Below are 72,089 nucleotides of genomic sequence, written 5' to 3'. Positions count from 1 at the left end.
AAGAGCCAGACACTGAGTTCATATCAAAGACAGTTCCTGTTCCCATTACTAGGAAACTCACTTGGAGACTGAGCTGCCATGGAATATATCTGGGTAGGAGTTGAAGAGGTTCAAGGTTATCTCCATGCATGGTCTTTGGTTGGAGTATCAGTCCCAATGCTCTCCTTGTGGAACTCCTGCCCCCTCAAAAGTCTTCCTTAGTCATCAGGGAAATACAAATCAAAATGAACCCCGGATATCACATTACACCTATCCGAACAGAAAAGATCGAAAACTCAAGTGACAACACATGCTGGAGAGGATGTGTGAAAAGGGGAACACTCCTCCATGTCTGGTCGTGATGTAAACTTGTACAACCACTTTGGAAATCAATGTGGTAATTTCTCAGAAAATTAGGAATAGTGCTACCTCAAGATCCAGCTATACCACTACTAGGCATATATCCAAAATTTGATCAAGTGTACAACAAGGACATTTGCTGGACCATGTTTGTAGCTGCTTTATTTGTAATAGCCAGAAGCTGGAAACAACCTAGGTGCCACTCCATTGAGGAATGGATATAGGAATTGTGGTACTTTTACACATGGGAATACTACTCAGCATTTAAAAATAAGGAAATCATGAAACTGGCAGGCAAATGGTGGGATCTAGAAAAGATCATCCTGAGTGAGGTATCCCAGAAGCAGAAAGACACACAGGGTATATACTCACTCATAAGTGGGTATTAGACATATAATACAGGATAAACATACTAAAATCTGTACTCCCTAAGAATCTACTAAAAAATTTTTTTAATCTGTTTTTCATCATAGCCTTGGAGGAAGTAAATTATTTACCATGTTCACTTATAACGTAATGGAGGAAGTCACCAATTGTGGTTGTGTTCTATATTTTGAAACATTGGAGTAGGTATTGAAGTTTGATGTATGTGTATCAAATCCAATCACAGAAGTTTATTAGGTAAATCTGTTATTCTTTCTGTGGCTGCTGTTGATCTAATGCATTTCCACTTGCTGATAGGTATTTTTCTGCTGAAAAGTAAAGAATGGGATTCCCATCATCTATGTGATCCATTGCTTATTTATACCATGTGGTATGTGATCATGCTTTTCAATGAAGGGCCTCTGAGAAAGCATGGTGCTTTTGTTTTTCATTTTCACAAATTCCTTTAAGATGTTTGTTTTCAAGCCTGATTTGGATGTCAGTAATTAGGCAAAGCTGCATTTGAAGTCTTGATTCTCATGTCAGCTTTCTGAGTACACATCCAAGGGTGGAAGATGTTCCCCCAATGTGTTCTATTTTTACCAACATTAATGTTAAAATGCTTAATAGTGTATATGTATGTATGTATATATGCATAAATATATATGAATATATATATACACACATATATATGTTATTTGAAGTTCCATTCTTCTTATGTTCCCATTAGTTACTACATGACACATAATGTTGAAGTACTGCCTTCTGAGAGAATTATCTAGAGGTGCTGAATAATGTAACAGCAATGATATTTATTTCAAAACAGCATGTTGTGTGTGTATGTGTAATCTGACTATGGGTTCTTAGGCCATGACAAATGTATGAAGACTTGGTGACAGCTTTGTGGGGTTTATTTTAGTCATTGTTATATGTTCAAAGTCATGTTGCCTGTTTTGCTTACCACAGACATTCCCCACTGAGTTCATTGATACTCAAATAAACTTAATTGAAATATTACATCAGTAAAATATTGTCTTCTATCCAGATTATAAACCTATTGTCCTATAAGGATGGAAGAACATGAAATAATAATAATAATAATAATAATAATAATAATAATAATAATAATAATAAATGCTATGTACAAATTAAAATGACATAATGCTGTCATTTTTTTTGGAATGTGTTAGTTCATTCTTAGGAGTAAAGACTTATTCATAAAACTGTCTCAGATCTACAAGTGAATGTCAGAGAGTTGTCTCAGTGGGAATAGTTGGTTGTTTCTAAGCCTGATGATTTGAGCTCAATTTCTGGGTAGCCAATATTACTCCTATAGAATTTTTCTAATATTTCTATACTTGGGCCTTTGTATGTACAAATTCACACACCAGCACATACATAAGTCATTTTTAAACCTAAATAAGGGCCAGTTCTTTCACTGGTCAAAAGACTCTTTGGGTTTCATGTTGAAAACTCATATATGGGATGTAAACAGATAGTAAACAGCAATAAGTTGTCCTCTCATGGCAGATACATACTCAAACATTTTTCAATGGATGAAATTAAAGCAAAGGAGAAAACCCACTTACTGACATCAGAAATGATTTTGCAATTGTAAATAAATGTAGAATTTGAAGACTTATTACTGTTCATTAAAAGAAAAAAAATGTTACCTGTGTACATCTTATTTTATCCATTCATTCCTTGATTCAAGAATAAGTCATTAAAAATATCTTAGCTTTGCTCAGAGAGGCATCCCTGTCATCGTAGACCTGGGAGTCCATGGAAACCTAATCTTTCTGAGATTATGGTCAGCTTGGTCCACACAATTAGCTCTCTTTTGTGTTTGTTCGTTCATTTATTTGTTTGTTTTTTAGACAAAATTTCCTTGTGTAGTCTTGGCTGTCCTAGATCTACTTTGTAGACCTGGCTGGCCTCAAATTCAAGTCTCTTCTTCCCTGAGTGCTGGGATTACAGGTGTGTGCCACCATGCCCAGCTCCAAAACTGAGTTCTAAAACAGGCATGGCTATGTAGAAATATCATGTATTTAAATGATCCCCCAAAATGTACTTTGTATCTCAAATTACAGGTTTTTTTCCCCCTCAGGGATAGTGTCCACATAGCTGCGTCCTGGTACTGTTCCTGGTCCTGGTCCTGGTCCTGGTCCTCAGAGCCTAGCTCTTGGCCCAGCTGTGGCCCCCAAATTCTGCTGTCAAGCACTGGCTCTGCTGGGCTTTTTTTTTCTGGGGCTCAATATATCCCAGTAGACCCCCTGCACACCAACTATACACCTGGCAGCATCTTCTATAAATGGATGCACATGCCCAACTCGCAGAAAACTCTCGACAAAAACAGGCTCCATACCCCTTGGCTAAGCCACCCACTGTGGGCCGATGGGGAGGCCCCATCTCTGAATACATCACTTAAGTTGAGTAAGCAACACCTTTTTAATAATAATAGTATGAAACCAACAATAATAACACAAGAGTGAAAAACAGCAATTTAAAAATATATAAAATTAAGGGAATCTTTTCTCTAAGGGGAGCAGGCGCAGGGTGCAGCTTAGCCGGCAATTGTACCAACTATATGTCTACCTCGGGCAGCGAGGACAGGGGATTGGGTGCCCCCAAGTGCACTACAGTGGAGAAAACAGTAGCTCATCAGCCAAGTGCACAAGGCCCTGTGCATCCTCTGATACTAAAGCCAGAGGTTTCACTGGACCAGCTTCTGGCAAGACTGGGGATCCTGCAGCCATGGGATCCAAGAGCTCAGCATCCTCTTGGGGCTTAGCATCTGCCCCCAAAGCCAGGCTCCGTTTCTCCTGTGCCACCAAGGTGTCTTGCATGGGCAGCTCTGCAGTTGAGGTCCCAAGTAGCCCTGGATCTGAGCAAAAAAAAGGGGTGAGCCATCATCTGGGATAAGGGAGCAGCCTGAAGGCATGCAGAATGGGGTGAGCTAACCCAAGATGGCCTCTCCATGCCAGAGAAGGCACAGTCCCCTCTCCTACCCGCAGGACAGTCGATTTGACAGTCTTCCTCCTCTGCTTCCTTGGCCAGAGCTTCAGGACACTTCCCCTGTGGGACACGGGGTTGGAATCAGCTGCTACCTCACTAGGCGCCTCCCTCGGGTCCTCATCCTCCTCCTAATTCTCCTCCTCCTTCTCAGGCTTCAGCTTATCTAGGGCTTATCCATTACCCGGAGGATCTCCCCAGATTGGCAGTCCAACTCTGCAGTGGGCACATGGATCCTGGCATAGTCCAGCAGCCGTCTCACGATGGCAAGGTCCGGGGGCCCCAGAGAAATCCTGGGAGAATTTCTGCAGCCACTGGGACAAGAACGAGAAGATGGCACTGTGGGTGAGAGCAGGGAAAAGGGACACTGTGTCGGGAGCCTGGCTTCTCTTTGGAACTGCGGGGGGGCATTGGTATCCCCCAGGGCCTTTCCTTTTTTGTCTCTCCCTCTGCTGCTCAAAACCTAGGAGCCCAGTGGGAAACCTCTGTCCTCTACCAGCAGGTTAGGTCGTGAGGACAGTCCCTAGGTAGATAACCCCAAAGGTGAGGCTCCTGGCCAAAATTGGCCCTCCACCCTGGCCTTAAACGCCCCTTCCTGCTCACCTCCCCCTCCACCCCAAGCTTACTCATGTCTTTGTCTGCTTTTCCGCCTGAAGGATCTATACCTGTGACAGTCCACGGGGGTGTTACCCCTACTGCCCCGTGTCCCCAAGCCACCCAGACATCTAGAAGGAACTATTAGAATCTTCCCAGGGATGGGTGTGGGGGTGCTAGGGGCTCCATCCATAACAAACACCGCAAATGGGGTCCAGAATCCTTTACACAAACCGAGAAAGGTCGCTCAGGGCATGAGAAAGGGTGGTGTGTGAGATTCCCTGGGGAAGGTGAATGGTACCTGTTAGAGCCCCACCCTGCCACAATCACCCATGTTTGGCCATGTCACTTTAAGGCGTCTGGCCTGGGACTCAGGCTGCTGGGACTCACACGTCCGGTTCTGTGAGGGCACAGGGCACTGGCCCTGGGAAACAGCAGGAGAAGATCTGAGAGCTGGCTAGATCCCCGGTGGAACCACTCTCCTGCCTTTTCAGCATCAGGTCCAGAACCAACCAGATGGTGGCAATCTTTGGATAAAGGGCCAGAAGGTGGGCAAATAGGGAATCATCTGCTTCACATAGTCCATGCGATCATTGCTGAGCATGAGGATGCCATGCAGTAAGGCTCACTACCTTTCGCTATGAGGAAGGACCAGGGCAGGAGGGATGCTTTAAGTGTGCAAACCCCGAGGGGCACCAATGACCACTTTCCCTACACCTAAGCGGGAAACAGGCATGAAAAGCGTTCCTCAGTGTCCCAACAGGAACACTCTTCCAGGCTGCGATCGCGGTGGATGGGGGGTGGGGTGGACCAGAAAGCTTCCCTGCTGCAGGACAGCCCTGGTTACCTTGGTCTCCCAGTGGGGAACAGGCCAGAAATGTGTCATGGAGCGCACCACATGTCTCCAGCAGCGGCACAGGCGACCACCGCTGTCTTCTCTGAGACCTGAGCCCGTGGAGGTCTGGAAGCAGAACAGACTCATCTCTCCAGCTCCTCTGGACCAGCTGGTCTGTCCAGGCTGCTGTTGCTGCTGCTGGCCTCCCGTTACCTGGCAACCAGGGTTCCAAGTTCCATCCGGAACCGGGCTGAGGAAGCATGGTCAATTCCTGGAGTCACCCTGCCAGAGCCTCCCATTCATGGGTTCTCCCTGGAGGCCATCAGCCCTGCAGGCTCTGCTGATTAAACAAACCATCAACAGTTCCAGAGAGATATGATGGAGAAGTTGCCTCCCGTCACCACTAGAGGGCATAGAGTCACATGAGAGGGTGCAAGGATGAAAAAAACAGCAGCAGCAGAGAGGGATGGCTACCATCCTTCTTTAATCTTTTATTATTATTATTATTATCATCATCATCATCATCATCATCATCATCATCATCATTCCATTCTTCTTCCCTAGTATACTGAAAACAAATTCACCTTCTTTCATTTCACCTACTGAACTAAAATGTTCTCATCTCTCAGCCTTTGAATATGTATATTCTTTATCTTTTCTGGGGTGTTAGGTACCTCTTGCTTTCCTTTAGGTTTCATAGTGGAATTCATAGTGATGTATACATTTCTATGCATGGTCTATGGGTTTGTTTATGGTGGATTACCCCACAAGATTGTAAGCTTATAGAGAAAGTGGTGTTTACATCAATCATTTTTGTGTGTTCAGGACTTAGCAGAATATTGGGTACCTAATTCACAATAACTATCTGTGGAAGGACAAATAACCTTTTAAAAAGTAAATTCCTTTAACAAAGTCTTCATAATCTGATAGTAATACAGAATTCCCACCTAAAGGATGGAAGCATGTAGCAATTTATTTGTTAATGCCAGCCATTGTGCCATCTGTAAAAAACATTTCCTGAAGTCTTTTTATGTTGTTCTGTTACTGCTGTTACTAGGACAGCCTCCTCTATGCCTGTTGCCTTCTCTGTGATCTCTTTAATTTATCCCATAACAAGTTACTTCCTTTAAGCTTTAGTGAGGTTTAGCATCTGGCTTTACTATATCCAAAGACTATTTGTTTCTGCCTGTTTTGTACAGAAGGTAGGAATACAACTCAGAGGTAGAACATTTGCTTAACATATAGGAGGTAAGGAAGGAGGAGGAAGCAGAGGAGAAAAAAAGGAACAGAAGAAGGGAAACATTGCTTTTCTTTATGCAGATACCCTGCCTTAAATACAGGGGTTAACAGTCTTCCTGTCTCTGACTTCCAAACAAGATAGAAATTCCAGATACAGCAACAGTGATACTTATTTGGTGTTAGTTATTTTAACTTTGTCCCTCTCCTGACATTTACTCTGTACCTGTTTTATATGTGGTTGGTTTTATGTACATGTTCATTTTCTGGGAAGAATCTATATTTTCATTAGGTTTTATGAGATGTCATATTCTCAGAAAGTGTCCGGGGCTTTGCATCCTACCATACTTATCCCTAGGAGACCATATCTGCAAAGGTGATTATGTCCTCTCTGTACATCATTTGATGTTATGATTTCATGATGCATCTTGAACCTTGTTTTCAAGAGAATGTTGTAAACAAGGCTTAAGCTTAACAGGCATGTTACGCCTCATGAAAACATTTTCATCATAAAATGTCCTGTCTGAAAAGAGCATCTGAGATCATTGTAAAATGCACTCTGTTACTTTTATTTTAGTCATTAACATTATTAGTACTATTTACTGTATTTACTGTATTTCATTACTTTGTTAGAGACCCAAATATGATGACTGTGGTGTAAGAGACTGTGTACACACAGCAGCCTCATGTCAGGGTGTTGATTTGGGTTTGAGAAAAGACAAGGAAGTTCCAATTTAATAGTTACAGGATTGGGTGACATTCAGCAAGGGTAAGCTTTTTACAAAGTGATTGGCTAGCTAACATAACTAACATAGGGTGAGCTATCTATAGGTCTCAGGAATGTTGGGTAATTTCTGTGCTATGGAATGGTTCTACTACAAGGTTAGTGGGCTGCTCAGAACAAATGCCCCACCCTGAGATAAGATACCTTCCCATTCTTGTGTTCCTTGGGTAGGAAATCTAATGACCTTGTTTCTGGAATTGCTGACCCATGGCCTAGTTCCTGGTGACCTTGGGGTAGAGTCACTAGTCTGGTGACCTTTAGGTGACCTTTTTTAGGCATAGTTCTTGGTGACCTTTGTTGGTGTTCTCTCAATTTTAAATGATCCATTTGGATTTTGTGGGGGTTGTAAATGGTGTGTCCTGTGTCAGAGAGCACTCCAGTATTAAACTGTGATATAGAAGAGTAGAACTGATGATGTAAAGGATTTATCATTGCTGAAAAACTGGTGGCATCAATTAGAATTTAGCTGAGGGAAGACTGCCTTTAAAACAATCCACATATAAGTAATATGCTAACCAGGCCTGTTAGAGATTAGGATCCTGGAACATATATGTTTGCTCACCAGGATTATCTAGAAATGTGGCAGGGTGAGGTTTTTTAATTTGTAACTTCCCAACATGTACTTATTAATTTATGATTGTGAGTGAAAACAGACCAGATTGGTGGGTGTTCAGTTTAGGTCAGGTAACTTGATCCAGTGAATATTGAATTTTGAATTAAGAGACTGTCCTATGCCCATATGTACAATCCTCATTGATACAGTTCTGTCAGTTCAAATTTGAGACACAGGCTATTGGCTAAAGCTGTGCCTGTCAGGTTACAGGTCTCAGCAACTAATATTGTAAACAGGGACAACATTCAACAGTATCTTATTAATGGCTTTGCCTCTACAAGAGAATGGTCTGTGTTTGCAAAGTCAGTATGCCTATATGTTTTATTTTTCAACTCTGAGGTTAAGAGCACTGGATGCTCTTCCAGAGGTCAGGAGTTCAATTCCCACCAACCACATGGTGGCTCACAACATCTATAATGAGATCTGCTGCTCTCTTCTGGTGTGAAAGTGTACATGCATGCAGAACACTGTATACATAATAAATAAATAAGTCAGTTGTTGGTATTATTAAATTTTTTTTGTTGATGCATCACTGCTCTAGTCTCTTGTTAGTTAATATTCTCTGATAATCCCAGTCATTAAGAATTTCATTCCTTTTTCTCTAGTGCTTTGATTTTTGTTTTGTTTAAAGCAATGTCTCCAAAAGATTAGTCTTTCACATGTTATGTAGTTTACACTTTATTTAAACACGGAATGCTACCTCTACTGCTCAGTGCCTAGAACACAATTCTGCAACTCTTTTCAGGTGGGCTCTGACTGGTCAGTGTGAAGTAAAAGAGATCCGTGAATGAGTGTCCACTGACCTCCCTGCGTTCTGTTTGTTTGGAGGTGGGTGATTACAAATAAAGAGGGACCTGTGTAAGAATTGAGATCACTGACCTACTCTGAAGCTGGTGTTGTCACAACACAGAAAGGGAGGGGGAGGAGGGAAGATGGCAATGATTAATAGTAATCAATTTTAGATGGTCACTAAATGTGAAAAGTGTATACTTAGGGCTAGGAGTCAGATACAAAGAGAATCAAGATTATGGATTACTTGATGAACTTGTTTATGGAAAGCAAATTTTTACAGTTACACTAGTTCAAACACACAGAAGATCTGGACAAAGTGGGGTGGTAGTGCCTAACAGGAATGCTTTCCCCTCCCCCCATTTGAAAATGCACAACCTGAGAAAAAAGGTGTGAGTAATACTTTGTGTGCCCTAATATATATTCCCTGAAGAATATTGGATCATAAAGCCATTTTCAACTTTTAAAAATAATTTTTGAGGTTATAATGACATTTTTTAACCTTTTCATTTCTCTCTTATTTCTCAAATGCTGGGATGAATCATTAAGGTGGCTACTTAACAATCAAAGCAGATGTGGCTGTCAGGTTCTCCCAGCATCCCTCAGCCCTTACCTGTTACAAGGTATGGGTGTCAAACACAGTTCTCTAGCCCTGGAGTTGAGCTGACCTTCTCCCAGCTGTCCATCCTTATGTATTCTAACCGTTTTGGTTACCTGGTATTTTTCATTTATCATTTATCCTCCTGGCCCTTTGTTCTGGCTCTACACTTTCCTCTCTCCTCTTGTCTCACATGGCTCAGCGTCATGTCAACTCTAGACTGTCCCAGATTTCGCTGTGTTTGACTGTATTCTCTATTCTATCTATAATAAACTTCTACTCCAACATACCTAGGAACAGCCATATCCTTTTTGTTTTATATCTCATTTTCATTGAGCTCCCATTAACTACTCCTTTCTTTCAAATTCATGGCCATTTGTTTCTTTAATGGTTGTTACTCTTTGGCTTTGACTGAAGCTTCACTAAAGGACTTCCTAACTATGAGGTAGACATTAATTCACTGGACACTGAGTGTATAACATAAATTACCTGTATCTTGGAAAATGAACAGGTGCCCTGGGAGAGTGGAAGATTGAATTTTAAATCATTTCCAAGATGAGGGTGTTGCAGGATATTTGATCCCAGTGTGATCCCTTAGATTGTGGATTGTAAAATCCTGTGCTTTGTTTGGTAGGGTTGAGCCCTAACACAAACCTTAATTCCAAGAATTTTCTGTTTATTCTAAAAAGGTGATTATGGTATGATTCCATCAGCCCTGGAACATACCTTTAATTCAAAAGCTCTCTGTGCACAGAATGAAATAATGTTAACCCTAGGTCAAGAGGCAAAGCAAGAAACCAGCTGACAGGGATTAAAAAGTAATTGGAAGTTTCAGCTGAAATGTAATTAAGACAGAGTGCAACAGTGGAAAGAGTTTTAGATTGGTAGCTTTTGGGCTTTTTGAGCTTTGAGCTAGAAAGCCTTTGGCCTTGGGTTTTTTTGGCCTATCCCCCCTGAGCTGTCATCTGAACTGGTGAGCTTTTGGAGCTTTTCCCTCTTAGATGTGAGGTGAGTAGCAGGGTCAGATGTGTGCTTTATCTGCCTTTCTGAATTAGCAAGTTTTCTCCCCAGTACCTAGCTCCTGGGTCTGTATTGGTAAAATCAAACAATTGGGATTTTCATTCTTTTATAACAACACTAGGGTTCTGTGTGCCCCTAGGGGTTGGGGCAAAGCTAGAATACCTCTGCTATCTGCATCATTTGATCTTTGATCAACTGGTAGAAGAGGTACTACTGTCCTGAGACTCAGCTGTATTGTCCAAGCTAATGAGGGAGTCTGCATGGGAATAGCAGTCAGGAACAACAGTGGGAGGTAACTTATGGGTTTGTTCTTGGATTGTCCTCTGATGTAGCTGTAGGGAACTGTGAATGAGAGCAGAGCCCATGCCATGGTGAGTGTGGGGCCATTGTTCCCAGGCCAGGCAGAGCAGGTCTGCTGAGCTATCACAGCCTGATCTGCTTTGACCGAGATGAGCTGTGGTTCAGACTCTGGTTCTGTTGTTTTCCATGTGGTGACTTCAGCAGAGATCCTTGTCCTCTGACCCTTCTTGAGTGTTGACTATCCAAGGAGGAGGGGACCCTGTGGCTTGGGCAGTAAAAAGTTGTGGTGCTTATAGTATCACTATCTAGTGTTCACACCCAGGCATTGCTTTCGCTGTGCTTTAGATAGATTGGAAAACTGAAGGTCTCATTTTTAGAAATGCTGTGTGTTATAATCCACACATGGTTTTGTGTAACAAATTTTATAAATAGTTTTGAAACTGGTAAAAAAAAAAAAAAGTGGTGATGGTCATCATTAAGCAACACTTGCTTATTTTTTTAAATTTATTTTTCACCTTTCAACTACCACCGGGCACAATGATGTGATTCAGGGAAATTCAATTCTTGGGTTCAAAAGGATTTTCTGAGATGCAAACTTTTGTCAGTGTCAGGTGTGCATGGTTTTAGGTAAGTGAATAGGGCAGATTACACATCTTGTGACATAATCCATGCAGCAAGAAACAGATACTAAATTATTCTCCAACTTTTTTGTGTGTGAGAGTGTTGGCAAGCCTGGGCTCTGCCTGAACTCACAAGCAGACATGAGGGACTGCAAGCCATAGCCCAGGTTTATGATCACCTCCATTTTCCAAGAGACTTCAAGAACAAAAGGACTCTCTGTAAAAGAGGTTAGTAGTAGATAGTAGATAGTAGTAGATAATAGATAGTAGTAGCTGGAGGGTCAGAAATATAACAGTTTAGGTGTCACTTTGTGTTTGTTTTGTAGCAGTTGTGAAATCTGTGTTGATTTAATTTGTATTAATTACAAAATCAAAGGTATCTCTGGTCCAGTGCACATTTTTCATGCTAGAGTTTCCTTAGGTCTTTTCACGTAAACTTGGGTATATTTTAGGCTTCTGTTTTTTGGCTTTTTCTCTCACCCCCTCATTCTTTCACAAACACTGTGCACATTCTTGATTATTGAAGTTTGTGGTAAGTACAGAAGTCACATCACGCCAGAAGATTATGAGATTTGTGACAATAGAATCATCCCTTAATTTTCTGTTTTCCTCTGTTTCTTACCAGATGGCTTTTCTGATATGAGATAGAGATTTTGGATTGTTCTTTAGCAATCACATAAAGACAATTTGCACTCATGTCGGTAGAAGGCAGAAGAGACAACATGAAGGTGATGAAGGTGAGTGATACCAGTTGGCTAGTTTACTCCTTCTCTTTTGACATTTTATTTATTTTTATTTTTTGGTGATCTGTCATTTTCTTCAGCAGTTTCATGTGTCCAGTGGTCTCCATATTCTTTAATTGAAAGATTTTATTCTCCTGAAAGTATTAAATCAAAACCCTGCCCCAACCCTAATTCAGGGGTGAGGTTTGTACCTTTTTAGGCATGTGATATTTTTTATAGGGCAAAATGTTTTTTTGGAAATAGAAAAAGTATAATATCTCAATTAAAGTTAAAAAAATCTGTGAAAGTTTACAAATATACCTTAAAGTGTATTTATTTCTAGGTAATAAAGGGCATTCACTTTCATTTTCAGCCTGTCTTTTACAAGCAGCTTTTAAATAAAATCACTGTAAATCCTATGTGCCTGCCTCTGCCCCCCAGGTAGTATGTAAAAGGCATGTGGCTCCCAAATGCTGGGATTAGGGCTATGAACCACCAACACCCTGTCATTGTAACTCCTGAATTTAGAAAACAACTAATTAATAGAGAACTGCTTGTCTCTGCTGGGATTAAAGGCACTGTCTATCACCACACTGCTCAAATATGTTATATTCACTCCAAATTATTCCAACTCAAACAAGTTTATACCTTTGAATTTACTTAAAACATTTTAAACCTCTTAACTGTTTTTAATATGAAACAACAAAAGTATCTTTTTTTATTTAAGAAGAAAACACTAGTCTTCATTTTTTTTTTTTTTTTTTGGATTCAATGACCAAGCTGTCTGATGAACAGTTACCTCTGCTTATTCGGGAAATCTCTACTATTCAAATCTAATCATTATCAATTTTGATAGGATCCACCATTTTTTTCCTGTGGAAACATTCGGTTTTACCATTGAAGACACAGTTCAGTAGTTTCTCACTGTCTACTCCTTTTAGTTATTTTTACTTCTTTTTGTTCTAGAGTATTTAGGTGTGCTGCTAAGTTGCTACTAAGAGATCTTTCTGACTATTTTTTTCTGAATGTGCTCAGTGGTATGAACTGTCTTCTGATCAACACTTCCATTGTGTATTATGAGTTTTGATATGTTGTGTATTCATTTCATTGACTTCTAGAAAGTCTTTAATTTCTTTCTTTATTTCAGTTTGGATCCATTTTTTTATTCAATGGAGTGTTGTTTAATTTCTATGAGTTTGTAAGCTTTCTATTGTTTTTGTTATTGGTGATGTGCTGCTTTAAACTTTAGTGGTCTGATAGGATGCAGAAGGTCATTGCAAGTTTCTTATATCTTTTGAGACTTCCACTGTTCAAGTATATCATCAATTTTGGAGAATAATATATGAGTTGCTGAGAAGAGGGAACAATCTTTTGTGCTTGGGTGGATGTTCTGTAAACATCTTTTGGGTATATTTAGTTTTTTGATGTTAGTTAGGTGGAACATTTCTCTGTTCCGTATGGTCAGGAGGACCTGTCCATGATATATTGAAGTCTTCTCCTATCAGTTTATAAGGGCCAGGATGTGATGCAAGCTGCAGAAGGGTTTCATTTATAACTTGGGTGCTCTTATGTTTGGGGCATAGATGTTAAGTATTGAAATGTTATACTGCTGGATATTTTTTTCAATATGTTATGTCCTTTGCCATCTTTTGATTAGTTGTTTTTGAAGTCTGTTTTGTTCGATATTAAAATTGCTTTACAAGCTTGATACTCTAATTCATTTATTTGGAATATCTTTTCCAACCCTTTACCCTGAGATAATGTCTATCTTGATGTGAAGCTGTGTTTGATGTATTTAGAAGAAGGGTGGATTTTGTTTTATCATCCATTTTTGTGAGCCTGTGTCTTTTTATTGGTGAATTTAGGTCAATGGTATTAAAAGATATCAACAGTGATTGTAAATCCTGGTGTTTTGGTGGTGGTGGTTTTAGCACCCTGTGTTGGGCTATATTTATAGATACATATTGTTTAAATTTGACCTTATCATGAAATATCTTATTTTCTTCATTTGCTGATTGAAACTTTCTGGGCATGGTTAGTAATTTGTCTTGGCTTCTGTAGTTTTTTTAGAGTCAGAAGCACTCTGTCTAAGCCATTCAACTTCTCGCATTTTTACTGAGAATACAGGATTAATTCCAATAGATCTGCCTTTTTTTTTTTTTTTTTTTTTTTTTTTTTTTTTTTTTTGTTTGTCTGATTAGTTGGTTAGTTTGGTTTGTTTTTGTTGTTGTTGTTTTGTTTTGTTTTCCGTTGCAGCTTTTCATATTCTTGCTTTGTTCTGCATGTTTTGTATTTTAATTATTCTGTGCCAAGAGCACTTTCTTTTCTGGTCCAGTCTCTTTGGTGTTTTGTATGCTTCTTGGTTTCTTGTGCCTCCATAGACATCTTCTTCTTTAGGTTAAGAAATTTTTCTTGTATGATTTTGTTGAAAATATCTTCTGGACCCTTGATCTCATCCTTTTTCTTTTAATCTGATTATCAGCATGTTTTGTGTTGTCATAATGTCCCAGAGTTCCTGGATGTTTCCTGAATGTTTGTATGTAGACTAGGCTGGTTTTGAACTTACACCTCTAACTCCAGTCGAGTGTTGGGCTTAAATCTAGGCCAACATAACTGGCATCAACATCACCATCATTGGCTGCTGAGCATGGAATATAGAGTTTTAGGTATTTATTTTGTTATCTTTTGTATATGTAAGCATAGGTTATTGTGTTGATCTTCATCAACATCTTGCATTTGAAATTTGGCAGGGAGTATATTTAGTTTCTTAGGATGCCATTTATTCATGACACTAACACTATCTGAGCTTTCCAAGTCATTGAATTGTAGGTGTGTGACGCTCTTCTTACCTGTTGTATTTTTTTTTTAATTTTGTTTGTTTTATTCACATTTAATTTATTTTTAATTTAAATTTGTTTTTTTTTAATTTATTCTCTGACATGAACTCGAGTCTTTGATCACCTCCTCCTGGGCGGTGCAGCCTTGCAAGGCCACAGAGGAAGATGATGCAGCTATCCTTGATGAGACCTGATAAGCTAGAAGGGAAGGAGTTCCTCCTCAATTAGGAGACTAGAGAAAGGGCATAGGGGAAGAAGAAGGAGGGTGGGTGGGACTGGGAGGAGATGAGAGAGGGGGCTATGATAAGGATACAAAGTGAACACATTGTAATAAATAAATAAATAAAATTAAAAATAATTTATTCATCTAACATCCCAATTGTAATCCTCTCCCTTGTCTTTTCCTAGTCTCACCCTCCATTCTTCTTTCCCCTTTATCCCATTTCCTATATCTCAGATACAGGGAGCCCTCCTCTCCTACCATCCGAACCCAGCCTATCAAGTCTCACTAGGACTGCCTGCATCCTCTTCCTCTGTGGCATAACAATGCCCCCTCCACCAAGGGGAAGTGATCAAATAGCAGACAACAGAGTCCATGTCAGAGCAGGCACCTTCTCTCTTTACTATGGATCCCACCTGGAGACTGAGGTGCCTATCAGCTACATCTAAGCAGTGGTCTGGGTCCTCCTCATGAATGGTCTTTGGTGGGTGCATCAATCTCTCCAAGTCCCTATGGGCCCAGATTTGTTGTCCTTGTTGGTCTTCTTATGGAGGTCCTGCCAGTTCTGGGTCTTTCTACTTTCTATCCCCCTACTCTTTCCTATGATTCCCTGTGCTCTACCCAAAGTTTAACTGTGAGTCTTAGCATCTGCTTCGAACCCCTGCTGGGTAGAGTCTTTCAGACAATATGTATGTTAGGCTCTCATCATATTCCCTCTCCTCAGTCACTTCTGGTGTTGATTCTATTTGCCCTTTTGAATAAGAATTGACCATCCTCCATAGGGTCCTCCTTTTTATTTAGCTCCTTTAGGTCTGCAGATTGTAGTATGTTTATCCTATATTATGGCCATTATCCACTTACAAATGAGTATATACTGTGCATGTCTTTCTGGTTTTGGAATAACTCACTTAGGATGATCATTTCTAGTTCCATCACTTGCCTGAAAATTTCATGGTTTCCTTTTTTCTTTTGTAAATACCCGAGTAGCATTGCACTGTGTAAATGTACCACAATTTCTGTAAAACAATGGTTTGTTTGAGAGACATGTAGTTTGTTTCCCTATTCTGGCTATTATGAATATAGATGCTATGAACATAGTTGAGCAAATATCTTTGTTGAATGGTAGAGCATCTCTTTGATATATGCCCAGGAATGGTATAGCAGGGTCTTGAAGTAACACTATTTCAAATTGTGTGAGAAAGCATCAGATTGATTTCTAAAGTGGTTGTATAAGTTTTCACACCCACCAGCAATGGAGGAGTGTTCCTCTTTCTCCACATTCTCACTAGCTTGCTATTAAATTCAGGTTTTGACCTTAGCCATGATGGGTTTAAGATGGAATGTCATTTGCATTTCCATGGTGACTACAGATATTGAGCATTTAATGTCCACCATTTGATATTCCTCTGTGGAGAAATCTCTGTATAGTTCTGTACTCCAGTTTTAAATTGGATTATTTGGATTATTGGAGTTTAATTTCTTCAGCACTTTATATATATTGTTTATTAGCTCTTTCAGTTGTATGTGGGGTTGGTGAAGATCTTTTGCCAGGGTGTAGGTGGTCATTTTATTCTATTGACAGAGTTCTTTGCTTCATAGAAGCTTTTTGTTTCATGAGATTCTATTCATTAATTCTTGATCTTAGAGCCAGTGTTCTTGGTGTTCTGTTGAGGAATTTATCATCTATGCCAATGAGATCAAGGCTCTTCCCCACTTTTTCTTCTAACAGAATTAGTGTATCTGGTTTTATGTTGAGGTCTTTGAACAACTTGGACTGCAGTTTAGTGCAGGGTGATAAATATGGATCAATTTTCATTTTTTCCACATGTAAACTTCAGGTTTGACCAGCACTGTTTGTTGAAGATGCTGTCCTTTTTCCATTGCATGGTTTTGGCTTCTTTGTCAAAAATCAAGTGGCCATAGGTATGTGGCTTTATTTATGGGTCTTCACTTCAATTCCATTGATCCAATGATTTTTTTTTATTATAGTACCATGCAGTTTTTATTACTATTGATTTATAATAGAGCTTGAGATGAAGAATGGTGATACCTACTGAAGATCCCCTATTGTACAGGATTGTTTTACCTATTCTGGCCTTTTTATTTTTCCATATGAAGCTGAGAATTGTTCTTTCAAGTTTTTTAATGAATTGTGTTGATATTTTGATGGGAATATCATTGGATCTGTAGATTGTTTTTGTTACGATGGCAATTTTTACTATGTTGATCCTACTGATCCATGAACATGAGAGATATTTCTATCTTCTGGTATCTTTTTCAATTTCTTTCTTCAGAGGCTTGAAGTTTTTTTTTTGTTGTTGTTGTTGTTGTTCATATAGGTTTTTTGCTGGATTGTTGAGGATAACACCAAAATACATTGTTTTTTGTTTTTTGTTTGCTGGCTATTGTGAAGGGTGTTATTTTCCTAATTTTTTTAGTCCATTTGTCTTTTGCATACAGGAGTGTAGGAGTGTATTTTTTTTGAGTTTTTTTTTTTTTTTTTTTTTTTTTTTTTTTTTTTTTTTAGTTAACTTTATATCCAACCACTTTGATAAAGTGTTATTCAATTGTAGGAGTTCCCTACAGTAGAATTTTGGGGGTCATTTTTGTATACTGTCATATCATCTGTGAATAGAGATCCTTTGACTTCTTCCTTATCAATTTGTATCCCCTTAATCTCCTTTAGTTGTCTTATTGCCCTAGATAGGACTTTGAGTACTGTATTGAAGAGATTTGGAGAGAGTGTGTAGCCTTGTCTTGTTCTCAAGTCCAGTGGAATTGTCTTAACATCCTTTTCATTTAGTTTGATGTTAGCTATATACTATTCTGTATATATTCTGTATATTCTGTATATATTCTGTATACTATCTTTACTATTTTTAGATATGTGCCTTTGTCCCTGGTCTCTCCAAGACTTTAAACAAGAATAACTGTTGGATATTGTCAAATGCTTTTTCAGCATCTAAGAAAATGGTCTTTTTTTCAATTTGTTTATACGGTGGATTACATTGATGGATTCCATATACTTAACCACCCTTGCATGCCTGGGATGAAGCCTACTTGGTCATGGTGGATGATATCTTTGATATGTTCTTGGATTTGGTTTGCAAGTATTTTATTGAGTATTTTTACATCATTGTACATAAAATAGATTGGTCTGAAGTTCTCTTTCTTTTGGGGGATCTTTGTGGATTTATCAAGGTGACTGTGGTCTTACAAAAGGAATTTGGTCATGTTGCATCCATTACTATTTTGTGAAAAAATTTGGAGAATATCAGTATTCGCTCTTCTTTGAAGGTCTTGTAGAATTCTGCTCTGAAATCATCTGGCCCTTCGATTTTTTTTTTTTTTTGGTTGGGAGTATTTTGATGGTTGCCTCTATTGCACTATAAGACTATTTAATATCTTTACCTGGTGTTGATTCAACTTTGGGAAGTGGAATTTAAAGAGAATTGTATATTTCATTTAGATTTTCAAATTTGGGGGCATATAGGCTTTTGACATAAGAGTTAATGGTTCTTTGGATTTTCTCAGTGTCTGTTATATCTTTTTTCTTTCAGACTTTGTTGATTTGGATAGTGTCTTTCTACCATTTACTTAGTTTGGCTAAGAATTTGTCTGTGTTTTTTTTTTTAATTTTCTCAAAGAACTAGCTCTTGGTTTCGTTGATTCTTTGAATTATTATCTTTGTTTCTAATTTATTGATATCATCCCTAAGTTTGGTTTTTCCTAGTGGTCTACTCTTGCTGGGTGTGTCTGCTTCTTTTTTCCTAGGGCTTTCAGGTATGCCATTAACTTGATTGTATGGGATGTCTCCAATAGATTATGATGGCCTTTGTAGCTATTCAAACTCCTCTTAGGACTGGTTTCATTGCATCTTATATGAAGTTGAGAACTCTTCTATCAAGGTCTTTAAAGTATTCTGTTGGTATTTTGATGGAAATTGCATTGAATCTGTAGATTGTTTTTGGTAAGATGTCGATTTTTTACTATGTTAACTCTGCCAAGCCATGAGTATCAGAGATAGTTCCATATTCTGATATCTTCTTCTAATTCTTTCTTCAGAGACTTGAAGTGTTTTTTTTCAAGCAAGGCAAAGACTTGCTTGATTATGGTTACACCAAGGTACTTTATGTCCTTTGAGGCTATTGTGAAGGGTGTTGTTTCTCTAATTTATTTCTCAGCCCTTTTATCTTTTGTATACAGGAGGGCTAAATTTTTTTTGAGTTAATTTTGTATCCAGCCACTTTGCTGATGCTGTTTATCATCTGTAGAAAGTTCCCTAGTAGAAGATTTGGAGTTATTCAGGTATACTATCATATCATCTGCAAATAGTGATACTTTGACTTCTCCCTTTCCAATGTGTGTTCTTTTCATCTCCTTTAATTGTCTTATTGCTCTAGCAAGGACTTCAAAAACTTGAAGAGATATGGAGAGAGTGGGCAGCCTTGCCTTGTCCTTAAGTTCAGTGGGATTGCTTTAAGTTTCTCTCCGTTTAGCTTGATGTTGGCTATAGGCTTGCTGTATATTGTGTTTACTATGTTTAGGTATGTGCCCTTAATCCCTGATCTCTCCAATACTTTAAACATGAATGGATGCTGGATTTTTTCAAACGCTTTTTCAGCATCTAAGGAGATTATCATGTGTGTATTTTTCTTTCAATTTGTTAATATGGTGGATCATATCGATGGATTTTTGTATATTCAACCACCCCTGCATACCTGGCCTGAAGCCTACTTGGTTGTAGTGGATAATATCTTTGCTATGTTCTTGTATTGGGTTTGCAAAGTATTTTGTTGAGTATTTTTGCATCGATGTTCATAAGGGAAATTGGCCTGAAATTGTCTTTATGCTGGGGTATCCAGGGCTGCTTGCTCCTGGATAACTGGGTTCTCAAGATGCCATATTGCTCTGTCTTTTGTTGGTTGAGCTTTTATACTGGCCTCTACCCATTTGGTTATCTTAGGTGTTGAGTGTTAGTTTCTGGTGCTTCCTGGAATCCTGTGGTGGGGAGAATCCCCTTGGCAGGAAGATGATTTTTCCCAAAGGAGCTCTCCTTCTTTTTTTTAGGTATGGTCACTGAATGGCAGGTGTTTTTCAGGAATTTCCACAGCTCACCTCAAGTGTACAGACCTGAGTACTAATTGTGGCCTTTGTTAGTAGAGGGGGCTATCCTCTCACCCAGAGAAGTCCTGGAGACAGCTGCCCTGATGCTGTGTTTCTTGCTGTAAATTTAGTGAGCTGCTGCTGTAACCTGGGTGCCCCTGGGTTTGGTCAGTTTAGTTAGGGATAACTGGTTGCCCCTTGGAGCAGTATCTGGGGGGTGATCTCAGGGAATCCAGCCTTCTGTAGGTCTAAGTTTGGAGCTCTCTTCCCCAGTACCCAAGTGGTAATCAGTGGCACATGAGCACTACTCTCATGTGTGCAGCAAGAGGCTAGAATCTGGAGCCTGTGGATAACCAGAAACTTTTCTGGAGCTAGGTGTCCTGAGGTAGGGCCAGATATTTCCCCCAACTTTGGGTTTTCTCCCAACAGGAAGACCCAGTCTGTACTGTTGGGTGTGTGTGTGTAGAGTGTGTAGGCACTTGCTTGGGAGGGGTGGCTCCAAGCTGGTGACTTGACAGGAACCTGAGAACTTTTCCTGAGAATATTCCCTTATGTGGTGGTGGTAGTGGTGGTAGGGTCAGCTGCGTGCTCTAAGCTGGGACCTGCTGTTTCCTTCCCTGTGGGGTTTTCTCCCAAAAGGAAAAAACAGCTTCTAGTGCCCTGGGACACACAGTTCTTTTCTGTGATGGAGAGTTGAGTGCACAGGTCTGGCAGCTGGAGCCCCACTCAGGCCTGGCTGCAGTGTGCGCACAGGTCTGCAGGACCTTTTCCAGGGATAGACTGGGTGACATTCGGTCAGTCCCAGTTGCTTCCTTCCCTGTGTGGTTTTCTTGAGAGTGGAACTCCCAGTCTCTGGTGCCCTGGGGTGCACAGTTCAGCCTGGGAAGGTGATCAGGACATGCTTCTTGGGTCTATTTGCTTGAAAACCTTACTCCTGCCACAACAGCCCAGAAAAATTTCCAGGGATTAGTTGTGTACTCTGAGGTTGAACCCAATTGTTTTTCTCATCATTGGGTTTTTTATCACCTGGTAAACACAGTCAATGGTGTTTGGGGGCAAACAGTTCCAAATATTTGTCACTGTGCAGTCTCTGCTACCCCACTGATCAGTCACAGTATGCAATCAGCCCTGCCATCTAGGATCTTTTTAATTTTTACTGAATATAAGCATTTTGATTCTATGTATGAATATGAACCTCTTGTGTGCCTGATCATAACAGTAGTCCAAAGATGTGTTCAGAACTCATGAACTTATAGCACTTGATAATAGTGGGTCCCACTTAAACACTGACATTTCAGACCAATTATTTGCAAGAGCAGCAAGAGCTCCTCACTGCTGAGCCATCTCTCCTGCCTTATGTTGCTTACTTATGATCATGATTTACATTGCTAATATATTCACCTTTCTATTTTTAGCTGTTTAAACATGCATTCCCTTTTAGTACGATCTTATTAAAATTACAGTTTAAGCTATGGAAGTGCAGAATTCTAGAAAATGAATGCACAACTGGAGTGAATGTATAACTCCTTGTAGAAGCTTCAGTAAAGACCTCTGAGTTCTTTCAATCTTTTGTGTTTGTTTGATTGACTTTTAGGGGAGGCTGTGTCTTACTATATAAGTCTGTCTGTAATAGAACTCTTGGCATAGATCATGCTGGCATCCAATTCAATAAGGTACACCTGCCTCTGCCTCCTGAGTGATAGAATTAAAAGTATAACAGAATACACCCAGCCTGTCCATCATTTTTTGTAGTTAGTAACTGTTCATAAATTTCTCTGATGTGTGCTTAGTACTGTTCATCTGTTAATTTCTCTCTGTGTGTCTCTGTCTCTCTCATTCTGTTTGGCTCTCTTCTCTCTGTTTGTCTTTGTCCACATTAATTGACATGACTATTCCAAAGCTATACCTATTCAAAAAGTTCAGATATGACATGGTCAAACTTCATTATTCAGTTTTCTTCTAAAATGACTTAGTGATAACATTAGCACTTATGTTTTAATAGAAAAGTTTTAATCTTTATTTTTAAAGTATAGACTATACATGATTTAGAAAGGAGAATATAGAAAACAACGATCAAAGAATAATCATGTGTTCTATGCCTTTTCTTTTGTCTGGGAACTCAGAAAAATGATGTTATCAGCTATGAGTATTGTTGCTTGCCACTCACATTATTTTTATCCATCTATTCACTGTAGTACAATTTCCCTTCCACAAATATATGAGCCCCCATTTTCATATACTGGTATGCCACATCTCTGATCCCTGGTCAAAACATGATATCCAGTGCCATGTTGTCTTTTGACTGACAACACCCATCTCTTCACAATCCCCTGATAACCACATCCCATTTGTTGCTAGATAAAATATCATGACTGTGTTTTTTCCTTCCACGTGTCTCATGACAGTGTCCTAACCTACTTACCCAAGTAATTTAAGACAATTCATAGATCACTCAAGAACCCAACTAATGGCTGCTTCACATTCATGTCTTAAAAACTAATACAACACCTTTAACACACGTTTTCAAAGCAAGCCTTTTGTTTCCTTTACAATCTAACCTTTAGGGTTTTTCTTCTCCCATCCTTCACCTGATGCACAGCACCCAACTGTCTAACACTAGCACTTCTGTGTCAGAAAATGAATGGAAGGAGCATTAGAATTATATGATTATATTGTCAATGAAGTATAAATTTATATTGTTGCCAATCTTTCTTTTGTACAAATGTATGGTATATTTTAGAATTCAGTGACCTTCGATGATTTGCATGTGAAATTCAGCCAAGAAGAGTGGGCTTTACTGGAACCTTCCCAGAAGCAACTCTACAAAAATGTGATGCTAGAGACCTGTAGAAACCTCACTGCTATAGGTAAGACTGCAATTTTTCTTTCACTTTTAAAATAAGGAGACAACTCTTTATTATTAATCCTCTTCTATAATTCTAATTGAGAATGAGGTGGAATGAGGTGAATAAATCAGGCATGGCTCTAAAGGTCACAGAAGATAGTGATTTAAGTTTTCCCTTAATAATAATATGATATTTCCAATAATATACATTTTCTGGTACTATATTTTAGGCTACAATTTGGGAGATCATAATATTGAAGAACACTTTCAAAGTCCTATAAGTAATAAAAGGTAACTTTATGTGTACGCTGATACAGATATGAATCTTAAGAAATTTTAATGTGTCCTAGAAGATTGTTTTTTGGTTTGTTGTTTGTTTGTTGGCTGCTTTTTTATTTTCTATTTTTGAAATAGTTTTTTTTTTCTGTGTAGCTGTGGCTTAACTTAGAATTGCTTTTTAGACCAACCTGACCTCAAAATCACACAGATCTGCCTGATTTTGCCTCGACAAGTGCTGTGATTGAAGGCATGTACCAGCACACATGGCTGTGTCCTCGAAGTTTTAAAGAAAAGCAACAGTGTAAAAACAGCACTGCTTTAAGTGTACTGATGATCATTAAAATCTCACAATTCCATGTACTTCAATTTGTGTTTACAAATTTTGATTTGTGTTTACAAATTCTGATTTGTGTTTACAAGGCACTCCCCTAAGATAAAAGAAAATAAAATCATGTTGTAACAGAAAATACCATTTGAATCATATGGACATTACAGCTAATGACTTGAATTGCCAATCTGTTTAGTCTCATTCTATCTACTCAGATATTCTAAGAGGTATACACATTGAATTGGTGATCAGTATGTGTCCAAAACCTTCTAATAAGGAAAAATTTCACAGTACAACCAGTGTTACTCATTTTCATACAGTAACATTGTAAAGTTTAGTGAAAGGAGCAGCTTATGACAGTCAAGATTATTGTTGTGGAGAAACCTTAATCCCTATATGACATGTCTATGATGAACAAAAAACAAACTGTGTTAATTCAATGTGGGAATCTTTTATTATTCCTGTAATTTTAAAAAAAGTATATCATATGTCACAATGTTTCTAAGACACATGAGCATGGGGATATTGAAAGAAGAAGTGTACCTGTTTTTCTCCAAGAACAATTGATTTTTTAGTAGTCCCCACTTTGAGTAGATTTTTCTGAATGTGATAAATGGTTACTATTAATTGATTTTGCAACTTCACTGAGAATCCATCAGCAAACTCATAGTGCTGAAAATAGCTGTGAACACTAGGAATTTGGAACTTCTTCTGCATGTCTTGCTCAGTTTTTAAATGAAGTGTCATTCATACAGTACAAAAATTTGTAAATGGGATTGCTGTGGTAAAGCTCTGAATTCTTACAATACTCTTCATATATAAAAAACAAAAACCTCTTATAGAAAAATGATGGTATAAAAGTGAACCATGTAACAAATGTTTTTATCATCACAGAGATCCTCAAAAATACCCATAATGAAGGAAAAATCCATTAATGTGAATAAAGCGATAAAATTTAAAACTTGATTCTATTTTACCATTAGACCAAATTATGAAATTAATTCATATAGATAAATATCTTTATTAGTGTAATGGAAAGACTGTGGTAAATCTTTCACATGTGCTAATTATCTTTGCAGGCATGAAAGCAGTCATAGTGGAGAGAAACCTTCTAAATGCACTCTATGTGGTAAAGTCTTCCCCTATACCACTGATATCATATGGCATAAAAGAACACACACTGGAGAGAATCCTTACAAATGTAATCAATGCGGTAAACCCTTTGCAGTAAACAGTCATCTCTTAAGCCATAAAAAAAACACACACTGGAGAGAAACCTTATGAATGTAACCAGTGTGGTAAAGCCTTTGCAAAAAACAGTCATCTGGTAAGCCATAAAAGAACACACACTGGAGAGAAACCTTATGAATGTAACCAGTGTGGTAAAGCCTTTGCAAAAAACAGTCATCTGGTAAGCCATAAAAGAACACACACTGGAGAGAAACCTTATGAATGTAACCAGTGTGGTAAAGCCTTTGCAAAAAACAGTCATCTGCTAAGCCATAAAAGAACACACACTGGAGAGAAACCTTATGAATGTAACCAGTGTGGTAAAGCCTTTGCAACAGTCATCTCATAAGCCATAAAAGAACACACACTGGAGAGAAACCTTATGAATGTAATCAGTGTGGTAAAGCCTTTGCAGAAAACAGTACTCTCTCAAGACATAAAAAGAACACACACTGGAGAGAAACCCTATGAATGTAAACAGTGTGGTAAAGCCAATGCACAAAAGAGTCATCTCATAAGACATAAAAGAACACATACTAGAAAGAAACCTTATGAAGATACCCAATGTGGAAAAGCCTTTGCACAGCAGACTAGTCTCCAAAAACATGCAAAAACACACAGCGGAGAGAAGCCTGGTGAGGGTAATTAGTGTGATAAAGCCTTTGCATGTAACAGTCACTTCCTAAGACAACAACACATTCTGGAGGGAACCCATATGAATATAACTATGTGGCAAAGCATTTGCATATAATATCTTTTAATACATAAAAAAAACACATACTGGAAAGAAGCTGTCTGACTGCAATCAATGTGAATAAACTTTTGCACTTCATAATCATCTTCAAACTCATGAAAGAAATCCTAATGGACAAAAAGCCTATGAGTGCTTTTAACATGGTGAAACTATTCCACATTTGTATAATTTTCATCATCATGAAAGGATTCATACTGGAGAGAACTTATGAACGTGTTAAAATGGTGAGGCCTTGCACAAATCTAGAGTCATCATCATCATCAAAATTACCTTACTGGAGAGGAATTCTGTGACTATAAGCAATGTAGAAAGACCTTTGTGTTCTTTGGTCCACTGAGATCCAACAGAACTGAAAAACTAGCTCAATGGAAATGACCTCCCTTTTCTGGAGGGGAAAGGGAATAGGGGCAACAGGAAAGGAGGGTAGTTCTGGGGGAGAGAAGGGAGGGGGACTATGATTGGAATTTAAAGTAAATAAACTTATTTTTAAAAAGAATGCAATGAATGCCGAATATCAATTACATGCAACAGTATTATATAATGTGTTTAGGAAAGACTTATTGATAATCCTGATTCTCAACATTTACTGTTTTCAATTGTCTCACTTTGCACAAGAAACTTTTAGTCCAGTGGATGAATATGTAGGGAATGGTGAACTAACACCAGCCAGTAAGTTCTCTGAGAGTATCACAATAGTGGTAGCCTGTAGAATTTTCTTTGTGTACACATACCTATTGTTCCAGGGGTACAATTGAAAAACATCACAACCCACACTGAATTTTGAGATGTGAGGGAGGAGGCTTTCTTTTCCATGTATGATCCTGCTTCTGGACTAAATGTGTAACCATGTCAAGGGTGAGTTTTCTCTGCCTGACTTCATCTGGATAGTGTCTTTAGACATAGACACCACCAATCAAATTTGATAGATGGCCTTTGACACAGATCCCTGATAATTCTCCCCTCCCTTCAAATATAGGATAATTAGGTTCTGTGTTCTTGTTCATTTGATAAGAATGTGCTGTTCAATGAAAATCAAACATCCTTGAAGTGCCTAGTTTTAAACAATTATTGACATCTATCCTTGGAGCATCCCAGTCACTCCCCAAGGTGTAGATAGCCTCTGTTTTCTGGAATTAAAGTTGAACTTACTTTCTGAGGTGGTTCCCAGTGTGTCTGATCATTGTTATACTTGCAGGATTTCCAAGCTTTATAACTCATCTTCTGCCCCTCATGCATTCCTGGGTTGGTGGGAAACAACCCTCCAGGCAGCAAGAGAATCATGTTCTCTGAAATGCTTGTGATAAAATGTTTCAGACTTCATAGCATTTCAAATTTCACATGTTTCTGAATATGAGATGGTAAATAAAACAGTGTCTTGGGGTGGGACTCTTTAAAATGAGTTATACCCAGTGTTTATTTCACAGTAAGGTTGCAGGCCAGCTTCATGGTATGAAATCTTCTGAGGTGAGTACACGGGCCTATGGAAAAGAAGTAAGTGCAGAAATTTTATTTCCCTAGTTTTAATAGCTGAGAAGTGTTCCAATAAGGTATGGGTGGATTGCAGAGGGCAACTTTTGAATGGACTAGGGATGGGGGTTGGGGAAAAGAAAAACAGAACCTTTGTCTTTGCCACCTTTCTTCCTTGTGGGCTCACTTGATAATCATAACCCAATGGAGACCATGCTGCATTCTGTGAAGTTTATGTTTCCATAGAAAGTAGGATTCAAAACTGGAACTAAAGGCAGAGGTTCCTACTTAACATATCAAATCAAAGCTACCTGCTATTTTCTCCCAGCAATCCTTCTGGTCTTCCATGTTATCTGATTCTCCAGGCTGGTATAACACATGCAATATCCTGAATTGTCCTTCCCAGGGCCTCACCAATATAAAGACACCCATATATAGGCAAACTATTTTGGCTACCTGGTCCTGTCAAGAGTCATGCAGGAGCAAGAGCAAAACAGCAGTAGAACTCATGGAATGTGGTTCCCCTGTTAGCATAGTCACAATGAGTTTCTCTTGAAGAAGAATAATCCCAAGAACTGCTTGTCCTGAGTACTTTGGGCTCTTATGTAGCATAGCTCTGCTTGTTGCCCTTATGAAGTTCATATTCCTCATAACAAGAGCTGTATGAAAACTCTAAGGAGGCTTCTAGCCCACCACTGGGAAATATCACTTGCATTTAAAGTTAACAATGCTTGATCTCTTTTCACATGGTTACTGGAGCATATTAATGAATTAACTACTGCTCTTGAAAGCAGCCATAGATGTAGATTGTTAGCAATGACCATTACACTTAGAAAGAATTTGGAAAAATAGATTGTTTAACAAATTCAGGAAAGATGTTTTTGCTAATGACTCTGATGTAAAAAATCTTAGAGAGCATTTTAAAGCTAAGAAAAGTACAATCTTAATAGAAAAGCCAGGGATGCTTTAAGGTTGATGAGCAGAAACAATAGCTGAAGGCAGCATTGGTGTCTGAGCACCCTCAAGCTGGGTCTGAAACTGAGACAGCAGGTGATTCCCCTCTACTTGTTTTTTCCCATCATCTTATTGATATAATTTAATAAAAATTATTAATGAGTAGATGCATACCCCTTTAAGATTTAAAGTACAGGTGCCAGTACTATGTGAATTTTTTATTACTCTATAGTACTACTTGAGATGTGGGATGAAGATACCTCCAAAAAAATCTTTTATTGTACAGGCATGTTTTTATCAATTCTGCGTTGTTTTTTTTTTGTTTTTGTTTTTCCATATGAAACTGAGAATTGTTCTTTCAAGGTCTGTAAAGAGTTGGGTTGGTATTTTGATTGGAATTGCATTGAGTCTGTAGATTTCTTTTGGTAGAGTGGCCATTTTTACAATGTTAATCTTACCAAGCCTAGAGCATGGGAGATCTTTCCATCTTCTGATATATTCCTTGAATTTTTTTTTCATACAAGTCTTTCATTTGCTTGATTAGAGTCACACCAAGGTACTTTATGTTATTTGTGGCAATTGTGAAGGGGTGTTGTTCCCTAATTTCTTTCTGACCCTGTTTTTCTTTTGTATACAGGAGGGCTTCAGATTTTTTTAAAATTTAATTTTGTATCCAGCCACTTTGCTGAAGGTGTTTATCAGCTGTAGGAGTTTCATGGTTGAATTTTTAGGGTCATTCATGTGTACTCTCACATCATCTGCAACACAAGCTGGACTCGATTTGGAGAAAAGTGAACCCTCCTCCATTGCTGGTGGGAATATACACTTGTACAACCACTTTGGAAATCAATCTGGTGCTTTCTCAGAAAATTATGAATAGTGCTACTAGAATATTCAGTTATACCAACTCTGGGCATATATTAAGAAGATTATCAACCATTCAACAAGGCCATTTGCTCAACTATACCCATAACAGCTTTATTGACAATAGCCAGAATCTGGAAACAACTTAGATGTCCCCAAACCGAGGAATAGACACAGAAATTGTGGCACATTTATACAATGCAGTACTATTCAGCAATTAAAAACAAGGAAATCAGCAGGAAAATGGATGCAACTAGAAAAGACCACTCTCTCTGAGTGAGGTATCCAGAAGCAGAAAGGCACTTATGGTGTATACTCACTTATATGTGCATATGAGTCATATAATATAGGATTAAAATACTAAAATCTATAGTCGTAAAGGATATAAACAACAGGAAGAACCCTAGGGAAGATGCTTAATCCTCATTTAGAAGGGAAAACAGGATAGACATCAGTAATGGGAGGAGACAGGGAACAGGGCAGGAACCTACCACAGAAGGCCTCTGAAAGAATCTACCTAGCAGGGTATTAAAGCAGATGATTAGACTCATGGCTAAACTTTGGGCAGAGAGCATGGACTAATATGGAGGATTCAAGAGATAGAAAGACCTGGATGGGAGAGGTCCTCCACAAGGAGGCTAATTGAGTCAAAAAATATGGGCCCTGGGGGTCCTGTTCCAACCAAGGACCATGCATGAACACCTAGAACCCCTGCTCAGATGTAGCTCATGAGTATCTCAGTTTCCTTGTGAGTTCCCTATTAAGGGTAACAGCATCTGTCTCTGACATGAACTCAGTGGCTGGCTACTTGATCACCTACTTCTGGAAGGTGCAGCCTTGCCAGGCCACAGAGGAAGAATGTTCAGCCATTCCTGGTAAGACTTGATAAGAAAGCAGGGAAGGAGGACTTCCCCTATCTGTGGACTAGGAGACAGGCATAGGGGGTAGAAGAAGGAGGTAGGTTGTAACTGGCAGAAGATGAGGGAGGGGCCTACAGCCAGAATACAAAGTGAATAAACTGTAATAGTCAATAAAAAAGAAAAAAAATAGTTTTTTTTCCTGAGATGGCTGGACTCAGGCAACTGTCTCTTAACAACTAGAACGAATACTATTTCATCTCTATACATTTTCCTTTTTCCTGTAACATTATTTATTAGAAATATCCTTGATAAAATTCAGTGGTTTGTTGTATATTTCTAGTATTATAATATAGAAAAATATTTTACAAATCAAATTTTGACATGTTAAGTGTGTAAAAATAGTTTATGAAAAAGTGGCTTGAATTTTCAAAAGAGCAAAGAATGATTACTCAAAACTCAGGAGAGTGAAAATGGAAGGAAAATTGATGGAAGAATAAATAATATATAAATAAATTAATATCTCTTACACAGTAATTATAACATTTTGGTTATTGAGATTTAAAATATATACACAGAATATTTCTCAAGTAAACAATGTAAGCTATTATTAATAGCTCTTATGCACACACCCCGAAGTATTTTTTTATATTATTCCTCTTGTCACTGAAATGTGTTCTTTGACAAGTCATGCCACTACACCCTGATGTTCAGGCTCTAATACTGACTATTCAATTCTTATTTCAGGGTGTTGACTACTTTTGGCCCAATTAGGACTGATGTCAAACAATGTTTGATTTCTGTGTCTAGCTCAGGTCATAACTTTTGATGATACATTTTGAGTTAATCCACAATTTCAAAGTAAAATGATTGCCTTTCTTGAAATGTTAAATTTTCTCTCTCAATCTTGCATACACACATACAAACACACACACACACATATGCATGATACATGTAATAGCTGTTATTGGCAACCCAAGACTTGAAATTGAAAGAGCCAAAAGAGGGATATATGAGAGATTTTGTAGGGAGGACAGAGAAACGAGAAATAATGTGATTATATTAAAAATCTCAAAAAAACAAAAGTACATGTTTTCCATGAATAAAAAAAATGAATAAAATTATATTTTGCACTCATGTGATTCAGGACAATCAAGTCCATTCTCTCTTAGCACACGGTAAACTTTGCTTTAGTAAACATAAGTGTAGATGTGTGCTGGACCAGCCCAAGTCATCTGTTTCATATGGATAATGGTGGCACTCCTCATTCAGTGTGTACAGTACATACTCTCTTTTAAATTGACTCAAGAATTTTAGGTATATGTTTGAGTGGACTGTATAAAATAAAGTTCGCCTAAACTTCTTTTTTGGTCCACTTTCTTCTACTGTCTCCTTCCATCCTTTTACAGAGTTGCTGTCCAATCTGGATGATAAAGAGTGTTCAGTAGATGCAGCAGAAGAATAGACATTGTTGTCTAGTCCATTCTGTTAGTTCCTGTCTTTCTATTGGAAAATTGAACATCCAAGTTGAGAGATTTCAATGAGCAATTTTTATTATTTCCCTTTATTTTGTAGTTATGGTGTGGGGTTTTTGATTTGATGCTTGGGATTATTCACTCTTTCTCTCTTGAGAGATCAGGAGTTATTATAAAGAGCCTGAATTTATATGCAACTTAGTATCATCAACTTGAAACTTTTAATATCCCTTCTTTGTTTAATATACTTTTCTTTACATTTAATGCTTTGATTTTATGTGCTGAGCACAATTTCTTTTCTGGTATACTTTGATTGTTGTTCTATATACTTTTTGTACTTTTATAGGCTACCCCTTCTTTATTAGGTTAAGGATACATTATTCTATTATTTTGCTGAAAATATTTTCTAGGATTTTGATGTGAGTTTTTTCTTCCTTTTCTACTTTCTATTGTTCATAAATTACTTTTTTTGCACTTTTCAGATTTTCTGGATATTTTGTGCATGGCTATTTAACATTTTTTTGACACAATTGTTGTTGTTCTTTTTCTTCTTCATCATCATCATCATCTTCTCATCCTTTTCTCCTTCTGTTTCTCTTTTCTTTCTCCACCTCCTCCTTCTTTTTTCTTTCTCTTCATCCTCCTCCTTCTCCTTTTTTTTCTTTTAAAAATAGTCACTTTACTTACATATTCATCCAGATTAAAGTTTTCCCTTCCTTTAATCCTGGAAACTCTTTTCTATCTCCCCTTTTATCCTGTCTAAATTCACCCTCATATTAAAAAAGGGAGGGCTATAATGTATAATAAGAAAATAAAATAGCAAAAAGACAAAAGCAAACACATCCGAGTAGGAAAAGAAAAAGAAAAAGAGCCCAAGTTGGGAAATGATGCAGACATGTTCATACATGCAGGAATCTCATAAAATATTAAACTTGAAACAATGGTATACACACAGAGGACATATAGCTTTAAAAATAGAAAAAAAATCTTCAGCAAATTAAAATGAGAACTATGATAAAAATTAAATTAATGTCAGAATTCTAGGACATGAGAATCCAAACTTGCCAGTGAGGGAAATATTTGGCCATCTACCTTTTGGAATGTACTCTTAAAAATATAATTAAGAGTAGTCCCTTGGATAAAATGAGTGTCCCTTGGAGAAAACTACATTTTCATTTGCAAGCACTTATCAATTAGAGATAGGGCTAGGGACAGAACACTAAAGGCCTTGTGCATGCTGCCTCAGTCTCTCACAGTTCATCTATTTTTCAGTCCTCTTAATTTATAGTGCTTTGTTCTGTGATATCCTCTATTCTTTCTGGCTCTTACACTCTTCTGGCTGAATTACTGAAGAGCCTAAAGGGCATATTTTGATGTCTCTCACTGACTGTCTATTTTCTTTATGGGTCTTTGAATTTGTCTCCATCAGATGCAGGATGACACTTTTTTTATGATGGCTGAACAAGATACTGGTCTATGAGTATTGCAGAATGGTGTCAATGGTCATTTTATTACTTTTAGTAGAATGTAGTATTTGTTTTCCCCCAGAACCATGGGCTGTGTAATTTCCTTTTCTTGATCAATAAACCAGTGTTAGGTGTGGATTCCATCATGTGAAGAGGGCCTTAATTCAAACTATAGATTGGTTATTTACTCCTACAACTCTTGCACTAATATATCTTACAGGTAGAGCATTGTTATAGTTCAAAAATTTGGTAGGTGGGTTAGTGTTTATATTTCGTCTCTTGTATTTGCTGAGCAATTCCCATATCAAAGTTGCTAGAATGTAAGTGTGAAGGTTCTATGTAGGCACAAGCTCTATTTATCTATGTTCAATGTAAGTGTAAGTGTTGTCTCCAGCAATACAGCATTGCAGTCAATTTATGGAGAGCAGCCTATAGTCTTGGCAAAAGCCTGTATTGTTTTGGCAATACGATCACACTACTTTGGCCAATACCTCAGTTAAATATAAACCATTACCAGTACTGGATGCTTAATTTAGTGACAAGAGATTTCATGTTGGGACTTTCTTCTTGTGTGGTGATTTCATTTATATTGGCTTCTTATTGTTATGCCAGGTTCACGGGACCCTCAGAGATCACCAGGAGATGACTCGATGCAATTGCAAGAGAGCTTTATTACGAGAGCAATCGAACTTGGGACCCAAGTCTCACTGGCACAGCAGCAGAGGAGTGGGACCTCGAGTTCTGAGTGAACAGAATTTTTAAAGCAAAAGTGTGTGAGCAGGGGGTTTCCATGGCAGCAAGCAGGGGGGGCACAAGCCTTGGCGTTACAGAATTGGGTGAGGTTTAGAAGGGCGGGGTGACCTTTTCTGAGGCACATAATCATAATGGCTAAGGCATATAATCACTATGGCTATTTTTCTAAACCATATCTGAAACATTGGGGAGAATTTTCCCACCCGATTCTCAACCAATTCCCATTGATTATTGCCAGAGAGTTTGACTCTATTTTCTATTAAGCATTTATTCTGTTATATTTCCTGGAGTCTGTTGCTAGGACAGTTAACTTTGTTTTCTGCCAGGTGTACATTCTGTGATATTTCCTGGTGCCTGAATTCAGTTCCTAGTCAAGATCTTTATTTCAAAATGGAGTTATATTCAGGCTATCTTAAGCTCTTCATTTCCCCCTTTCCATGTAACTGAAGAGGCCAATCTTGGGCTCTTACAGTTCAAGGTCTTCAAGGTCATCTCTAAGCTGACTGTATTGGGTTTTTATTGCCATTAGCTGTATAGTTCCTAGTCTTTTCTAATATTCTAACAACTTGTTAAGTAAGCCTGATCCAAAAATGGCCAAAAGCAAAAGATTCTACCCTTGAGCTGCTATAGCTCTGGCTTTGTACATCCAGTGTTGTATTACAATACTAGTTTCTGCTCCAGCTAAGTAATCTCAAGATAATAGCTAATATCAGGGAGCCACCTTTGACTTAGCATTTCAGCCTGTAGGTGGGATTTTGGACCGTGGTCTGGTCTTCTGAAACTACTTCAGTTCTGACAGTAGGACCGTTGACATCAGGGGGTAGGAAGGCTGAAATGCCAGTCAAAGGCTGGGCAATGGGGTAGTCCTCAGAAACGTCTGGTTAGGTGGTCCATCTGAGGAGGCAGTGAGCAATCATGTCAGCTTCCAGGAAGTTCAGATCTCAGCTTGCAGTTTCAACCAGATGAAAATCTCCTGAGACAAGTTTAAACTAGAAACAGAAATTAAATTTGTCTAATAAATGGGAAAAATGAGAAATCCCAATACCAGGGAAAAACTCTTCTGGGGTCTGTTTGAGCAATGTCAAATTCAGGTCTCATGATTTTTGATTTTCTAAAACATTTTGTGAATAACAGGTAAAACTGCATTCAATGGAATGAGCATCGATTTAAATGTATCCATTATCTGAAACTAACATTTTAACTGTGGTTACAGCTGTTGGTAATCAGCCACCAATAGAGCTGGGCCACTTTTTATCAGATCTTCTTAGCATTTATTTTTAGTTCCTATCTCCATGTTACACTGGAAAGTTAGGCAGAAATATATTAGTGGCTTTAGTGCTGAACTGTGGATGCTTGGACTTCCCTTAACAAAGCAACTAGAAAAAAAATAGATTTAAAATATTTTTAATTTCTGTATCAAAGTCTACCACAAAAATGGCAAATATTAAAGATATCATAGTAAAAGTTCTGGCTTTTGGGTCACATATACACATTGTATATATGTGTTTAGCATGATGAAATGCATTTTTATATTTATCTCTAGAAAACCATCAAAAGGCAATTAAAATCTTCAATTTGTGACTGGATATAAAGCAATCAGCTTATCAGAACTCTATTAGCCAATGTCATAACTCTGGACTCCTAAAATTTTATAACAACATAAGCACAACAATAGAAGAGAGAGAGAGGAGAGAAGTCTAAAATATCTTCCAGTTTTAATATGTCTCAAATTATTTTTCTGTATCATTACAATTTATGTTCATATATTTTAAAACATCTATTTAAATCCTCCAATCTTTCTTGTATTTATAAACCCTGAAACATTTTCCCAAACCAAACAACATTTTCTAGATTCTCAAAACGTAAACTCTTATATCCTCAGACCCTACATAAACTCCATTATCTTTCTATCTAGCCATCCATTATAAGACATAGATAATTAACATGAAGCCTATAGGCTAGGCAAACCTGCTTGCCTTCTTTAAATAGAAAACCTTGTACCTGGTAATTTTAACTAACTAACAAATTAACCAATATACTAACAATGGTTCTAACTATCTGCTCTTTAGCTGCAAGGCTACCATTATCTTAGCTTAGCCATCAATGTAATCAGAGACCTTAGAAGGATAAGTATGTACCAATCCATGTACCAATCAAAATGACAGTGACAACTAGTCAGTCCATCACTCTAGGCAGTTGTCCTTGGCTCCTGTGGTCTCATGGCATCATGAGCAGGGCAGTCCAGAAATCAGGCACAGAAGATGAGAGACTGTTTCTGTGGAGAAAGAAACAAAAGAATGGCCTCACCTCGCCCTTAGCAATGTGAAACATTGACTCTCCAGGTGTCCACAGTTTAGGCTGGGCCCAGGCAGTGGGCCTGTTGGGGCAGTCTTGCCCAGTGGTTAGCATACCATAATCCAGAGTCACATTGTGCCCAAATCTTCTTGGGGGAGCTACTGTCAGGAATTTGGCTCTCTCTCTGTCATAATAAACTTACACATGTTAAAATGCCATATTTATCAGATCTCTGACAAGCTTGAGGGCTGGCATATCTGAATTATTTTTATCTCTTTTTTAATTATTTATTTTAAATTGCATTCTATGCAATAGAATGTCATAATTTTTAATTCTGGCATATTTTTAAATAAATATTTTTAAACCCATATTAATTTTTAGTAGATCTATATAGGCCAACTTTATAATTATTTATCTTAGGGTTAACTTTAAAAACATAAACAAAATACCAGATAAAATCCATTCTTATAACTAACTGCATTTATTAGCAGTTATTTATTTATATTTATATAAATATATAGTTATATAGTTATTTATGTTTATTAGCATAACTTTAAATACCTTTCTGAACTAAAATCAAAGCAAAACTTTCAATCAAATACAATACATAGAAGGGCCAGAAAATCTTGTCATCCTATCATATTGCATTAAAACTGAACAACAAAAAAAAGCATAAAGGACAAAAATTTCATTTAGAGACAGCATTAAATAATTTATATAGGAACTGGCAACCAGGCATATATTTTTATAACAATTAAAAATGAGTTGAATATAACCCTATATAAACCTAGGCTAAAAAGCATAGGAAAACATTTTGCATTGAAAAAAAACATTAGCCTTTCAAATGAAGAGCAATATATCTTACAGTTCTTTCTCAAATCATGCTTGCAGGTGTAAAAATCAAAGCAAATACAATTTTTATCTTTTATAACAGTCTGTATATCTTCAGGTTAGGCTTTTCCCATCTCCATTTTTTTTATTTAACCAGACATTTTTTAAAATTTTTAAATCATATAAAAGGTTTTTATCAGAATAATTTTTATTATTTTATCAAAACTGCAATTTTCATAATTGGCTCAAATAGTATAACTTGGTTTTATTTCGTAAAATTAACAAAACAAATATCAAAGTCTTTTGTTCTCTCCCAAAGGATTGAGAAACTGTTCCAAGTTCTCTGTTAAAATGCCTAAGGTCATTGTCTAAAATACCTGATAAACTTTAAAATGCTTTATTGCCTTAAACATAGTTTTTTTTTAAACCTGTTTCTGAAATACCAAAATAAGGTACCCTTTTTAGGAATGAAGTCATAAAGTATAACCATAATTTTAAAAGGCAAAACCAAATTTTATCAATGCAAACAATTCAGTACTTTTAAAATCAATATTAAATGTATTATTTTGATGTTGGTTGCCAGCAAAAGAAGTTCCTATATATAAACACATGAAGGTGCACTTTTAATATTTTATATAAACATAGTTTTAAACCTTATTATTTTTATAATCCTGGTTTTTAAAACAGGACAGAAATTATGTGCGGTATTGATTATTAATATATTTAATAATATATAGAAGAACAAGATATATAGAAGAACATAGTTAACTTATATATTCAAAACAAACAAACAAAATTACAAAACGTATTTTTATTCCCTTTAGCTGTAATTTCAAGGGAGGAACATCTTGTTATCTGTTAAATCCATTTTTTATGACTATAGAGGCTTGCAGCCTCTTTTTTTATCTGAGAAGCTGCTGTTGCCCCTTTAAGAGCTGCCTGCTTGCACAGAAGCCTTAAACTATTTCTCAAAACCTGTTTTAATCCATTTCAGCAGTAGCATCAATCTTGTTGGGTACTACAGGGGCTGGCATGCCATATATAATCTCAAAGGGAGTTAATCCTAGATGGTAAGGGGAATTCCTAACCCTATAAAGGGAAATGGAGAGGAGTATCACCCAGTCAGTGCCAGTCTCCAAGGTCAATTTTGTTAAGGTCTCTTTTAATGTTCTGTTCATCCTTTCTACCTGTCCTGAACTTTGGGACCTATATGCGCAATGCAATCTCCAATCTACCCCAATAAACTTAGCTACATTCTGACTTACCTTGGACACAAATGCTGTCCTATTCTTTCCTGTTTCTGTACATCTTGGCCAAATTAGTGGGCTGTCTTGTGATTGCCTTGAGACCTGCCAACAGAGCCTGATAGTAGACTGGGAGACGTTTCCTACCTGTAGTCGTGTTGTAGTCCCAATTGGGCCTCTTATAGGGAAAGTAATCATCAATATGGGATTTGTAGTTGGAACTCCTGTAGTGTCTGGGACATTTTTGTGCACCTCTGAAATAATACATCCCCACTCCTCTTGGTAAGCAAGACCTGTAAAATCTGCTGGCAATCCTCCCGGGTGGGCTGGTAAGTAAAAAGCAGAGAACTTGGCATTCTGAGTTCTACGGTTAAACCTGTGATGTGGAAAAAGGCCAGTAATGGTGAGACTGATTGCTATTAGCATCTGGAGGGCCCCATGTCCCATAAGGGAAGGACTGTAGAATGTGCCTCTGGTTCACCAGAGGGAGCCAGCTGCATGGAGGCTTTGGTTTTTTGGCGCTGGGCCAGACAATGGTTCCAACCTGGACAAAGGAACAGGAGTTGGTTAAGGAGTGGGAGGAGGAGGAGGTGGAAATATTATTTCCATGGGAGTCCCATTCTGTAAAACAGATTAAGGGGTGGTCTACGGAGCCAGGGCAGTGGCCTCTGGTTTCAGAGATCCTTTGGAAGGATGACTGTTAGTGGGGGTCAGAAAAGGCTTAGTCTATAGAGGTAGATGAATAACCAGATTCTTCCAAACTACAATATGGTGCACTTGGTCTGGTGGCCACATGCTTTCTGAAAGATTCTATTTTCCATCGCAAGGCCAGTGGGAAGGTGGAAAGTTCCAACTAGCTCACATTTTAGGTGAGCCATTCTGAGCTGCAAAAAAAAGTCATTTTTTTTTCTTTTCTCACATCAATTGAAAGACCATGAGCTCTAGTTTTAACTTCTCCAAAATGAGTCAGAACCAAGTCAAGAAGTTTGGAGGTATTCCGTCCCATATCGTCAGTCAGTCTATTCGTCAAGAGAATTCAGGAGAACGCAAAAGAATTAAGGAAAACAATTTCAACAAATAGTAAATCACTCATACACAAAAAAGAACTGGCTGTCTCCGACAAAAACGAAACCAAAGGCAACAACTTACAGCCTATACCCGGGCTAACATCACGGGACAAAACTGAAATCATAGAAACGAAAACAGCTGCAGTTTTAAACAAAAGTAAAATCAAGCACTCTCAAGTAGATACAGAACCACAAACAATTAATCACAAAAATTAAACAGTAACTCCGGGCACAACATCAAGGGGGAAAAAAAATTAATCACACACAGAAACCAAGTAACACTGAAAACCTGGACTTCTTTGCCACAGAAATTCCAGAAAACCGATCCTCACTCCAGTTCCCCTATCCCAGGAGTTCCGAGGAGGTAAAGACAGATCCTCACTCCAGTACCCCTATCCCAGAGGTTCCAAGAAGGCGAAAACAGACAAAATCTGGAATTCTCTGCCACAGAAGTTCCAGGAAACTGATCCTCACTCTGGAGGCAGAAACAGATCCTCACTCCATTCCCCCTATTCCAGGGGTCCTGAGGAGGCAGAAATTCCAGGGCGGCAACAAAACGTCTTTTGAAGCCCTCACAGCCTAGGCCCCAACACATCTGTCATACCTAAACTGGCTGCTCTTGTAAGCACCTCGAGGCTTTTCAGGAAAAGAAACAAAGAATAAAGGCAAACAAACATTTAAAGCAGATGGACAACATAGAAGACATTTACCCATGGGATTAAGCTCTCCAGGCCAGGAGTCCTAGAGGTCTTGCGGCATCCTGGATGGACGAGCCCCCAAATGTTATGCCAGGTTCACGGGACCCTCAGAGACCACCAGGAGACGACTCGATGCAACTGCAAGAGAGCTTTATTATTAGAGCGATCGAAATGGGGACCCAAGTCTCACTGGCACAGCAATAGAGAAGTGGGACCCCGAGTTCTGAGTGAACAGAATTTTTAAAGGGAAAGTCTATGAGCAGGGATTTTCCATGGCAGCAAGCAGGGGGGCACAAGCCTTGGTGTTACAGAATTCGGTGAAGTTTAGCAGGGAAGGGTGACCTTTTCTGAGGCACACAATCACAATGGCTAAGGCATATAATCACAACGGCTATTTTTCTAAACCATATCTGAAACATTGGGGAGAATTTTCCCACCCGATTCTCAACCGATTCCCAATGATTATTGCCAGGGAGTTTGTCTCTATTTTCTATGAAGCATTTATTCTGTTATATTTCCTGGAGGCTGTTGCTACAGTTAACTTTGTTTTCTACCAGGTGTACATTCTGTGATATTTCCTGGTGCCTGAATTCAGTTCCCAGTCAAGATCTTTATTTCAAAATGGAGTTATATTCAGGCTATCTTAAGCTCTTCAGTTACTGTTTGGCTTTGACTGAAGTTTGGATGAAGGACTTTCCAACTATGAGGTAGAGATGAATGCACTGGACACTGAGTTTGTAACATAAATTACCTGTATCTTGGAAAATGAACAGGTGCCCTGGGAGAGTGGAAGATTGAATTTTAAAACATTTTCAAGATGAGGGTGTTGCAAGATATTTGATACCAGTGTGATCCCTTAGATTGTGAACTATAAAAACCTGTGCTTTGTTTGGTATGGTTGAACCCTAACACAAACCTTAATTCCAAGGACTGTCTGTTTATTCTAAACAGGTGATTATGGTATGATTCTGTCATCCCCGGAACATACCTTTAATTCAAAAGCTCTCGGTGCACAGGATGAAATAATGTTAACCCGAGGTCAAGAGGCAAAGCAATAAACCAGCTGACAAGGATTAAAGAGTTAAAGAGTAAGTCGAACTTTCAGCTGAAATGTATTTAAGACAGAGTGTAAAAGTGGAAGGAGTTTTAGCTTGGTAGCTTTTGGGCTTTTTGTGCTTTGAGCTAGAAAGCCTTTGGCATTGGGTTCCTTTGGCTTATCCCCCCTAAGCTGTAATCTGAACTGATGAGCTTTTGGGGCTTTTTACTCCTGGAGGTGAGGTAAGTAGGAAGGTCAGATGGATGCTTTCTCTACCTCTCTGCGCTATCAGGTTTTAAAAATGAATAATTGGGATTTTCATTCTTTTATAACAACACTAAGGTTCTGTGTGCCCATAGGGGTTGGGGCAAAGCTAGAATGCCTCTGCTATCTGCATTATTTGATCATTGATCCACTGGTAGAGGAGCTACTACTATCCTGAGACTCAGCTCTATTGTTCAAGCTAATGAGGGACTCTGGGCAGGCGTAGCAGTCAGGAGCAACAGTGAGAGGTAGTTTATGGTTTTGTTCTGGGATTTTCCTCTGATGTAGCTCTAAAGAGCTGTGACTGAGACCAGAGGCCATGTCATGCTGAGTGTGGGGCCATTGTTCCCAGGACATGAAGAGCAGGCTGCTGAGGTATCACAGCCTGATCTGCTTTGACTGAGATGGACTGTGGTTCAGACTGTATTTCAGGCTGTGGTTCTGTTGCTCTTCATGTGATGATCTTGGCAGAGACCCTTGGCCTTCGACCCTTCCTTTCCTGAGTGTTGAATGTCCAGAGAAGTGAGGATTTTGCAGCCTGGGTAGTAGAAAGTTGTGGTGCTTATAATATCACTATCTAGTGTGCACACACAGGCATTGGTTTTGCAGTGGACAGATCGGAAAACTGAAGGTCTCATTTATAGAAATGATGAATGTTGTATTCCACATAGAACTTTGTGTAAAAAATTTTACAAATTGTTTTGAAACTGGAAGAAAAGAGGTGGTGGTGGTCATCTTTCAGCAATACTTGATTACGGGTTTTTTTTTTATCCTTTCAACTTTCACCAGTCACAATGGCGTGGTTTAGGGAAATTCAATTCCAGGGTACAAAAGGAATTTCTGAGATGCAGAATTTTGTCAGGGGTGCCTGGTTTTAAATAAGTGGATAGGGCAGATTCCACATCTTGTGACATAATTCATGTAGCAGGAAACAGAAACTAAATTATTCTCCAACATTTTTTTGTGTGTGAGTGTTGGCAAGGGCTGGGCTGTGCCTGAACCCACAAGGGGACATGAGGGACTACAAGCCATAGCCCAGCTTATGATCACCTCCATTTTCTAAGAGACTTCCAGAGCAAAAGGACTCTCTGGAAAGGTTAGTAGTAGCTGGAGGGTCAGAAATATAACAGTTTAGGTGTCACTTTGTGTTTGTCTTGTAGCAGTTGTGAAATCTTTATTTAATTTGTATTAATTAGAAAATCAAAGGTATCTCTGGTCAGTACACATTTTTCATGCTAGAGTTTCCTTATGTCTTTTCATGTAAACTTGGGTATATTTTAGGCTTATGTTTTTGGCTTATTCTCTCATCCACTCATTCTATCACAAACATTGTACACATTCTTGATTATTGAAGTTTGTGGTAAGTACAGAAGTCACATCATGCCAGAAGATTATGATATTCATGACAATAGAATCATCCCTTATTTTTCTGTTTTCCTCTGTTTCTTACCAGGTGGCTTTTCTTATATGAGATAGAGATTTTGGATTGTTCTTTAGCAATCACATAAAGACAATTTGCACTTATGTCTGTAGAAGGCAGAAGAGACAACATGAAGGTGAGTGATACCAGTTGGCCAGTTTACACCTTCTCTTTTGAAATTTACTTTTGGTGATCTGTCATTTTATTCAGAAGTTTCATGTGTCCAGTGGTCTCCATATTCTTAGGTGGATGATTTTATTCTCCTGAAAAGATAAAATCAAAACCCTACCCCATCCCTAATTCGGGGGTGAGGGTTGTACCTTTTTAGCCATGTCATACCTTTTAAAGGGCAAAATGTTTTTTTGGAAATAGAAAAGTATAATATCTCCATTTAAGTTAAAAAATCATTTTATAAATATTCCTTAAAGTGTATTTATTTCTAGATAATAAAGGCCATTCACTTTTTCAGCCTGCCTTTTACAAGCAGCTTTTAAATAAAATCACTGTAAATCCTATGTGCCTGCCTCTGCCTCCCAGGTGGTATGTAAAAGGCATGTGCCTCCCAAATGCTGGGATTAAGGTTATGAACCACCAACACCCTGTCATTGTAACTTCTGAATTTAGAAAACAACTAATTAATAGAGAACTGTTTGTCTTTGCTGGCATTAAATGCATGGTCTATCACTATGCTGCTCAAATATGTTATATTCACTCCAAATTATTCTAACTCAGACAAGTTTATATCTTTAAATTTACTTCAAACATTTTAAACCTCTTAACTGTTTTTAATATGAAACAACAAAAGTATCTTTTTTATTTAAGAAGAAAACTTAAGTTAGTTTGGACTCAATGACCAAGCTGTCTGATGAACAGTTACCTCTACTTTTTCAGGAGATCTCTACTATTCAAATCTAATCATGATCAATTTTGATAGGATCCACCTTTCTTTTCTTGTGGAAACATTTGGTTTTACCAGTGAAGACACAGTTCAGTAGTTTCTCACTGTCTACTCCTTTTGGTTATGTTTACTTCTTTTTTTTCTAGAGTACTTAGGTGTGCTGTTAAACTGCTACTATGAGATCTTTTTGATTATTTTTTCTGAATGTACTTAATGCTATGAACTGTCTTTTGGTCAACACTTCCATTGTGTACTATGACTTTTGATATGTTGTGTATTCATTTCATTGACTTCTAGAAAGTCTTTAATTTCTTTCTTTTTTTTTTTCAATGCAGTTTATTCAGGAACATTGAACAATCCTCGGACCCCGGGGAAAGCCAGCCCACAGCTTAAATAGCCTCTGGGTAGCCAACCCAGGCGTGCTACGGGGGCAATGCAGATAGGTCCACATACATGGAAGCAAGCCAGATCCTCGGCCTTAGCCAAATGTGGAGTTGTTCATGTCAGAGAGCACTCACCATCGGGAAGGTGGAAGGCGGAAACCAGCTCCATCTTTAAGGCATAGCATTCCGCAGCTCTCTACAGTTCCCCCTTTTTGTTTTAGACGCATCAGGCAAGAGTAGAGGTCTGATCTCTGATATTAGAAATAAATTGGGACTTTGTACCGATGTTCATTTAGGTGTCATCCACCCAAAGAGCATCAGACCGTCCGATACCTTTGGGGCATCAACCCGCATGCAATCAGACATGCTCTTCTCTGGGTCCGATAATTTCTTTCTTTATTTCCATTTTGATCCATTTTTTATTCAGTAGAGAGTTGTTCAATTTCTATGAGTTTGTAAGCTTTCTATTGATTTTGTTATTGGTGATGTGCTGCTTTAAACCTTAGTGGTCTGATGCAGGAGGTTATTGTAAATTTCTTATAACTTTTGAGACTTCCACTGTTCAAGTATATCATCAATTTTGGAGAGCAATATATGATTTGCTGAGAAGAGGGAACAATTTTTTGTGCTTGGGTGGATGTTCTGTAAATATTATTGGGTATATTTAGATTTTTTATGTTAGCTGGAGCATTTCTCTGTTCAGTTTGGTCAGGAGGACCTGTCCATTGGTGAGAGTGATATATTGAAGTATTTCCCTATCAGTTTATGAGGGCCAGGATGTGATGCAAGCTGCAGAAGGGTTTCTTTTATAACTTGGGTACTCTTAGGTTGGGGACGTAGATGTTAAGTATTGAAATGTTATATTGCTGGATGTTTTTAATACATCATGTCCTTTGCCATCTTTCGATTAGTTTTTTTGAAAGCTGTCAGTAAAATGTTATTATTTCATCCTTATATCCTTATATCCTCAGACCCTACATAAACTCCATTATCTTTCTATCTAGCCATCCATTATAAGACATAGATAATTAACATGAAGCCTATAGGCTAGGCAAACCTGCTTGCCTTCTTTAAATAGAAAACCTTGTACCTGGTAATTTTAACTAACTAACAAATTAACCAATATACTAACAATGGTTCTAACTATCTGCTCTTTAGCTGCAAGGCTACCATTATCTTAGCTTAGCCATCAATGTAATCAGAGACCTTAGAAGGATAAGTATGTACCAATCCATGTACCAATCAAAATGACAGTGACAACTAGTCAGTCCATCACTCTAGGCAGCTGTCCTTGGCTCCTGTGGTCTCATGGCATCATGAGCAGGGCAGTCCAGAAATCAGGCACAGAAGATGCCTGATTTAAATTTACTTCATTTAAATTTACTTCATTCATTTACTTACTGATAATTTAAAATTATTATTAAAATTGCTATACAAGCTTGATACTCTAGTCCATTTATTTAGAATATCTTTTTCCAAACCTTTACCTTGAGATAATGTCTATCTTGATGTGAAGCTGTGTTTGTTGTATTTAGAAGAAGGGTGGATTCTATTTTATCATCCATTTTGTGAGTCTGTGTCTTGTTATTGGTGAATTTGGGCCAATGTTAATAAGAGATATCATTGAACAGTGATTGTTATTTTGGTGGTGGTGGTGCTTTTAGCACCTTGAGTGGGGCTGTATTTATAGATACATATTATTTAAAATTGACCTTTTTATGGAACATCTTATTTTCCCCATTTGGTGATTGAAAGTTTCTGGGCATAGTTAGTAATTTGTGTTGGCTTCTGTAGTTTTTTTTAAAATCAGAAACACTCTGCCTAAGCCCTTCAACTTCTAGCATTTTTACTGAGAATACAGGATTAATTCCAATAGATCTGCCTTTTTTTTTCTTTTTTGGTTGGTTTTTGTTTGTTTTGGTTTGTCTGATTGGTTGGTTAGTTTGGTTTGTTTGTTTTCATTTGCAGCTTTTCATATTCTTTCTTTGTTCTGTATATTTAGCATTTTGATTGTTCTTTGTTAAGAGGACTTTCTTTTCTGGTCCAGTGTCTTTGGTATTTTGTATGCTTCTTGTGCCTTGATAGACATCTTCTTCTTTAGGTTAAGAATTTTTTCTTGTACGACTTTGTTGAAAATGTCTTCTGGACCTTTGATCTCATCCTTCTTTTTCTAATTTGATTATTAGCATGTTGTGTGTTGTCATAATGTCCCAGAGTTCCTGGATGTTTCCTGAAAGTTTGTATGTAGACCAGGCTGGTTTTGAACTTACAGCTCTAACTCCAGTTGAGTGTTGGGCTTAAATCTAGGCCAACATGCCTGGCATCAACATCACCATCATTGGCTGCTGAACATGGAATATAGAGTTTTTAGTATTTATTTTGTTTTGTTTTGTTTTGTATATGCAAGCATAGGTTATTGTGTTGATCTTCATCAACATCTTGCATTTGAAATTTGGCAAGGAGTATATTTAATTTCTTAGGATGGCATTTATTCATGACACTAACACTATCTGATCTTTCTGAGTCATTAAATTGTAAGTGTGTGATGCTCTTCTTACCTGTTGTATTTGTTTATTTTTTATTTTATTTGTTTGTTTTATTCACATTTAATTTATTTTTAATTTAAATTTGTTTTTATAAATAATTCTCTGACATGAACTCAAGTCTTTGATTACTTCCTCCTGGGTGTTGCAGCCTTGCAAGGCCACAAAGGAAGATGATGCAGCCATCCTTTATTAGACCTGATAAGCTAGAAGGGAAGGAGTTCCTCCCCCATTAGGAGAGTAGAGAAAGTGCATAGGGAGAGAAGAAGGAGGGTGGGTGGGACTGGGAGGAGATGAGGGAGGGGGCTATGCAAGGATACAAAGTGAACACATTGTAATAAATAAATAAATTAAATTAAAAATAATTTACGCACTTAAAATCCCAATTGTAATCATCTCCCTTGTCACTTCCAAGTCTCACCCTCCATTCTTCTTTCACCCTTATCCCATTTCCTATATCTCAGATACAGGGAGCCCTCTTCTCCTACCATCTGAACCCAGCCTATCAAGTCTCATTAGGACTGCCTGCATCCTCTTCCTCTGTGGCATATAAATGCCCCCACCACCAAGGGGAAGTAATCAAATAGCAGACAACAAAGTCCATGTCAGAGCCAGCACCCTCTCCCCTTACTATGGATCCCACATAGAGACTGAGCTGCCTATCAGCTACATTTGAGAAGCAGTCTGGGTCCTCTTCATGAATGGTCTTTTGTGGGTGCATCAATCTCTCCAAGTACCCATGGGCCCAGATTTGTTGTCCTTGTTGGTCTTCTTATGGAGGTCCTGCCAGCTCTGGGTCTTTCTATCCCACCACTCTTTCCTATGATTCCCTGTGCTCTACCCAAAGTTTGGCTGTGAATCTAAGCATCTGCTTCGATCCCCTGCTGGGTAGAGTCTTTCAGGGGACATTTATGTTAAGCTCTCATTCCGTTCCCTCTCTTTAGTCACTTCAATTCTATTTGCCCTTTGGAATGATAATTGAGTATCCTTCATGGGATCCTCCTTTTTATTTAGCTTCTTTAGGTCTGTGGATTGTAGTATGTTTATCCTGTATTCTGGCTATTATCCACTTACAAAAGAGTATATACCATGCATGTCTTTCTGCTTCAGGGTTACCTCACTTAGGATGATCATTTGTAGTTCTATCCACTTGCCTGAAAATTTCATGGTTTCCTATTTTTAAATACCTGAGTAGCATGGCATTGTGTAAATATATCACAATTTCTGTAACCATTGTTCAGTTGAGAGACACATAGGTTGTCTCCCAATTCTGGCTATTATGGATATAGATGTTATGAACATAGTTGAGCAAATATCTTTGTTAAATGGTGGATCATCTTGTTGTTATATGCCCAGGAATGGTATAGCTGGGTCTTGAAGTAATACTATTTCCAATTGTCTGAGAAAGTATCAGATTGATTCCTAAAGTGGTTGTATATGTTTGCACTCCCACCAGCAATGGAGGAGTGTTCCTGTTCACATTCTCACTATCATGTGCTTTCACTTCAGGTTTTGATCTTAGCCATTATGGGTTTAAGATGGAATGTCAGAGTAGTTTTGATTTGCATTTCCATGATGACTATGGGTATTGAGAATTTATTTAAGTGTTTTCCACTATTTGATATTCCTCTGTGGAGAATTCTGTTTAGTTCTGTACCCCAGTTTGAGAGTGCATTATTTGGTTTGTTGGAGTTTAATTTATAGAGCTCTTTATAATTTTGTTTTTTATTTATAGAGCTCTTTATAGAGCTCTCTGTTTGTAGGGTTGGTAAAGGTCTTTCTCAGGCTGTAGGCTGTTATTTTGTTCTATTGACAAAGTTCTTTGCTTGATAGAATCTTTTCGTATCATGAGATCCTATTTATTAATTGTTGATTTTAGAGCCAGTGCTCTTGGTATTCTGTTTAGGGAGTTATCTTCTATGCCAATGAGATCAAGGCTCTTTCCCACTTTTTCTTCTAACAGATTTAGCGTATTTGGTTTTATGTTGGAAGTCTTTGATCAACTTGAACTTTAGTTTACTGCAGGGTGATAAATACGGATCTATTTTTATTTTTCCACATGTGGACCTCCAGTTAGAGCAGCACAATTTCTTGAAGATGCTGTCCTTTTTCCATTGCATGGTTTTGGATTCTTTGACAAAAATCAAATGTCCATAGGTGTGTGGGTTTTTTTATGGGCCTTCACTTTAATTCCATTTATCCACCAGTCTGTTTTTATTCCAGTACCATGCAGTTTTTATTACTATTGATTTATAGTAGAGCTTGAGAGCAGGGGTGGGGATACCTCCTAAAGATCTGCTATTGTACAGGATTATTTTAGCTATTCTGGAATGTTTATTTTTCCATATAAAGCTGAGAATTGTTTTTTCAAGGTCCAGGGGGAATTGTGTTGATATTTTGATGGGAATATCATTGAATCTGTAGATTGTTTTTTGGTAAGATGGCAATTTTTACTATGTTGATCCTACTGCTCCATGAGCATGATATTTCTATCTTCTGGTATCTTTTTCAATTTCTTTCTTTAGAGTCTTGAAGTTGTTGTTTTGTTTTGTTTTGTTTTGTTTCATATAGGTTTTTCACTGGCTTGTTGAGGATAACACCAAGATACGTCAGTTTTTTTTTTCCTGCCTATTGTGAAGGGTGTTGTTTTCCTAATTCTTTCTCAGTCGATTTGTCTTTTGCATACAGGTGTGCAACTAATTTTTTTGAGTTAACTTTATATCCAACCACTTTCAACTGTAGGAGTTCCCTACAGTAGAATTTTTGGGGTCACTTTTGTTACCTGTCATATCATCTGTGAAGAACAATACTTTGACTTATTCCTTATCAAATTGTATCCCCTTGATCTCCTTTAGTTGCCTTATTGTCCTAGATAGGACATTGAGTAGTGTATTGAAGAGATTTGGAGAGAGTGTGTGGCCTTGTCTTGTCCGCGAGTTCAGTGGAATTGATTTAACTTTTTTCCATTTAGTTTGATGTTAGCTATAGGATTGCTGTACATTGTCTTTACTATTTTTAGATCTGTGCCTTTGTCCCCAGTCTCTCCAAGACTTTAAACAAGAATAACTCTTGGATATTATCAAATGCTTTTTTGGCTTATAAGAAAATGATCCTGTACTTTTTTTTAATTTGTTTATATGATGGATTAAGATTCCATATATTGAACCATTCCGGCATGCCTGGGATGAAGCCTACTTGGTCATGTTGGATGATATTTTTGGTATGTTCTTGGATTTGGTTTGCGATTATTTTATTGAGTATTTTTGCATCATTTTTCATAAAAGAGATTAGTCTGAAGATCTCTTTCTATTCTGGGGTCTTTGAGGATTTATCAAGGTGACTGTTGTCTTACAAAAGGAGTTTGGTCATGTTGTGTCCATTTCTATTTTGTGGAATAATTTGAAGAATATCAGTTTTCACTCTTCATTGAAGGTCTTGTAGAATTCTGCTCTGAAATCATCTCGCACTTGGCTTTTTTTTTTTTTTTTTTTTTTGGTTGGAAGGATTTTGACGGCTGCTTCTATTTTTTTTAGGCAGTATAAGACTATTTAATATCTTTACCTGATTTTGATTCAACTTTGGTAAGTGGAATCTAACAAAAGAATTTTATATTCCATTTAGATTTTTCAAATTTTGTGGCATATAGGCTTTTGACATAAGAGCTAATAGTTCTTTGGATTTTCTCAGTGTCTGTTATCTCTCTCTATTCCTTTCAGACTTTGTTGATTCGGATAGTGTCTTTCTGCCATTTACTTAGTTTGGCTAAGAGTTTGTCTATATATTTTATTTTCTCAAAGAACTAGCTCTTGGTTTCGTTGATTCTTTGAATTATTCTCTTTGTTTCTAATTTATTGATTTCAGCTCTGACTTTGGTTATTCCTAGTGGTCTACTCCTGTTGGGTGTGTTTGCTTCTTTTTTTCTAGGGCTTTCAGGTGTGCCATTAAGTTGCTTGTATGGGATGTCTCCAATAGCTTATGAAGGCCTTTAGTGCTATTAAAAGTCCTCTTAGGACTGCTTTCATTGCAACCCACGAGTTTAGGTATGATGTGCATTCATTTTCATTGAACTGTAGGAAGTTCTTTCTTTATTTCTTTCCTGACCTAGATTTCATTGAGTAGGGAGTTGTTCAGTTCCCACGTGTGTGTAGGCTTTTTATTATTTCTGTTATTGTTGAGGTTCATCTTTAGTCCATCATGGTCTGATAAGATACAAGATATTATTTCAGTCTTGTATCTTTTGAGGCCTGGTTTGTGACCTACTGTATGGTCAGTTTTGGAGAAGGGTCCGTGAGGTGCTAAAAGAAGATATATTTTCTTTTTGGGTTTAAAAATTCTCTAGATATCTGTTAGGTCCATTTGATTCATGACATCCATTAGTGTCATTATCTCTCAGTTTAAGTTCTTTTCCATTGCACTGTCCCTTGATGGTAGTGACATGTTGACATCTCCCACTATTAATTTATGGTAATTGATATGTTCTTTAAGGTTTATTAATGTTTCTTTTACAAATGTGGGTGTCCTTGTATTTGGGGCATTGTTGCTCAGAATACAGATGCCATCTTGGTGGAATTTTCCTTTGATTAGTATGAAGTATCCTTCCTCATTTCTTATTTATTTATTATTTATGAGCAATAACTGATATCTGTCAATATTTGCAAAGTTTAAAAATATGTGTAACAGCATAGTTCTTAAAATATCTTTCAAAATTTTATTGTTTTCTTTTTAATTTTTATTTATAACAATTTATTTATTTTGTATTCCCACTGTACCTCCTTCCTTCCTCCCCTCCCAATCCTTCCCTCCATCTTCCCCACCCCTGTGCTTCTCTCAGTCCCCTGATAAGGGAGGTCCTCCTCCTTTTCACTCTAATCCTAATCTATCAGTTCTTATCAGGAGTGGCTGCATTGTCTTCTTCTGTCGCATGGCAAGGCTGCTCCCCTCTCGGGGGAAGGTGATCAAAGAGCATGCCAATAAGTTCCTGTCAGAGACAATCCCTGTCCCCATTACTATGAAGCCCACTTCGATACTGAACTGCTGTAGTCTACCTCTGTGCAGGGATTTCAGGCCATCTCCATGAGTGGTCCTTGGCTGGAGCACCAGTTTCAAAAAGACCACTGTGTCCAGAACTTTTGGAACTGTATCTGTCCTTGTGGAGCTCCTGTCCTCTCCAGGTCTTACTATCTCCCACTTCTTCCATAGGATTCCCTGCACTTTGCCCAAAGTTTGGCTATGAGTCTCAGAATCTGCCTCGATACCCTGCAGGGTAGTGCCTTTCAAAGGCCCTCTGTGGTAGGCTCCTGTCCTGTCCCTGTTCTCTACCTCATCTGATGTCCATCCTCTTTGCCTTTCTGCATGGGGTTTGAGCATCTTAGCCAGCATATTCCTTCCTGATTAACTTTCTTAAGTGTACAGATTTTAGTATTTTTGTCCTATATTTTATATCCAATATCCACTTATGAGTGAGTATACACCCTGTGAGTCTTTCTGCTTCTGGGATACCTCACTCAGGATGATCTTTTCCACTTTCCACCATTTACCTGCAAATTTCATGTTTTCCTTGTTTTTCATTGCTGAGTAATATTGCATCGTATAGATATACCACAATTTCTGTATCCATTCCTCAACTGAGGGGCATCTGTGCTGTTTCCAGCTTCTGGCTATTACAAATAAAGCTACTACAAACATAGTTGAGCAGATGTCCTTGTTGTATACTTGAGCGCTTTTTGGATATATGCTTAGGTGTAGTATAGCTGGATCTTGAGGAGGCGCTATTCCTAATTGTCTGAGAAAGTGCCAGATTGATTTGCAAAGTGATAGTATAAGTTTACATTCCCACCAGCAATGAAGGAGGGTTCCCCTTTCTCCAAATGCTATCCAGCATGAGTTGTCACTTGAGTTATTTGTCTTAGTCTTTTTAATGGGTGTAAGGTGAAATCTCAGGGTGGTTTTGATTTGCATTTCCCTGATGACTAAGAATGTTGAATATTTCTTTAAGTGTTTTCCTGCCATTCTATATTCCTCTATTGAGAATTCTCTGTTTAGCTCTGTACCCCATTTTTTAATTTGGGTTACTTGATTTGTTGGTGTTTAACTTCTTGAAATCTTTATAAATACTGGATATTAACCTTGTGTCAGATATAGGGTTGGTGAAGATTCTTTCCCAATCTGCAGGAAGTCATTTTGTTTTGACAACAGTTTCCTTTGACTTATAGAACTTTTTCAGTTTCATGAGGTCCCATTTATTGATTGTTGCTCTTGGAGCCTGTATTGTTGAATTTCTGTTCAGGAAGTTGTCTCCTGTTCCAATGAGTTCAAGGCTCTTCCTCACTTTTTCTTCTAACAGGGTTAGTATGTCTGGTTTTATACTGAGGTCTTTGATCCACCTGAACTTTGGTTTTGTTCAGAGTAATAAATATGGATCTATTTGTATTTTCTACATGTAGACATCCATTTAGACAAGCACCTTTTGTTGAAGATGCTATTTTTTTTTCCGTTGTATGGTTTTGGCATCTTTGTCAAAAATCAGGTGTCCATACTGCGTGGGTATATTTCTGGGACTTCTATCTGATTCCGTTGATCCACTAATTGGTTTCTATGCCAGGACCATGCAGTTTTTATTACTGTTGCTCTATAGTAAAGAGTAAGATCAGTGATGGAGATACCTCCAGAAGACCTTTTATTATGGAGGATTATTTTAGCAATTCTGGGTTTCTTGCTATTCTATATGAAGTTGAGAATTTTTCTTTCAAGGTATGCAAAGAATTGTGTTGGTAATGTGTTGGGAATTGCATTAAATCTGTAGATTGCTTTTGGTAAGAGGATCATTTTTACTATGTTAATCCTGCCAAGTCATGAGCATGGGAGATCTTTCGATCTTCTGATATCTTTTTCTATTTCTTTTTTCATAGAGTTGAAATTTTTTCATACAAGTCTTTGACTTGCTTGGTTAGGGTCACACCAAGGTACTTTATGTCCTTTTTGACTATTGTGAAGGGTGTTGTTTACCTAATTTCTTTCTCATCTCTTTTGTCTTTTGTATATAGGAGGGCTACTTATTTTTTGAGTTGATTTTGTATCCAGCCACTTTATCATCTGCAAATAGTGATACTTTGACTTCTTCCTTTCCCATTTGTATTCCCTTTGTATTGATCTTCTTTAATTGTTTTATTGCTCTAGCAAGAACTTAGAGAACTATGTTGAAGAGATATGGAGAGAGTAGGCAGCCTTGCCTTGTCCCTGATTTCAGTGGGATTGATTTAAGTTTCTCTCCATTTAGTTTGATGTTGGCTATAGGCTTGCTGTATATTGCTTTTCTTATATTTAGCTATGTGCCTTGTATCCCTGATATCTCCAATACTTTAAACATGAATGGATGTTGGATTTTGTCAAATGCATATTCAGAACCTAAGGAGATTATCATGTGTTTTTTTTCTTTCAGTTTTGTGGATAACATTGATAGATTTCCATATATTGAACCACCCCTACATACCTGGGATGAAGCCTACTTGGTCATAGTGGATGGTATCGTTGATGTGTTCTTGTATTGGGTTTGCAAAGTATTTTGTTGAGTATTTTTGCATCAATGTTCATAAGGGAAATTGGCCTGAAGTACTCTTTCTTTGTTGGGTCTTTGTGAATTGTAGGTACCAAGGTGACTGTGGCTTCAATGAATAAGTTTGGTAGTGTTCCTTCTGTTTCTATTTTGTAGAATAGATTGAAGAGAACTGGAGTTACCTCTTCTTTGAAGGTCTGGTAAAATTCTGTACTGAAACCACCTGGCCCTGGGCTTTTTGTGGATCTGAGACTTTTGATGAATGCTTCTATTTCCTTAGGAGATATAGAACTATTTAATTGATTTACCTGGTCTTGATTCAGCTTTGGTAAGTGGAATTGATTAAGAAAATTGTCCATTTTATTTAGAGTTTCAAATTTTGTGGCAAATAGACTTTTGAAATAAGTCCTAATTGTTTGGATTTCCTCAGTGTCTCTTGTTTTCTCCCCCTTTTCATTTCTGATTTTGTTAATTTGGATAGTATTTCTCTGCCTTTTAGTTGGTTTGGCTAAGGATTTGTCTATCTTCTTGATTTTCTCAAAGAATCAACTCTTGGTTTCATTGATTCTTTTAATTGATTTGTTTCTAATTGATTGATTTCAGCCCTGAGTTTGATTATTTCCAGACATCTACTCCTTTTTGGTGTGTCTGCTTCTTTTTTTTCTTAGGGCTTTTAGGTGAGCCATGAAGTTTCTTGAATGAGATGTTTTAAATTTCTTTTTGACGGCACTTAGTGCTATGAACTTTCCTCTTAGCACTGTTTTCACCGTGTCCCATAAGTTTGGGTATGTTGTGTATTCATTTGCATTGAATTCTAGGAAGACTTTAATTTCTTTCTTTATTTCTTCCCTGACCCAGCTGTCATTTACTAGTAAGTTGTTCACTTTCCATGTGTGTGCTGGCTTTTTGCTATTTCTGTTGTTGTTGAGGTCCAGCTTTATTCCTGGGGATCAGATAGGAAAAAAGGGATTATTTCAATCTTCTTGTATATGTTGAGGCTTGCTTTGTAATCAACCATATGGTCTATTTTGGACAAGGTTCCATGAGGTGCTAAATAGGTACATTCTTTTGTCTTTGGGTGTAAGGTTCTGTAGATGTCTGTTAGGTCCATTTGATTCATGACCTCTGTTAGAGATATTTTTTCTTTGTTTCTCTGTTGTGTTGACCTGTTCTTGTTGAAAATTGGATGTTGAAGTCTCCCACTATTAATGTATGGTGATCTATGTGTGGTTTAAGTTTTATTAATGTTTCTTTTATAAGCATGGTGCCTTTGTATTTGGAGCATGGTTGTTTAGGATTGTGATGTCTTCCTGGTGGAATTTTCCCTTGATGAGTATGAGCTGTCCTTCCCCATCTCTTTTTATTAATTTTGGTTGAAAATCTATTTTATCAGATATTAGAATGGTTAGTCCTGCTTGATTCTTGGTCCCATTTGGTTGGTAAAATGTCTTCCAGAACTTTACCCTCAGATAATATCTATCTTTGTGACTTAGGTGTGTTTCTTGTATGCAGCAGATTTTTGGGTCTTGTTTACACATCCATTCTGTTAGTCTGCATCTTTTTATTTGAGAATTGAGTCCATTGATGTTGAGAGAGATTAATGACCAGTGGCTGTTAGATCCTTTGATTTTGATGTTGGCTGTGTAGTAAGTTTGTGTTTTGTTTTGCTGTAGTGAGATTAATTATTTCCTGTTTTTACTTGAAAGTAGTTAGTTTTCTTGGGTTGTATTTTTCCATCTAGTATCTTCTATAATGCTGGATTTGTGTGTAGGTATTGTTGAAATTTGTTTTTGTCACTGAAAATCTTGTTTTCTCCATCTATGAGGACTGAGAGTCTGGGCTGACATCTATGTTCTCTTAGGGTCTGCATGATATCTATCCAGGCCCTTTTGACTCTCATAGTTTCTGTTGAGAAGTCAGGTGTGATTCTGATGGGTTTGCCATTATATGATACTTGGCATTTTTCCCATGCACCTTTTAGTATTTTTCTTGTTCTGTATACTTCCTGTTTTGATTATTATGTGGTGGGAGGATTTTCTTTTCTGGTCTATTTTATTGGGTGTGTTCTGTAGGCCTCTTGTGTTCTTATAGACCTCTCCTGTAAGTTGGGGAATTTTTCTTCTATGATTTTGCTGAAAATATTTTCAGGGCCTTGGAGGAGGGAATCTTCTTTTTCCTCTATTCCTATTATTCTTAGGTTTGGTCTTTTCATATTTCTTGGATTTCTTGGATGGTCTGTGTCAGGAATTTTTTAGATTTAACATTTTATTTGATGGATATATTGATTTCTTCCATTGTGTCTTCCACACCTGAGATTTCTTTTCCATCTCTTATAGTCTATTGGTTATGCTTACCTCTGTAGTTCCTGTTTTCTTCCCTAAGTTCGTTCTCTCCAGCATATTCTCCATTTGTGTTTTCAGTCATTTTTCCAGTTATATTTTCAGTTCTTGAGCTGTTTTGTTGATTTCCTTCACCTGACTATATTTTTCTTCAGTTCCTTCAGCTGTTTCTTTGAACAATCCTGTTTCTTTAATTTCTTTCAGTGATTTTAGTATTTCTTCTGTAAAGGCCACAAATTGTTTGGCTGTAACTTCCTGTATTTCTTTACAGATGGCCACAATCTGTTTGTCTTTATCTTCTTCCATTTCTTTGCAGATGTCCATGATCTGTCTGACTTTATCTTCCTCTAGTTCTTTATGCAGTTTGTTTGTTTCCTCTATTATCCTCTTCTTAAGCATAGATGCAAAGTCATCTTTTTGAATTTCATTTACGTTGGTGTATCCAGGGCTACTTGCCCCTGTCTAAACTGAGTTCTGGAGATGCCATATTGCTCTCTCGTTTGTTGGTTGAGATTTTACACTTGCCTCTACCCATTTGGCTATCTTGGGTGTTGGGTGTTAGATTCTGGTGCTTCCTGGAATCCTGTGGTGGGAAGAATCCCCCTGGTAGGAAGATGATTTTTACCGATGGAGGCCTCCTCAGGTTGTGGGGTATGGTCACTGAATAGCAGGTGTTTTGCAGGAATTGCCACAGCTCATCTTAGGCGTACAGACCTGAGTGGTAATTGTGGCCTTTGTTAGTAAACGGGGTTCTCCTCTAACCCAGAGAAGTCCAGGAGACAGCTGCCCTGCAGCTTGGTTTCTTGCTATAAATTTAGTGAGCTGCAGCTGTAACCTGGGTGCCATGTGGTTTGGTCAGTTTAGTTAGAAAAAACTCGTTGTCCATTGGAGCAATATTTGGGGGTTGATCTTAGGAACCCAGGCTTCTGGAGGTCTGAGTTTGGGGCTCTCTGCCCCAGTACCCAAGTGGTAATCAGTGGCATGTGAGCACTACTCTCATGTTTGCAGCAGGAGGCTAGAGTCTGGAGCCTGTGGATAACCAGAAACTTTTCTAGAGCTAGGTGTCCTGAGGTAGGGCCAGATATTTCTGCCACCTTTGGGTTTTTTCTCAACAGAAAGACCCAGTCTGTACTGTTGGGGAGGGGGCGTGTGGAGTGAGTAGGCACTTGCTTGGGAGTGGTGGCTCCAAGCTGGTGACTGGACAGGAACCTGAGAACTTTTTCTGAGAACATTCCCGTATGTGTGGTGTTAGTGGTAGTGGGGGGTCAGCTGAGTACTCTAAGCTGGGACCTGCTGTTTCCCTCCCTGTGGGGTTTTCTCCCAACAGGAAAACCCAGCCTCTAGTGCCCTGGGGCACACAGTTCTATCTGTGATGGAGAGTTAGTTGTGGGGTTGGCGGTTGGAGCCCCACTCAGGGCTGGCTGCTTTGTGCCTGCAGGTCTGCAGGACCTTTTTCCAGGGATAGACTGGTTGACCTGACGTCAGCCCTACTTGCTTCCTTCCCTGTGGGGTTTTCTCAAGACTGGGACTCCCAGTCTCTTGTTCCCTGGGGTGCACAGTTCAGCCTGGGAAGGTGACCAGGACATGCAAGAGTGTGCTTCTGGTCAAGTGACCCAGTGACTGTGTGACCTGGGGTTTCTTCTGGGTTCTTGCTGGGTGACCCGAGAGTAGACCCGACTTATTCCCACTCCGTGGAGTTTCCTCTCACCTGAGAAACACAATTGCTGTTGTTTTAGGGTCCAGAGTTCAGCCTCTTAGTCACTGTACCAATATTGCTGCCCTGCTCCTCAGACAGTGTCATCCCAGCACCGCCATCTTGGATTACCGCCTTTCTCATCGCTTTCAATTAATTTTTGGTGAAAGTCTGTTTTATTAGATATTAGAATGGTTACTCCTGCTTGCTTCTTGGGTCTATTTGCTTGAAAACCTTATTCCTGCTAAAAACAGCCCAAGAAATTTTCAAGGGATTAGCTGAGTGCTCTGAGGTTGAACCCAATTGCTTTTCTCATCATTGGGGTTCATCTCACCTGGTAAATACAGTCAGTGGTGTTTGGAGGCCCACAGTTCCAACTATTGGTCCCTGTGCAGTTTCTGCTACCCTGCTGATCAGACACAGTGTGAGTTCAGCCCCTCCAGCTGGGATCTGGTTTTAATTTTTACTGAATATGAGTATTTTGATTGTATGCATGAATATGCATCTCTTGTGTGCCTGATCTTCACTATAGTCTGAAGATGTGTTCAGAACTCATGAACTGATAGTAGTGGGTTCCAGGTAAACAATGACAATTGAGTCCACTTATTTGGAAGAGTAGCAAGAGCTCCTCACTGCTGAGCCATCTCTTCTACCTTATGTTGCTTATTTATGATCAGCATTGACATTGCTAATATTTTCATTTTTCTATTTTTAGCTGTTTAAACATGCATTCCCTTTTAGTAAGATGTTATTAGTTACAGTTTAAGCTGGGGCAGTGCAGATTTCTGGAAAAGGGATGCACAACTGGAGTGGATGTATAATTTCTTGTAGAAACTTCAGTAAAGACCTCTGAGTTCTTTCAATCTTTTATGTTTGTTTGATTGACTTTTAGGGGAGGCTCTGTCTTACTATAGAGGTCTAGCTGTCCTGGAACTTTTTGCATAGATCATGCTGGCATCCAAATGAATAAGATATACCTGCCTCTGCCTCCTGAGTGATGGAATTAAGGCATAATAGAATACACCCAGCTTGTCCATAATTTTTGTAGTTAGTAACTTTTCATAAATTTCTCTGATGCGTACTTAGTACTGCTCATCTCTTAATTTCTCTGTGTGTCTCTGTCTCTCTCTTTCTATTTCGCTCTCTTCTCTCTGTTTGTCTTTGTCCACATTAATTACCATGACTATTCAAAAGCTATATCCTATTCAAAAAAGTTCAGATATGACATAGTTAAACTTCATTATTCAGTTTTCTACTAAAATGACTTAGTGATAACATTAACACTTATGTTTTAATAGAAAAGTTTTAATCTTTATTTTTAAACTATAGACTATACATGATTTAGAAAGGAGAATATACAAAACAATGATCAAAGAATAATCATATGTTCTATGGCTTTTCTTTTGTCTGGGAATTCAGAAATATGATGTTATCAGCTATGATTATTGTTGCTTGCCACCCATATTATTTTTATCCATCTATTCACTGTAGTACAATTTCCCTTCCACAAATATATGAGCCCCCATTTTCATATACTGGTATGCCACATCTCTGATCCCTGGTCAAAACATGATATCCAGTGCCATGTTGTCTTTTGACTGACAACACCCATCTGTTCACTGTCACCTGATAGCTACATATCATTTGTTGCGAGATAAAATATCATGACTGTGTTTTTGCCTTCTACCTGTCCCATGAAAGTGTCCTGACCTACTCACCCAAGTAACTGAAGACGATTCATAGATCATTCAAGAACCCAACTAATGGCTACTTCATATTCATGTCTTACAAATTAATACAAAACCTTTAACACAGGTTTTCAAAGCAAGCCTTTTATTTCCTTACAATCTAACCTTTAGGCTTTTTCTTCTCCCATCCTTTACCTGATGCACAGCACCCAACTGTCTAACACTATCACTTCTGTGTCAGAAAATAAATGGAAGAAGCACTAGAATTATATATTTCCAATGAAGTATAAATTTATATTGTTGCCAGTCTTTCTTTTGTACAAATGTATGGTATATTTTAGAATTCAGTGACCTTCGATGATGTGCATGTGAAATTCAGCCAAGAAGAGTGGGCTTTGCTGGAACCTTTCCAGAAGCAACTCTACAAAGATGTGATGCTAGAGACCTGTGAAAACCTCACTGCTATAGGTAAGACTGCAATTTTTCTTTCACTTTTAAAATAAAGAGACAACTCTTACTTTGTTATTGATCCTCTTCTGTAATTCCAATTGAGAATGAGGAGGAATGCGGTGAATAAATCAGGCATGGTTCTAAGGGTCACAGAAGATAGTGATTTAAGTTTTGCCTTAATAATAACATGACATTTCCAATAATATATATTTTCTGGTACTATATTTTAGGCTACAATTGGGATGACCATAATATTGAAGAACATTTTCAAAGTTCTACAAGTAATAAAAGGTAACTTTATGTGCATGTTGATACAGATATAAATCTTAAATTTTAATGTGTCCTGGAAGTTTGCTATTTTTTTTTGTTTGTTTGTTTACTGGCTGCTTTTTATTTTCTGTTTTTGAAATAGTTTTTTTTTCTGGGTATCTGTGACTTTCTTAGACTTACTTGTTATACCAGCCTGACCTCAAAATCACACAGATCTGCCTGCTTCTGCCTCCACAAGTGCTGGGATTGAAGGCATGTACCAGCACACATGGCTGTGTCCTGGGAGTTTTAAAGAAAAGCAACAGTGTAAAAACAGCATTGCTTTAAGTGTACTGATGATCATTAAAATCTCATTAATTCCATGTACTTCAATGTCAGGTATCTGATTTGTGTTTACAAGGCACTCCCCTAAGATAGAAGAAAATAAAATAATATTGTAACAAAAATACCATTTGAATCATATGGACATTACAGCTACTGAGTTGAACTGCCAATCTGTTTAGTCTCATTCTATCTACTCAGATATTGTAAGAGGTATGCACACTGAATTGGTGATCAGTATGTGTCCAAAACCTTCTAATAAGCAAAAATTTCATAGTAGAACCATTGTTACTCATTTTTGTGCAGTAACATTGTAAAGTTTAGTGAAAGGAGCAGCTTATGAGAATCAAGAATATTGTTGTGGAGAAACCTTAATCCCTATATGACATGTCTATGATGAACAAAAAACAAACTGTGTTAATTCAATGTTGGAGTCTTTATTATTTTTGTAAATTAAACTGGTATATCATATGTCAAAATGATTCTAAGACACATGAGCATAGGGATATTGAAAGAAGCAGTGTCGCTGTCTTTCTCCAAGAACAACTGATTTGGTAGTAGTCCCCACTGTGAGTAAATTTTCTGTATGTGATAAATGGTTACTGTTAATTGGTTTTGCAACTTCACTGAGAATTTATCAGCAAACTCATATTGCTGAAAATACCTATGAATACTAGGAATTTGGAACTTCTGCTTGTCTTGGCTCACTTTGTAAATGAAGTATCATTCATACAGTACAAAAATTTGTGAATGGGATTGCTGTGGTAAAACTCTGAATTCTTACAATACTCTTCATATATAGGAGAAAACCTCTTATAGAAAAATGATGCTATAAAAGTGATCCACATAACAAATGCTCTTACCATCACAAAGATCTTTAAATATACCCATAATGAAGGGGAATACCGTGAATGTAAATAAAGTGATAAAACTTTAAAATTTGATTCTTCTTTACCATTAGACCAAATTATGAAATTAATTCATATAGATAAATATATTTATTAGTGTAATGAAATGACTGTGGTAAATCTTTCACATGTGCCAATTTTCTTTGCAGGCATGAAAGTAGTCATACTGGAGAGAAACCATTTAAATGCATTCTATGTGGGAAAGCCTTCCCCTATATCACTGTTCTCATATGGCATAAAAGAACACACACTGGAGAGAAGCCTTACAAATGTAATCAATGTGGTAAAGCCTTTGCAAAAAGCAGTCAGCTCATACGGCATAAAAGAACACACACTGGAGAGAAACCTTATGAATGTAACCAGTGTGGTAAAGTCTTTGCACAAAACAGTCATCTCATAAGCCATAAAAGAACACACACTGGAGAGAAACCTTATGAATGTAACCAGTGTGGCAAAGCCTTTGCAGAAAACAGTCATCTCATTAGCCATAAAAGAACACACACTGGAGAGAAACCATATGAATGTAATGAGTGTGGCAAAGCCTTTGCACAAAACAGTACTCTCTTAAGCCATAAAAGAACACACACTGGAGAGAAACCTTATGAATGTAATGAGTGTGGCAAAGCCTTTGCAGAAAACAGTCATCTCATTAGCCATAAAAGAACACACACTGGAGAGAAACCTTATGAATGTAATGAGTGTGGCAAAGCCTTTGCACAAAACAGTACTCTCTTAAGCCATAAAAGAACACACACTGGAGAGAAACCTTATGAATGTAATGAGTGTGGCAAAGCCTTTGCAGAAAACAGTCATCTCATAAGCCATAAAAGAACACACACTGGAGAGAAACCTTATGAATGTAATGAGTGTGGTAAAGCCTTTGCAGAAAACAGTCATCTCATAAGCCATAAAAGAACACATACTAGAAAGAAAACTTATGAATATACCCAACGGGATAAAGCCTTTGCACAGCAGAGTAGTCTCCGAAAACAGGAAAAGACACACAGTGGAGAGAAGCCTTGTGAGGATAATTAGTGTTATAAAGCCTTTGCATGTAACAATCATCTCCTAAGATAACAACACATATGAAGATAACTATGTGTCAAAACCTTTGCACATAACATTTCCTAATACATAAAATAACACATACTGGAAAGATGTCTGACTGTAACCAATGTGAAAAAACTTTTGGACTTCAGAATAATCTCCACACTCATGAAAGATATCCTAATGGACAGAAAGCCTGTGAGCGCTTTTAACATGGTGAAACCATTCCACATTTGTATAATCTTCATCATCATGAAAGGATTCATAATAGAGGAAAAACTTATGAACGTGTTAAAATGATGATGCCTTGCACAAATATAGAGTCATCATCATCATAAAAGTATTCTTACTGGAGAGGAATTCTGTGAGTATAAGCAAGGTGGAAAGGCCTTTATGTACTTTGGTCCACTGAGATGCAACAGAATGTAAAACTAGCTCAATGGAAATGACCTCCCTTTTCTGAAGGGGAAAGGTAATAGGGGGCAATAGGAACGGAGAGTAGTCGTGGGGCAGAGAAAGGAGGGGGATTACAATTGGAATTTAAAGTAAATAAACTTATTTTTAAAAAGAATACAATGAATGGTGAATATCAATTACATGCAACAGTACAATATAATAAGGTGTTTACGGAAGACTTATTGATAATCCTGTTTCTCAACCTTTACTGTTTTCAATTGCCTCAGTTTACACAAGAAACTTTTAGTCCAGTGGATGAATATGTAGGGAATGGTGAACTGACACCAGCCAGGAAGTTCTCTGAGAGTATCACAACAGTGGCAGCCTGTAGAAGTTTCTTTGTGTATACATACCTATTTTTCCAGGGGTTCTATTGAAAACCATCACAACCCAGACTGAATTTTGAGATGTGACGGAGGAGGCTTTCTCTTTCATGTATGACCCTGCTGCTGGCCTAGTTGTATAACCATGGCAAGGGTGAGTTTTCTCCACCTGACTTCATCTGGAGAGTGCCTTTAGACATAGATGCCACCAACCAAAATTCATACATGGCCTTTGACACAGATCTCTGATAACTCCCCTCCCTTCCAATATAGGATAATCAGGTTCCATGTTCTTTTTCACATGATAGGAATGTGCTGTTTAATGCAAATCAAGCATCCTTGAAGTGCCCTGTTTTAAACAATTATCTACACCTATCCTTAGAGCATCCCAGTTACTCCCCAAGGGGTACATACCCTCTGTTTTCTAGAATTAAAGTTGAACTTACTTTCTGAGGTGGTTCCCCGAGTGTTCTGATCACTGTTATGCTTAGGTGGCTTCCAAGTTTTATACCTCATCTTCTGGGGCTCCTTCCTTCCTGGGCTGGTGGGAAACAGCCTCCAGGCAGCAAGAGAACCATGTTCTCTGAAATGCTTGTGAAAAAAATGTTTCACACTTCATAGCATTTCAAATTTCACATGTTTCTTGATGTGAGATGGTAAATCAAACAGTGTCTTGGGGGTGGGACTCTCTAAAATGAGTTATACCTAGTGTTTATTTCACAGTAAGCTTTCAGGCAAGCTTCATAGTATGAAATCTTCTGAGGTGAGCACAGTGGCCTATGCAGAAGTAATAAGAGCAGAAATTTTATTTCCCTGATTTTAATAGCTGAGTAGTGTTCTGATAATGTGTGGATGGATGGGAGAGGAGGGGAACTCCCCCTTTGAGAGGATTAGGGGAAAGAGTTTGGGGGAAAGAGGGAAGGAGTGTGGGACCAGTAGGAGTTGAGGAAGTGGCCTTTAAAAAGGGGTATACAATGAATAAATTGTGAAAAAATAAAAATGATTAATAAAATACAAATTAATTAGAAAAACAAAACTTGACAGCAAAAATTTGAGTCCAGTCTGGGTACCCGCCTTCCCTCAAAGAAAAGAAAGATGATATAAAGAAAGCAAAGAACAATAGAATCTTTGTCTTTGCCACCTTTCTTCCTTGTGAGCTCATTTTTTAATCATTACCTAATGGAGACCCATTCCACAACTCCCCTTCCAGTAGCACCATCCCTCCCTTTTCCCCCTATCTTCTTCCCCTGTTCCACTGAAAGGGGGAGTTCTCTCCACCATTGCCATCTTCCCCTACCTTCTTAACGTCCATAAGGAGGACATGGAACCTCTTTGTCTGGGGCCTGGCAAGGCTACATCACTGGGGGTGAGTAATCAAGGAGCAAGCAACTGAGAATTTTTTTTGAGAAGTGTTTTATTATTTTATTATTATTACTACTACTACTATTATTATTGTTGTTGTTGTTTATTAATTACATTTTATTAACTCTGTAATAAAAATCAATAAAATAATCAATAATAAATAAATAAATAATAAATTCTATGGAACTGAGAATTTATTTAAAAAAAAAGAAAAGACAGCCCAATAATCTACCTTAGACACATCTTTAAAATGACATAATATCTTCCACAAGCAAAACAACATACATTTTACTTTTTTTGGGCCACTAGAGAAAGAGAGTGGCCCTTCCGAAAAGTAAAGCTTGAAAACTTTAACAGCCTTGAGTTTATTACTTTCGTATTTCTATATCTGAGATTTTATTTAGTCTTCCCATGTCATCCCGAGCGAGGTATCCCAGAAGCAGAAAGACAGGCCTGGTAGAGACTCACTTATAAGGAACTTTGAGTCATATCATGCAGAATGAACATGTGAAAATTTGCAGAACAAGAAGGAGGACCTTCGGGAAACCGCTCAGTCCTCACCCAGAAAGCCAATGTGATGTACACAGGTGGGGGGGAGCGGGATAAGAAGTGAAAGGACAGGGACCTACCAGAGAGGGCCTCCGAGAGCCTCTGTCTAACAGGGTAGCCAAGCAGATGCTGAGACTCGCAGCCAAACTTTGGGCAGAGCACAGGGAATCTTATGAAAGAAGGGGGAGCTGGGAAGACCTGGAGGGGACAGGAGCTCCACAAAGAGAGCGACAGATCAAAAATTCTGGGCCCAGGGTTTCTTTCAAGGAGTGATACTCCAACCAAGGACCATTCGTGGAGATACCTAAACCCCATACTCAGATGGAGCCCGTGGCAGCTCAGCCTCCAAGTCAACACCCTAGTAAGGGGAGCAGGGGCCATCTCTGATATGAACTCTTTGATTACCTCCCCCTGAAGCAGAGTGAAGTGCTAGCAGGCCACAGAGCAAGACAAGGCAGCCAGTCCTGATGAGACCTGATAGGCTAGGGTCAGATGGAAGGAGGGGAGGATCTCCCTATCAGTTGTCTTGAGGAAGGGTATAGGAGAAGATGAGGAAAGGAGGGTGGGATTTGGGGGAGATGAGGGATGGGGCTACAGATAGCATACAAAGTGAATAAATTGTAATAATAAAAATAAATTAAAAATTCATAATGAAATATTTTTAATAAAAAAATAATATACTTTCACTTAAATAACAGATTCACTAATAAAATTATTATAAGCAAACATGTTGATCACATTTGAGTGAACAGACAATAATATGGAAAATAAAAAGGGAATTTCATTAATAAATAAATAATGTGTCTTGAGAGATGGCTCCTCATTTAAGAACTCTGGCAGTTCATGTAAAGGATTTTGATCACTCAGTCAGAGGCTCAGAATTTCCCGAAAGCAGTGCATGCCTGTGGTTGGTGAAAGGGCATACAACCAGGGACACACAAGAAAACATTAATTAAACACTCATACACATGTAGGAAGACTAAATAAATTCTCAATGGTATAAATATGAAAGTAATAAACTCAAAGCTGTGATAATGTTCAAGCTTTTAAATTTTTTTTTCAGTATAATGGCCCAAAGAGTAAAATGTCTGGTTTTTTGTTTGTTTGTTTGTTTTTGGCTTGTGGAAGATATTGTGTTATTTTCATGATTTCTAAAGTAAATTTTTTGGGGTGATATATATATATATTTTTTTGGTAAAGAAATTCTCCATTGCCTGCTCTTTAATTACTCACCCCTTGGGATGCCGCCATGGAGGAAGAGGATCCATGCACTCCTGATGGGACTTAACAGGCTATGTGAGATGGCAATGGTGAAGCACTCCCCCTTTACGTGCACTAGGAAAAGGGGAGAGGAGGAAGAAGGAGGGATGGTGGGACTGGGGGGATTGGAGGAAGGGGGTTTCAATCAGGCTATATAACAAGAAATTGTGAAAAAAAATTAAGAACTAAAATCAAATCAAATCACTGATAAGACTTCCACAGTCTTGAATTCTCTTACCAGCATGGGCATAGTATCTCGCTACTTTGTGTAAGAACAATTTCAGAAGATCCATTGCCTATTTCTGGCCCCTGCAGACAATAGGCATGCATGTCATGCACAGACATACACGTGGGAAAACACGAAAACACATAAAAATAGTAAAACTGTTTAAATGTTTCCAAGACTGCTATGAGTTGCCCCATTCTGAACACTATGAACACTTCTGGGGGGAAAAAATCAAAGGTGGTTTGAAAACCATGTTACCTATGAAATAATTCATTATGTAAAAATCCCAATGCAGAAATACCTCAACAAATAAAAACCACAATTTTTCTTTAATTATAATTATTTATTTTTTTAAATTTAGAATTAATTATTTATTTACAATTTATTTATTTTATTTATAATTATTCAATTATCATTATTTTTATTTTATTTTTTATTAATTTCATTTTACTCACTTTGTATCCCCCCCCCCGTGGTTCCCTCCTTCCTCCTGTCCCAATCCCTCCCTTCCTCAGCCCTCTGCATGCATGCCCTTCCCCAAGTCCACTGATAGGGGAGGACTTCTTTTCCTTCCTTCTGATCTTAGTCAATTAGGTCTCATCAGGAGTGGCTTCCTTGTCCTCTTCTGTGGCCTAAAAATGCTAATTCCCCCTCCGAGGGAGGTAATTAAAGAGCAGGCCAATCAGTTCATGTCAGAGACAGTCCCTGTTCCTATCACAATGGAACCCACTTGGATACTGAACTGCCATGGACTACGTATGTGCAGAGGTCTTAGGTTATCACCATGCAGAGTCCTTGGTTGGAGTAACAATCTCAGGAAAGACCCCTGTGCTCAGATTTTTTGTTTCTGTTGCTCTCCTTGTGGGGTTCCTGTCCTCTCCAGATCTTACTGTTTCCTGTTTCTTTGATAAGATTCCCTGCGCTCTGCCCAAAGGTTGCCCATAAGTCTCAGGATCTGCATTGATATTCTGCAGGGCAGAGCCTTTCAGAGGTCCTCTGTGTCAGGCTCCTGAATTGATCCCTCTTTTCTCCTTCTTCTGATGTCCAGCCTCTTTGCCTTTCTGGATAGGAATTGAGCATTTTAGCAAGAGTCCTCCCTCTTGATTAGTTTCTTTAGGTGTACAGAGTTTATCTTGTACAACCACTCTAGAAAGCAATCTGGCACTTTCTCACACAACTAGGAATAGCACTTCGTCAAGATCCACCTATACTACTCCTAGACATATACCCAAAAGGGGCTCAAGTACACAATAAGGACATTTACTCAACCATGTTTGTAGCAGCCTTATTTGTAATAGCCAGAAGCTGGAAACAGCCCAGATGCCCCTCAGTGGAGGAATGGATGCACAAATTGTGGTATATCTACACAATGGAATATTACTCAGCAATAAAAAAAAAAACAAGGAAATCATGAAATTTGCAGGTAAATGGTGGAACCTGGAAAGGATCATCCCGAGTGAGCTATCTCAGAAGCAGAAAGATGCACACTGTATATACTCACTCATATAGACATATAAAAGAGGATAAACCTACTAAAATTGGTACAGAACTTTTGATTCATCAAGATAGAGAGTAGAATACTTTTTTCAAGTTTGCTAATTACATACAGACTAGACATTGTGAATGTCATTTATACCTGATAGTAGATAGTTTATTGATGTTAGAGGGAGAAGTCTTTCATTTAGCCAAAAGGGGAAATGTTGCAGGATATTTGATCCCATTATGAACCCCAAAATTGTGAATGGTAAAACACTGTTTATTGATCAGTGTGATTGAGCCCTATCACACACCTACAATCCAAGAAATTTTTGTTTATTGTAAACAGGTGATTATGGTATGGTTCAACCAGCTCTAGCAGACACCTTTAATCCAAGAACTTTCTGGACACAAGATTTACTAAAGTTAACCCTAGGTCAAGAATTGAAGCCAGAAACATGCTTACAGACATTAAAGAGCAGGAGGGACTTTGAGTTGAGAGGTATTTAAGACAGTGTGGAAAGGCTTATCTCAGAATTTTGCTTTAGCTTTAGCTTAAGCTTCAGCTCCTTAGCACCCTGGGATTTCTAGGAAGCCTTTGGCCTCAAGATTTTTGGCTTTTTTTCTCCTGGGCATGAGTTGAGCTAGTGAACATTTTTTTTTCTCCATTTGGACTGAAGCTGAGAAGGAAGGCCAGCTGGGTGCTTTATCTGCATCTCTGAGCTAGAATCTTTTCTCTGCAGCATCTGGCTCCTGAATCTTTATTGGTAAAATAGAATGGTTGGAATTTTCATTTTTGTTTATAACAACATTTGCCTTTCAAAACGTTCACCCAACAGTCTGCCTGAACTGTCACAGCATTAAAAATTCATCTAATCATGGTAATTCCAGGACCAGAAAATGTTTTTATGTACAATAAATCATGATGTTCACAATTTCTTGTAAATATTAACATTTCTTCTTTCCGGCTGCTTGCTGGGGACTGGGTTTCCAGACTAGTCAGCTTAGGAGGGTTCAATGTCTCTACAGGAAAATGAAAAGTTTCTTCCCCCTTGAGTGAGAGACTAGAAGTGTTCAGTGAATAAAAAAGAAATATAAAAGAAATGAACCTGATGGGTACTAGGTATGGGGGAGGAGTAAGTTATTTCAGATCTGAGGAAGAGTATAGACAGAGCAGGGACACCTGGGAAAATCCAAAGTGGACATGACCCTGGGCCATGTGAATAATTTAAAAATAAAAACACACAAAGAAACAAAGAAAGAAAGAAACATGCCTGAGGTCGTTTTCCCACTCAAGTAGATCTCTGTCCTCAGCTCCAACCTGAGCCCTCAGAAATGAGTAAAGAAATTAACCGTTTTTGTTTACATCTCAGGAAGCTGTTTTTTGAGACACAGTTTTTTTCTGTATGGCTTTGACTGATCTGGACATGCTTTCTAGACCAAGCAGGCCTTAAATTCACATAGATCCACCCCCTTTGCCAGCCAGAGTGCTGGTATTAAAGGCATGTGCCAATATGCCAGGATTTGATATTTTCTTTTAATTTCATTTCATTTAACTTAATGTGCTTTTTTTGAGACATGGTGTCTCTGTGCATTGTTGCCTGTCCAGGACTCTCTCTGTAAATCAGTTTAACCTTGAACTCACAGAGACCCACCTTCTTCAGCCTCTCAAGTGCTGAGACTAAGGATGTGTGCCACCATGCCTGGCAAGACTTTCTTATAACATAGTTTAAGTCACACTCTGTTATTTCAGACAACTCTAGATATGTGGGTGTGAAGGACCCTGTTTTATTAGACTCTGTTCCCTTGCATGTCCTAGACTTGATTTGTAGACCAGGGTGACATTGAACTCATGCAGATCAGCATAGTTGTGCCTCCCAGAGAGCTGGCATTACAGACATGTGCCACCATGCCTGGCTCAGATTTTATATATATGATTAAAACAAAATATGTATTGATATATATTAAATATATAATATATTAACTACATTATATATTTATCAAACATTAACTCATATTAATACATTCAATAACTTTATATTTAATAAATATATTAAAGATGTATTTAAATATATATTAAAATTTATATGCATGAATTTATATACATGAATGATTTGGTATTTTGAGACAGAGTTTCTCTGTTTTAGCCCTGGCTAACTTGGACTAAATTTGTAGACCAGGCTGATATTGAACTCACTGAGATTGGCCTGCTTCTGCCTGCTAGACTGCTGGGAATAAAGGCCTGTGCCACCAAACCCAGCGCAAATGTTCTGTTTTAATCTTATTTTCTGATTTGATTTTTAAGACTGGATTTCTCTGTGTAGGCCTGACTGTCCTGGACTGTCTTTGCCAACCAGGTTTACATTGAAATCACAAAGATCATCCTGTGTCTGCATCCCATGTGCCTGGATTAAAGGCTATTGCAAGCTTGCCTGGCAAGACCTTAGATTTACCAACACAGGGACCAGGGGAAAGGCTGTGTTGGCTGTATGCCACTGAGGCCTGCAGTAGCGTGAAGAGGCTTCCCCAGCCTACTTCCAGGCTTTTTGCCATGCCACCCATGAGCAAAGCTGAGGGACCCCGGCACGTGATTTAGGGACTAGCCCGCAGGGGCTTTATAGGCAGCACAAGGGACAGGATTCATGAGGGAGACGGGGTGGGGGACTCAGATATTTGACTGCAAGCAATCCCTCCCCTGTCCACCGACATCTGTCAGTCCGTCTGCCTGGAGTCCCCTAACGCCTCGTGCGTGGGGCAGAACCGCAGACGGGGGGGTGACTAAAGAGAGATGCACAATCCTGCACTCCCACCCTGCTGCCTGCATCCTGGGGGGATTGGTCCAACCCGCCTGAGCTCAGGTTGGGCATCATGACCTTGTTTAGGGTGTTCTGGCGCCCTCTGCTGGCCAGCGGTGTGTGAGCAGGCAGGACACTAAATAATGCTTGGTGTGCTGGAGGCTCTGTGCTCAGTGGTAAGCTCTGTGCATAAGGCTTCCTCTGCTGACATGAAGGCATATATACATGGGCCAAGAGAAAAAGGAAGAGGTGGAGGAGGAAGAAAGAAGGAAGAAAGATCAATCTATGTGTGTGTCTGTTTTCGGAAAAAAAATCCCAGCTAATTGATACTTGGGTACTAGTTGGTGTTGATTTGCTGGACTTGAACCAAAATACACAGGCAAATATACAGGTAGTTTATAGTGATATAAATAATTGATGTGTTTTCCTTATGGCAAATAAAATATTTTCAACCAGAAGGAAGGTGTGGAAGATGGCCAAGCAACACATTATATTTAGAGTCTGTATCAAATAAGAATGATATTATAAACTTTTTCAGAGGAATCTTCTCATGTTAAAAGAAAAGAACCATCCCTCGCTTAAAGCATTTTCTCGAGGCACATATATCCCCGCAGTACCCAGGAGATTCTTCCATAAATTCTGGATTGACAACTTTGATTACTCACCTGCTTTGCTATGTAGAAATCATAAACCATACACAGCAAACATTTCAATACAGATTAAATCAGAAGAAAATGATGGGATGACCAAGTCTGAGCCCAGTTATTCCATATGAAATGTAGTGTAGGCAGTGGCCCATGCCCTCCAGAAAATGCTGTTGAGCAAAACTGAAACGGGATCTAAAGAAGACACAAACAAGGGTGAGAGTCTACCATGGCAGGTAAGCCTCACTCATCAGCAAGAGAAGCTTCACAATCTTACATCATTTGTAAGTAATTTACTGTGGTCAAGATAGTAAAACATTTTCATCTTATAATTAAAAATATGAGATAAAATGGAAAAGGGTTCTGTCACAGTTTATGTATATATGTCTGTAATTATCTTACATGATTTTGGAACTGAAAGCACTGATTAAAGACAATAAATTTGCATATACTTCAAAAAACAAGCAGTTTATATTTTAAAATACATGTATATATAACACATGAAATAAAAATGAAGAAAGAAGCCATGAATTTGAAGGTGAGCATGGGGCAGTGTGTGGGAAGGCCTGGAGAAAGAAAAGGGAAGGAAGAAATTTCATGATGAAATTTTAGCCTCAAAATAATTGATAATTGTTAATATCCAGAAGTGAATACCCAGCTTGGAAAGACCAAGGCAGGTGAATTCAGGGTCAGGGACTTATATTTGTCTCTTTCTGTATACCTAAACTTAATTTGGGCATCTTGATGAAGTCAAAAGTAGTTTTATTTAGGTGTTAATCCTCAGTCTCCTT

At 38.2% G+C, this 72,089-nt stretch overlaps 1 pseudogene; it reads left to right on the top strand.

The window, feature by feature from the left end:
* Positions 1-24,571: 24,571 nt before the first annotated feature.
* Positions 24,572-62,090, top strand: LOC132650649 (zinc finger protein 84-like; annotated as a pseudogene).
* Positions 62,091-72,089: the final 9,999 nt, after the last annotated feature.

Source organism: Meriones unguiculatus (assembly GCF_030254825.1).
Source record: "Meriones unguiculatus strain TT.TT164.6M chromosome 13 unlocalized genomic scaffold, Bangor_MerUng_6.1 Chr13_unordered_Scaffold_28, whole genome shotgun sequence".
In the NCBI taxonomy this organism is placed as follows: domain Eukaryota; kingdom Metazoa; phylum Chordata; class Mammalia; order Rodentia; family Muridae; genus Meriones; species Meriones unguiculatus.
Note: the sequence above shows the minus strand (reverse complement) of the source record. Positions and strands in the feature narration are given on the sequence as shown.